This window comes from Dicentrarchus labrax, unplaced genomic scaffold (assembly GCF_905237075.1).
Source record: "Dicentrarchus labrax unplaced genomic scaffold, dlabrax2021, whole genome shotgun sequence".
NCBI classification, from domain to species: Eukaryota; Metazoa; Chordata; class Actinopteri; family Moronidae; genus Dicentrarchus; species Dicentrarchus labrax.
Genome location: NW_026136704.1, coordinates 16,139,582 through 16,211,670, shown reverse-complemented (window position 1 = coordinate 16,211,670; position 72,089 = coordinate 16,139,582). Strand labels below are relative to the sequence as shown.

At 42.1% G+C, this 72,089-nt stretch overlaps 3 protein-coding genes across 3 annotated transcripts; 1 reads left to right on the top strand and 2 right to left on the bottom strand.

The window, feature by feature from the left end:
* The first annotated feature begins 520 nt into the window (after positions 1-520).
* On the top strand, positions 521-25,167 carry inppl1a (inositol polyphosphate phosphatase-like 1a). Its single transcript, XM_051396556.1, has 27 exons — positions 521-1,026; positions 7,442-7,505; positions 8,121-8,268; positions 8,355-8,436; positions 10,070-10,216; positions 10,561-10,651; positions 11,368-11,457; positions 12,420-12,518; positions 14,263-14,413; positions 15,037-15,143; positions 15,912-16,014; positions 16,191-16,387; positions 16,506-16,623; positions 17,034-17,130; positions 17,312-17,450; positions 17,576-17,675; positions 18,633-18,721; positions 18,849-18,930; positions 19,079-19,168; positions 19,642-19,755; positions 20,080-20,256; positions 20,356-20,511; positions 20,737-20,821; positions 20,997-21,083; positions 21,229-21,979; positions 22,299-22,432; positions 22,536-25,167. Exons 1-27 carry the CDS (start codon positions 851-853, stop codon positions 22,642-22,644), a joined length of 3,783 nt encoding a protein of 1,260 aa, XP_051252516.1. The 5' UTR covers positions 521-850; the 3' UTR covers positions 22,645-25,167.
* Positions 25,168-25,437: 270 nt separating this feature from the next.
* Positions 25,438-30,379, bottom strand: phox2a (paired like homeobox 2A). The gene is made up of 3 exons (XM_051396599.1): positions 29,704-30,379; positions 28,015-28,202; positions 25,438-27,854 (listed from the first exon to the last, which is right to left on the bottom strand). Exons 1-3 carry the CDS (start codon positions 29,924-29,926, stop codon positions 27,360-27,362), a joined length of 906 nt encoding a protein of 301 aa, XP_051252559.1. The 5' UTR covers positions 29,927-30,379; the 3' UTR covers positions 25,438-27,359.
* Positions 30,380-40,755: 10,376 nt separating this feature from the next.
* On the bottom strand, positions 40,756-71,748 carry clpb (caseinolytic mitochondrial matrix peptidase chaperone subunit B). Its single transcript, XM_051396939.1, has 16 exons — positions 71,077-71,748; positions 70,898-70,949; positions 66,946-67,032; positions 60,773-60,876; positions 59,055-59,183; positions 54,534-54,631; positions 52,173-52,287; positions 46,651-46,728; positions 44,769-44,824; positions 44,601-44,645; positions 44,030-44,191; positions 43,754-43,910; positions 43,299-43,372; positions 43,020-43,139; positions 41,823-41,927; positions 40,756-41,124 (listed from the first exon to the last, which is right to left on the bottom strand). The coding sequence occupies exons 1-16, from the start codon at positions 71,531-71,533 to the stop codon at positions 40,927-40,929; spliced, it is 2,037 nt and encodes a 678-aa protein (XP_051252899.1). The 5' UTR covers positions 71,534-71,748; the 3' UTR covers positions 40,756-40,926.
* Positions 71,749-72,089: the final 341 nt, after the last annotated feature.

Sequence of the window (72,089 nt, the reverse complement as noted above, 5' to 3'; positions counted from 1 at the left end):
TTCCAACTACTGCCCCTTTACTCTAATAGTGCATTTACTTCTCTTCAGTGTGTTTGTGTGTGTGTGTGTGTGTGTGTGTGTGTGTGTGTGTGTGTGTGTGTGTGTGTGTGTGTGTGAGAGAGAGAGACTAGTTTACTCACTGTCCCCCAGGTTGTGGCATGTTAATAGATAGCAGCAAGATATGCTCTGTCTCCTTCTCCTGGGGATTTGTTTTTATTCTGGTCATTTAGGCCTTTGAAATCTGTGATTACAGAGTTTAATTTGTTAAAATATTTTTATATTATCGAATGAGTTACATTGTAAAACTCTATTTATCCATCCCAGGGTCTCTTTATCCCTCCATCCCTCCTCCCCAGAGCTCTGTCAAGCCAGCTACAGATCGGCATAACGGAACATAAAACTGCGGTTGTCTCTGTCACAGAAATAAAGTGTCTCAATGTAAATCCCTCAAGAAGTCTTTTATTCTGGAAAGCCTAACCGGAAGTACTGTATAATGTCACTATGTCTGGTTTTGACGCGTCCCCGCTGTTGGTCCCCGGTCTCCAGTGTGGATTTACATACCCTGATTTCCGTGGGACTGGGAAGCGAAAGAGGAGGGTAGTGAGCCTTTCAGGAACTGAGGAAACCGCCGCAAGCAGCGTAATTTAACAAATGTACAACTTTTAGCCCCCGTCCTCGGTCCTCGGTCCTCTCGCGCCGCCTAACCTCCGTCGGTACAACCGTTGCCGCTCTCAACGGTCCCTCACCGGATTATTTCTCTCGTCTGGAGGAGGGCTGGCAGCTTTGGTTTTTTTACGGAGAAGTCTGGAAGCAACTTGAGTTGAACCCGGTTTTTTGAAGGGCTGTGGCCATGGCCGGGGGTGTTGGTGGTGGGGTTTCTCCGCTGGGGCCCGCGCCGCCGATGTGGTATCACCGGGACCTGAGTCGAGCGGCGGCCGAGGAGCTACTGGCCCGGGCCGGGAGAGACGGCAGCTTCCTGGTGCGGGACAGCGAGAGTGTCAACGGGGCTTACGCTTTGTGTGTACTGTAAGTAACTTCATCCACAGAAGAAGTTTGTTTGAACTCTTAACGTGTGTGTGTGTGTGAGGCCTGGTTTTTGCTTTGTCTGCCAGGAACATGTATGGTTTGTTTTTTTATTTAAAGGGTATTTAAGTTAACAGCTAGTTAGGACATGCTTTCAGGGAATCGTCGCTGCCTCAGTCTGTACAAGCTTTTCTAACTTACACATTTTCCTGCAGCAGCAAAACAATTATTTGCTGTTGCATGAGATCAAATTGTAATTGAAGCCTGCGTTAGCTAGTGTTAAACAAGGATTACAGCCATACGCATTTGTTTACTTTCTCCTGGAAGTCAGTGAGTGGGAGAGAGAGAGAGACTGTCTGTCTGCCCAGCAGTGAAACTCCAGCATGGCACACAACTTTAGGGCTGTTCCTGTCTGTCTTGTGTCTGATGTGGTCGCCTGCAGCGCCGTTTTTACAGGGTACTGAAACTGAATGGAGGTAAATATAAGCATATATGGGCTGGCCAGGCCTTGCTGATGTTTTAATTTAAGGCTCATATAAGATCTGTGTAGTGGGAAAGAGTTACACATACTATCTACTCCCACTGTATATCATAAAATGGGAATAATCTGTTTGCCAGGGGCAGTATAAACTTTCTTTTCAGAGGGAGTTAGAGGGCCTGGCATCCTCTTGGAAGTCTGTACACCTGACGAGCGGACAATCCAGCTTTCACAGACAGTTTCAAGTCCACAGTGTTGTGTACAGTATTGTGTACACTTGACAGTGACTAAGGCAAATTTAATGAACTGTGGAAAAGGGATGTTAAACTTACAAATGACCAGTGACTCATGCCCCCCCTCCAAACGCCCACACAAAGTTAAACAGATGTAAAGACTACTGATTGTGCAGATGCAGGAAATAAAAGGCCTATGCCATGTGACACATTACTCTGACATTGACTCGACCTACATCCCCTATCTGATAGTTTACCCCATGCTGAGTTCATTGTGTGTATACACTTAGACAGGCCCACTCTCATGTGAACACATTACTCCTCTTGTCATACAACTGCCCAGAAAAATAGGGCTGCAACCTGTTTTGGCTCACGGCCTATACAAGATCAAAAAAGATTAATAAAGACTGACAAATATCCACTTTTCTATCGTTTGCTGGATGCACTAGTAATAGGTCACTCTATGACCAACAACATTCCTCACATCCATGCATCATCCGTTTCCGGATTTATTCCCGCCTCCACCTCTCCCTTCCTCTCCCCTTTCACCTTTCACATCATGGACTTTGTTTCATCTCAGAGAGTTTCCTTCGTGTTGCCTAAAGTGTGTTATGCTCAAGTTTTAGTAAAAATGTGCTTTACAATCAAATTTAATTTAAGTTTTTCGACCACATAAAAAAAAAAGTCACAACATAAACAAACAAAATGACTGCTAGAATATTGTTATTATTGTAAATATTAGCTGGCACTGGATCTTATGCTTATTTTGTAGCAGTCATAGAACAGGCACTAACATGGACTGAAAACTTTAGTCATCCTCCTCATTACACCCATCATTTTCTTCATTCCCTGTTAGTAATTACAGGTGGGAGTAGTTGTGGTTGGAGATTTTTGTTTTTTTATGTTGACATTTAAATGTATGTTCTACCTACCTGTGATACATAGAAAGTAATATATAAAACAACAGAAACGGTTACATAATTTAACCATTTACGGCTTCTAAATAACTCAATTTCAGTGATTTTAGAGATGTATGCAAGGCAGTTGTTTAATATTGTGATTTGCTCTTGACACAGTTATTGTCATTCAATACTCACTCTCAGCAATCCAGGCTAAAGTCAGTGATCATTAGGATACTCATTTTGTATGTTGTTTACCTTAAAAGAAGGAGATAACCAGAGAGCATGTATGTTAAATTATAGGCTTCCTCTCATAAAACCCTATGGACATCCAGTTTTCTCTTTTCAGAGGGTCAATATTTGTAACTTTATGTCCACAGATTTAAAAAAGGACCATAACTATGATCATTTTTAACTTATATACACATACACACCATATATACACTAGTCTAGGGATGGGTGTTGCAGATGAGAAAAAAAAAAATCAGACGTCAAGTTGTCTAGTTGTTACAATACAACACAACAATGTAAGCATTAAATGTCTCATCTTAATACCCAGTCACAGATGTCATGTGGACCAGCGTTGTTAGATCAGTATGACAGAAACAAGCTGTCTGTCTTAATATATAATATCTTTGAAAACAGGATTTTCCAGTATTTCCCAACCCCTGAAGTCGTAGAGGAGATAAAGATAAAGACGATATGGTCAAGCAATCTCATTCTTGTGAACTTGTGCTAATATTACTGTGTAAAAAATGCATTTCCAGGAAGTAACATCTGAATCACCAGAAGCATGAAAAGGTTCCAGACTGCTGAAAGCCACACCGTTTTTAGTCATGGCAGTAGTGTGGTATACTGGAAGCTCAGGACATGTGTCTTTCTCAGGACTTCTTGATGTCGAATAGCATCTCCTTTGTCTCTTGTGCTTTATTATTGTAGAGTCTACTGAAGCAAACAAAGTAAAACTAGCTAGTTAAAAGCGTTGCCTTTAGAAGGGTATAGGGAAATTAATAAGTTGTTTTTGTCTTCTTCAAACTGAAGTAATCATTGTTTTCTAACTTTTTTTAAAACAAATTTCTACAAACCTGTAACACAGTGTTTGTTTTTCTACTAACGGTACTGAACTAATCACTTGGTAAACGCAGCCAGATTGCCTTTGCCCAGAGGACTACAAGATGGCACGTTGGAGGCTGGGCTCACAGTTGCATCAGTGTGGTTCTCTAACATAGAAATGAGCTAATTTTAACTGATTTAACCAGGTGACCTATTTTTGGTCTGTGACCTAAATTACACACATGCTAACTTTTTTACACTACTCACAAAAAGTTAGGGATATTCTGCTTTCGGATGAAATTTCAGAATGTACATAAAATGCACTATGACCTTTCCAGGTGATCTTAATTTGAACTTCTCTACTTAAATGCCCTACTTTCATAATATAATATCACTGTAGCATCAACTTTTTACATTTTCATTAAATTTCACCCGAAAGTGGAATATCCCTAACTTTTGGTGAGTAGTGTAAATGTTTTTTTTTTACCTGAACATGGCTACTAGACATGGCTTTTTGTGGAGTCCTCGTGACTTACGTTCACAGACATGTGTACTTCCTTTTTAAGGGCTTTTGGAGGCACCAGTGTGTTTAGGAAGTGCTTCCACTCTGCTGTTGTCTGAGAATAGACTCGTGGGAAGAGTGTTTGTGTTGGTGACTTTACAGAAGCCAGTCGGGGCCCGACTCCAGGGCCAGATTGTCTCTATGCCTTTGCCTTTCACTTCCTCTTACTGTGCATTTAAGTCCTCGGACTTTTGGTTTTGTGTGTTCTGCTTGCTAGTGTTAAGATAATACTCAGATTTTTGTAGGAAGTGACCAATTCGACCAGAGTAGATAGCAAATAGTTATAGCTGATCAGTTACAGCTGAGTGTTTAATATTTGAGTGCAACAGATAGAGTATGAAATAATATGTGGTATGTTAAAGCTTTGTCATTCACTGCCACAGTGTGATTAAATATTACAATATTTAAAAAACAGTTTGCTAGCACAGGAGATAACAGGAAAATTTAGTCTAATAGTGGTACTTTTTTTTTTACTCCAACCATCGGGTGTGGCTATATATTTGTTAAGCTTAGGTGTATGCAGCAGTGTGACAAGTTCTGAGATTATGAATTGTTTACTATTTCCTGTCAGGAGGTGTTCTTTAGTATCAGTGGAGCGTGTCTAAACATGTCGGGGTGCAGGCATGACCCTCTGTGTTTCCGTGTGTGTTTGAAACCTAGAAATATCTGTGAAAACATTCCTCACCAGGTTTTTGTACCTCTTGAAGAGAGAGTTAAATTGGTTTTTAGTATATAAGATGACTGGCTAGAGCAATGAGTCTCAGGTAACATGTTGAATAATGAGAAGCATAAGAATTATGATGCAAAATGTAGCCAATTTTATTATAGCCAGTTGGTGCAGTGTGTTGATACACATACTGTTTACAGTGCAGTATCAGTGCATTGACTACACTGACCTGCTGCACTCCGAGGCAATGGAGACTGGATGAGACTGAAGAAAGGGAGGTGGTACTCAAAGCCAACAGCACAGAGGGAGTCTGTGGGGCAGGCATTACCCCCGGCACAGACTATTGTTGACAACACACATCACACACACACACACACACACACACACACACACACACACACACACACACACACACACACACACACACTGTATGCTTTGGGCCTATGTCGATCCTATTATAAACTTCTCTCTCCTGCTCCGTCTCCCTCCCCTTGTTATAACTTTGCTGCTGCTGAAACAATAGTATTTATTCCACAGACCCACAGAGAATCTCATCAGCTGCCAACAGGAAGACATACACTACACATACACTACACACAACTGTACACACAACAGTACACACAACTGTACACTGCAGTGACTCTTGTATATGGATTTTCTGCCGCTGGACCTACTACATTATATTGTGTTTATAATGTGACAGAATTTAATGTGTATATGGCTTCAGAGGCCAGGCAGACAAAAGGAAGAGTTCATCTCACTCACTGTGTTTACTGCTGGACTTTGAAAGGCAGGAGCAAATATTTATCAAGTTTATATTGTTAGTGTAACCAACTTCTGGATGATATATGGAACTATTATTGGCAAAAATCTGATAGATGTGCCGTTTATAAATCAAATACAAAATGGGAACTTCTGCTCTCTGTCCTGACACTATGGATACTGTGCGAGGATCTTTGTTGCATGTCTTCCCCTTTCTTCTGTGTGCTGTCAGATAAAGGCAAGAATACCCAAAAATATTTTATGTTTCGCTACCAGAACCACTAAAGCAGGAATTGGTGATAATCAGCCTGTGAACATAGTTGCCTTCAGTAAGGAAATACTCCGAGGTTAAAGCAAATTTAAAACACATCATTATTCATTTCCAGATGCACTGGAAACAGTTGTAAATGTACTTCTTTTGATATTCAGAATTCAGCTAATCGTCTGACAAGTGGCGTCAGACAGACCCTGGTCAGGATCAAGTTCATGAAGCCATGTTTGATGACCTGTGTTGTTGACCCATTCAGACAGACAACAAATGCAGGTTTATTCCATGTGCTGTTCTGAGAGGGGTAATTAGTAACCTCACCCATTTAAAAAGTTAAATTAAATGTGACCCTTTTGCTCAAGCCCTACTGAATTAAGGTGTGTGTGTGTGTGTGTGTGTGTGTGTGTGTGTGTGTGTGTGTGTGTGTGTGTGTGTGTGTGTGTGTGTGTGTGTGTGTGTGTGTGTGTGTGTGTGTGTTATTTGGGACAAAAATAAATAATCTTCTTGCAGTTAGTTATATTTTAATCCAGCTCATGTTTTAGTTGCTGTGGGACACTGACCTGGAAAGGCCGGACAAACAGAGTGGGTATATACCCAACAAGGATGTATCCCTCCCTCAGTTTATACAGTGTATACACACGTATACATATGCACGTACTGTAAATAAGTGCAGTCTAAACAGAAGTAAAAGCATTAATTAAGTGTTTTGCATATGCTGCCAAGCTAACACCCACACGTCTGAGCAGATGCACCACCATCACACACATATACAGTATACACACCAACAGATGTAAACCACAACATTTGCTTGGCAAATTTAACATTTTGTGTCCGGTCCACTGAGCAGACATGAAGTGCAGACATGAAAATCATTCAACTACAGCTTGTGGCTGTAGGCGTGTAGTCACGGCTGTGCAATCACAATGTCACACCATTGATCGATCTACGATTGGTTGAGGAAAAAAAAAAAAAGCTTGTGGTTCGATCAGAAATGCAATTCAGACTATGAAGTTTTAAATACACTGAAGTGAAGAGAGGAAAGGATTAGATCATTTTCTTTTAATCTTTACCTTGTCTCACATATGACGATGTTGTCATTTTGTTTCTTTATTCTATCTCTGTAACTTTACATTGTATAAACACCAGGTTCAACTATGTTCTGCTCCACTGTATCATGCTACTGTAAGGATAAAGCCCGCTCACAACTGTGACAGACAGCAACAGCTTGACGCTCTCTCCAGCGTCTAAAGCCCCTCACTCTCATGCATGCACACACACCCCGTCCACTGGGGTCAAGTACAAGAGTGTATGTGTCAGACATGAAATGTTATTTTTTGTTGAATAAAACAGTAGTTTTAAAAGTTGTCTCTTCTTCTCTCACTTCTCGCTCCCTCTGTTTTTCACTCCATTTACTCTCTTTCTCTTTGGTGTTATTCTTTTTCTCTCCTCTCTCTCTCTTCAAACTTCTCTGTCTTCATTTCTTTCATTCTCTACAGATTTCAGAAGCATGTCCACACCTACAGGATCCTCCCAGATGAAGAAGGTTTTCTGGCTGTACAGGTACTGAGGAGACACAGAGACACACTCACACTCCGCAGAAGTTAAGTGTGTGCATGTGTGCAGCAAAAACTGTATTTGCTTCAGTAGCAGCTGGCAGGCATAGATGCTTTTGTTGGCTCTGAGCTCTCTCTCTCTCACACACACACACACACACGCACACAGCAGCCTCTTTGTGTGTTGTGCCCAACAGCTGTGAAGTCCCCACCACACACACGCTCGTCTCACACACACACGCACGCACATGCACACACATACGACATGGTGCTTCCCGACTATCGTGTGGTCACAGACATCTGTGCCCCTGCTGTATGATTTTTGGGGTCTTAGCTATGAAGTTGAAGAGAGTCTAAAAGTCTATTTTTGCTTGCTGGAACTGAATATGTTTGAAAGCAGTGTTTACCAAAACAGCTCTTCCTGGTTAGATTTATATTTAGACTACGGGGTCATATTTGCTTACACAACATTAAATGTGGAACAATAGGGGCCACCAGAGATTTCTGTAACATGATTGCTTGTAGCCAAGGAATTGTTATGTTCGTACCACATAGAAAAAAACCTTCCTTCTTTTCCTCTGTCTCTTCCCTCCCCAATTGTCCTCCTCCCTCTTTCTCTCAGACATCTCAGGGCGTGCAGCCGAAGCGGTTTAAGACGTTACCAGAGTTGGTGTCATTGTACCTGCAGCCCAGCCAGGGTCTGGTCACCACCTTGCTTTATGCTGTTGACAGAGAGGAAACAGCTGTCAGCGATGACCGGGACTATTCAGGTATCTCTAGAGCCCATATAACCACATTTGCATGCCCAGTGATTGCCTCCTGTCACATGTTAACTCTCCTTTTCGGTGATTGGTAGATGGGGAGGATGAGAAGCCACCCCTCCCCCCTCGCTCTGCCTCCACATCCACTCCCCCTGGACCGGACACACCCACAGACAGGTACAAAGTCTATATGAGGACTCATTTTGATTGTGTCCAGTTCATAATAATAATATGTGAGCACTGAAAATTAAATCACAAACTAACTGTTGAACCTCTTAACCAACAAGTTAACCATGATGATTATGTTGTTATGTATTAACACACACCCGCAACACACACAGGAAGGCTGTTGTTTCACTTTGAATGCAATTATGACACCAGGTTGACTCTGCTCACAAAAATAGTAAGCAGAGGTGGCATTGATTATATGCGCACGCACGCACGCACGCACGCAGGCACGCACGCATACACACAGTCCCTCTCAATGTTTCTGTTCGATGACATGCTCGAACACACACACATTATGCTTTAAACATTGTTAATGATAAAACATACACTCACACTTTCATTATTAGACACAGGCACACATATATTAATATCCTCCACTCTCTCCTTGTGTGCCCCCCTGCTGTGTTCATAATGAAGGAAAGCCACATCCTGTTGAAAACCGGGTTGGTTACAGATGATGCAAAGCTTTGATGAAGACGGGGCTTTAGTTTTAGTGTGCGGTTTATATGAGCAAAGGTCAAAGCCTTTGTGAGTTAGGTGGCTGCATTCATCATTCTCAGGTAAAAGTTACTCATGTTTTGTAAGATGGTAGAATTTCCCCAAAGAAGAAACAAAAATTAAGGTTTTGCAGTAACCTTATCCCTATCCTAGTTTCTCCAGTTGGCATGGAAAGAAGCATAAAATCAGCCATGACACTCGGCATAGGATCCATTAAAGTCAGACCACCAGAATAAATGCAAAATACATTTATAGATCAGAGACAGTAAAGGAACAAGGCATCAACTTGCATTTGCAACACAGAATTGCAAATGCAAAAGTTGACATTTTAGATGCAGCGTTTACACTAAAAGGAGTATTTTGTTTGACCATATTAAAGTGGTGCGTGGGCTGTCAGAAAAAATCTGTCCGCAGTCTTTCTTCTAAGGAAAGAACATCACAGGACTATTTCTGTAAAAGGAAGGAAGCTGCTTTCCTTTCTTGACTAGAACATTTTAATGTTCAGGTCAGAAAGAAATGGTGTCATGTCAAACGACCACAAAGCCTATAATACAAATTCTTTGCAAGTTGGCCAGCGTGTAGGAGGCTCGGGGCATCCTGCTGGCTCACTTGGTTAAGTAAATGTGTTTTTGTGTGTCTGAGTGACTGAATGCAGTAGGGTAGACATAAGTCAGCACTCTTTTTTTTTTTTAGAGGAAGTGTGTGATTCTAAAAAATCCTGATTGCACAGACTTACGTAGCTATGGCCACTATGAGATCTGTAACACGTCTCTGGTACAAGGGGTGTAATTTATCTGCAAATCTCATATCAAAGCGGAAACTTTAAAACCTGCGTGTGACAGAATAGCTAAGAATATAGCACACACTATAACAAACGATGGAAACAACTGAGTGCTAGTTAAGGAATGCAGCATTATAAAAGTGTGAATATGCCTCTGACAGTTCAGGACCTAACATCTAATAACAATAATGCTTTTTTAAATTCATACTTTGCTTGCACTAAAACCTGTATACTTATGTTGTGGACTTATATGCATGTAGATATTAATAAATACTCACTAGATTTTATTTGAATTTATTTTAGTGCTCCAGCAGCTAATGGCCTGAGCACCATCTCCCACGAGTACCTGAAGGGCAGCTATGCTCTGGACCTTGAGGCAGTCAAACAGGGAGCCTGTTCCCTGCCTCACCTCAACAAGACACTTGTGGCCTCCTGCAAACGCCTTAATGGGTAAGAAGGACACAGCAGCTCATCTGTAGACGCCCATGTCCCACAGACACACATACTCTCTTGTCCGTGTATATTTTATACAAAGCTGTTCTTTTATATACAGTGACTTATGTGCTCGTCACTGACAGACTGTGTAAGGATTTACAGCCCACAGCGTGGCCAGCTTCTCGTCAACTCATCTCTTGTTTTGGTCACAATGGCGCATGTTGCACATTAAAACACTGTGGTAAACCACAGAAAATAAACTTAAAAAATGTACCAAATATCTGTTTCCCTATAGATACATTTAATATTTGAGCTTTTAGACTATGAAGTTGTGGATCTCTCTCTGTTTCACCAAACAGGGAGGTGGACAAGGTTCTGTCTGGTTTGGAGATCCTGTCTAAAGTTTTTGATCAGCAGAGTGCTTTCATGGTCTCCAAGATGATCCAACAGGTATGAGTGTGTGTGTGTGTGTGTGTGTGTGTGTGTGTGTGTGTGTGTGTGTGTGTGTGTGTGTGTGTGTGTGTGTGTGTGTGTGTGTGTGTGTGTGTGTGTGTGTGTGTGTGTGTGTGTGTGTGTGTGTGTGTGTGTGTGTGTGTGTGTGTGTGTTTCTCTCCTGGGTTTTCTTGGGACAGCTGAGGTAGACTTAGTCACACTATTAGTCACTTAATGTATGATCAATATATAAATGAAACTGGAATAGGATCATTCAGTAGTCATCACTTAAGAAATGATGGATTAGTCACTGTGAAACTACTGGTTGAGTTACTGCTTCAGTAGCATATTTCTGAGATGACGTTATGGATTTCACAGCCTTCATGATAAGTCATGGTTTTGAAGTTCAGCAGTCACTGTCATTAAACAAACACTAACATGTAGTTTTATGTTTAAATAAAAGCTGATTTATGTAGACATGGGTCCGCTGGTTTTGCAGCCTTAAAAACAATCTGCACTTTTAGTTAATTCAGTTAATTTATCTGATTATAATATTTCTCCCTGAGAGCCACATTGTTGCATCCTTATTCTTTAAAACCTACATTTAGCTTTAACACAGTGGCAGCAAAACATAACAAATCATCCTTTCTGTCTCACTTTCTGTCTCTGTTCTTCTTTCCAAACTTTACAGCCTACACAGGTTCTTATTGTTTTTGTTTCCTTTTCTCCGTCAGTCGGTGAATCAGGGTGGAGACCAGGAGCTGGAGAACCTTGTGACCAAGCTGGCAATTCTAAAAGACCTGCTGTCCTCCATAGAGAAGAAGGTACACACATATATTCATTCAGTAGCGTGTAGGCATGGACCCTCACACATGATCTCTTCAACTCCCTCTTAGTCTCTCTCACACACACACACACACACACACACACACACACACACACACACACAGACAGCTGCTAGTTGGAGGTAGTTAGTTTAGATAACCTTCCCCATATGATGGAAGCCCTGCAGGCTGCATGTGTAGCCCACCATGAAGACTCCAAGCTTGTGTGTGTGTGTGTGTGTGTGTGTGTGTGTGTGTGTGTGTGTGTGTGTGTGTGTGTGTGTGTGTGTGTGTGTGTGTGTGTGTGTGTGTGTGTGTGTGTCAAAGTCCCATCTCTTTTTTGGAGCCTTGACCAACACACAGATGGAGTGTAATGGGGGGATTTTGTGAATTTTTTGTACAGGGCAGCCATTTGTGTTGTTGACAGAACCGGTTAAAATGTATTTGCATAAAGTGTAACACTATAAAAGCCAGATGGAGAGGGTGTGCCATGTAGGTCAGACCAGGAAAGTATTTAGTTAGCTCTTTTTTTTTTGTTTGTTGTTTTCTCTAGCATGTGTAACAGGAATGTTCTATCACAGTAAGCTCACCAATTAGACTTTTTGCTTTTATCCCTAATTTACGAATACAGTTTGACCAGCTCTTAGTAGTTAACAGGGCACATCATTTCTACATGGACTTAAGGAGGGGCTTTAGCTGCCTGGGAAGGAAACGGCCTCAGTGCAATCAAGCTACATGTCTTGACTCATGTGATGGCACTAGCTCCACCTTCTCTGGTCCTGTTGGATCACATCCAGGAAACGGGAAACTGTTTCCTTGTTGACACTGACGTTGAAAACAATAGAGTTTATCTGTTTGTGTGTCTTTTCTTTTGTATGTGTTTATGTCTTCTCATTTATCTTTTTTTCTTGTTTAATTGTTTCTCCCTTTGACCCTCCCCTTCTCTCTCTTTGTCCCCTCAGGCTCTGAAGGCTCTCCAGGACATGAGTTTGTCCTCTCCATGCTCCCCTCCTCCTCTCTCCATGCGTCACAGCAAAGCCATCCCTGTGCAGGCCTTCGAGGTATGCGTGTGCACACACACACACACACACACACACACACACACACACACACACACACACACACACACACACACACACACACACACACACACACATACACACATTTTATTTGTGGTTGTTTCTCTGCAGGGTGATGTGAGGTCAGGTTGTGTAGTGATGTAAAGGTTGTGGCCTTTCCAGGAAGTTAATCAAATTAAAAACATTTTTTTTTACCCTTTTATCTAATCAGTGAATGGTGATGTGAGAAATATCTGTGTTTCAACAGTAATCATATCACTCTTAAGACACTCCATGGTCTCACAGCCCAATTGCACCATTCAAACTTTATTCTGTTATCAATGTTGGGATTCACCTTTCAATCAAAATCTAAAATCTTTCATAGTTCCTGTTTTATGACAGACATAGGAAGTTCTGGTAAGATTATAATTGTATTTATTTCAGTCTGGAGGCAAACCTTATCTTTTGTATAATGTTGAAACATCTCTAGATTTGATTTATGAAGTGCTACTATCAGGGCATGCTGATTTTGTTTCACAAAGGTCAGACTGAACTTGAATGAAGTAAAAACAGTGACTACAGCAATGACTGTGAAGTCATATATTCCTTAACACGCTGTCAGCAGACTTAAGACCAAAGGAATGATTGTAATGTACTTCCTGTTGCATCATCAGTGGCTTTGTCATAGTATATAGTACATACTATATATCACTTATCACTTTGATATCATTTTCTCACATACAGTGAGTATGTAGGTATGTGTGTATTACTGAATACTGGTAGTAAGATTATAGTTGTTTTATTTTGAAAGTGTACCAACAACATAATTTATAGACATTGGAAGGAAACTGTGTTGAAAAGTGGGAGAAGAAAAAGAAAAAAATCAGAATAATGTAACGGTGAGAGATTCAGAATACAAAGGTGACAGGTAAAGAGAAAGATAAGAGGAGAGGGATAATTATCAGTGGGAATGCTTTAGGGAAAGTGAAACAGAGGAGGAAGAAGAGATGAACGATATGAATATTAGCTGCCATGTCTGCATCCTTTGTGGTGACCTCCTTTCAGCAGCTTCCTGTTGCACAGGAACAGAAGTTTGTTCATTGTTATGATGAGGGGATTGGTTTAAGATGTGGCACCTGAGTCGCCCACTGACAAACAAACAGACCCCATTGAGGTTTTACTGTGATATGACTCAAAGTCAGAATACATTTCTGTTTTTTCTGAGAGGAATTATGACTTTTATGTTTCTTAGAGCAAGTCCTATGGATTCAAATACAAAAGATGCACTTTGTTGATGAAATGTCAGAATATGTGTCAACTGCCTTATAAAACTACAGAGCATCAGGTCATTGTGTGCGATCATCAATATTCATGCTTTTTGCTGGTTGACTTTGGTTTGACACTCTGTTAGAAGCAGCAAGCTTGTTTTGTCTGTAATAACAAAAGAGGGAGAAAGTACTCACAAGTCCACTACTTTCACTTTGGAGACCCCTGGTGGTGTGAAGATTTGATATGATTTGGAAGTAGAGCGCTCTGTTGAAACATACAAAGTTTCAGAAATGCACTACAAGCACCTCCAGTTTCTGTGTGTGTGTGTGTGTGTGTGTGTGTGTGTGTGTGTGTGTGTGTGTGTGTGTGTGTGTGTGTGTGTGTGTGTGTCTGTGTCTGTGTCTGTGTCTGTTTTTGTGTCTGTGTGTGTGTGTTTGTGTGTGTGATTGTGTGTGTGTGTGCGCGCGCTTCATTTCAGGTAAAGCTGGATGTTTACCTGGCAGAGCTGACAAAGATAGGGAAGAGTCAGAAGTACACTCTGTCTGTGGACGTGGAGGGAGGACGGCTGGTAGTGATGAAGAAGGTGAAGGACAGCCAAGAGGACTGGACCACCTTCACACATGACAAAAGTAAGAAAACTCTCCAAACACAATAACCCCAGTATTTTCTGAACTGGGAGATGAGTAGTGTTTTCCTCAGGAACTTCTTAAGCAGAAATTTGTTTAGCAGAGCTAGTAAGCCCTCCGACAGTGACGCGTCTCGTCTTGTGATCAATTTATTTTGTAGAAGGCAGCCTAAACAATAGCCGTATTCAAGTAAGTTTCTGTGTTAAATACACGCCTCTACACTTTTACCTAATGGTTACTGTTTTATGTTCCAAAAGTATATAGATTTGTGATGTTATTGGAGGTGCTCTGTATTTTTTAGCAAGGTGATATGCATCGTGTCTGCACTCAGGGGCAAGAGATTAAATGTCTTTATGACTCCAAGCCTATGATAACATATTATTCTTGGTGGTATCTGTTTGAGACACAGTTAAGGTAAAGACATAAAACATTATATGAGGATTTAATGGAAACTTTGACTACTAATAAACTTGTCTACTGTTTCATTTTCACTTTTCATGCCTTTTCATTGTTCTCCTTTAACTTTTCCCTTTCTTAACCTTGCTCTGCCCTGCCTTTCTCTTTCTCTCTCTCTCCCTATCTCTGACCTTCTGTCTCTTGTCTGTCTGCCTATTTGTCTGTCTCAGTCCGTCAGCTGATCAAGTCTCAACGGGTGCAGAATAAACTGGGCATTGTTTTTGAGAAAGAGAAGGACAAGAGCCAGAGGAAAGACTTCATCTTTGCTAGTGCCAAGGTCTACACACACACACACACACACACACACACACACACACACTCACATGCACACTGCCTCAAACATAATTTTGCAGATGTGGGGAAAGCACAATCTATTACAGTTACTGAATCATTCAAGCATACGAAAACCCACCTATGAAGATTACAGTGGTGTACACATTCATATTCAAACTTAAAAGGAAATACTCCCCCATTTTCCTTACTATTTATGTATTCATAATCAGACGAAGAACACTAACACGGCCAAGATTTGTGGCGCACACAGTACACCAATCCCATCTATGAATTCAGTTTCCACTGAGACTCTTCCAGTAATGTGATTCTCAGCTCTGCATTACTATTTATCCTTAGATATTTCTCCTTTAACAACCAAAATGTAATGGAAAATAGTGAGAGTGAGAGCTGTTTAAAAAATATAATTTTTTCCCCGTGTGTACAATGAACAGCACCAATGAGTAGACATACAAGCATTACAGTACACTGAGTATCCTCATATCCTCATCCCTCTGCTCCCATATACCCAAGTAAAGAAAAACAAAACAAACAAAAAATTTATATTTAAGTATATTTTCTGAAATCACAATTTACTTTGGTATCCCTCATATTCTATATTATATATAATTCCTTGATAATTTGTCATCATTGATCACATCTGTAAAGGTTTTCCAAGTAAGAAAATAACGCAAACTAAAGGTCTTGAAGAATATATCCATGGTTATTTTCTTCTAGAGTTAATCTTAAAAGTTGGCGTGTGTTTGTGTTTCAGAAGCGGGAGGCATTTTGCCAGCTGCTGCAGTTGATGAAGAACAAACATTCCAACCAAGACGAGCCAGACATGATCTCCATCTTCATAGGCACCTGGAACATGGGTTAGACACACACAAACGCACACATAAATTATTTTAAGTATTTTTAGTTTTCTTTTCAACATAACTTACATTATTACAATAGCAACAGATTCAGACTTATCATATATTTTCATATGTTACATTGTAACACAAAGGTATGTATATGTAGAGTATGACATTTTGCTCTTTGTTTATAGGCTCAGTACCTTCGCCTAAGTCTGTGGCCTCATGGGTGTTGTGTCGTGGCCTTGGTAAGACTCTGGACGAGATGACGGTCACCATCCCTCATGACCTGTATGTGTTTGGAAGCCAAGAAAACTCTGTGTGTGATCGGGAGTGGGTGGAGTCACTACGTGCCATGTTGAAAGAACAGACGGAGCTGGATTATAAACCGGTGAGTGGAGGTGATATGTTTGAGAGGGAAAAACTGAAGATGATGACAGACGGGGCTAATATTTGTACGGTGTGATATACGTAGGTTTCTTATTGGCTTTTGTTGTTGTTGGTCGTAGATCGCAGCGCAAACTCTGTGGAGCATAAAAATTGCTGTGTTGGTGAAACCTGAACATGAGAACCGCATCAGCCACGTGGGGATGTCCAGTGTGAAGACGGGCATCGCCAACACACTGGGTAACAACAGTACTCCATATTCAGTCTTTACACTTCCTTCACATATTTTATTTCTTTGTCAAAATCGAGAGGAAAATATCAACAATGGAACAGCACAATCAAACGCTGCTTAAACAAAGAGGCAATTAAATGGTTTTGATGATTTTATAACTCTTGTGGTCACACTTTGATGAAAACAATTGACTTGAATTAACAAGAAAACATCTGGTTTCAATAAGATCAAAATGCCATGACTCTAATTTAAGCTCTGTAAACTTTAAAAGTAACCTTTAAAAGTAAACTCGTTTTTTCTTGTTTCCAAACTAAATATTTTCATAGCAGTGTATCTTGACATTGTAGTGATTTTATTAAGACAACAGGATTTCTGTAAAAAACAATTAGTTTGTATGTTTGTTTGGACGGTTTCCTAGGTAACAAAGGAGCTGTGGGTGTATCCTTCATGTTCAATGGGACATCTTTTGGCTTTGTGAATTGTCACTTGACATCAGGGAATGAGAAGATTGCCAGGTACCTGCCACAGTCCCACATACACATTATGTATGGTTATTTTATTTCAGGGTCTTGCATTGTGATTTTACTTTGTGGGGACAGAGTAAAGTTTTTGATGATGTGCTGTTACAGTGCATCACAGACACACACTCATTTACCTCTTATTACCTGTGATACATTTGACCTGTCATGCATACAGGAGGAACCAGAACTACCTAGATATCCTACGCCTGCTGTCATTAGGAGATAAACAGTTGAGCTCCTTCGACATCTCATTGCGCTTCACACACCTCTTCTGGCTGGGAGACCTCAACTACAGGCTGGATATGGACATACAGGTAAAGCAGAACACACACACACACACACACACACACACACACACAGGCAGACATAAATGATTAAACACAGCAGATTTGGATGATGCTCTGTTTTGTGGTCCTGTCTTGTTTGTGTCTCTGTGCAGGAGATTTTAAACTACATTAACAGGAAGGAGTTTGATCCCCTGCTGAAGGTGGACCAGCTCAACCTGGAGAGAGAGAAGAACAAAGTCTTTTTACGCTTCGGTTAGTACGTCTGTGTTTCTACCAGACTTGTGTCTAATTGCTGTTTATCTCTTCTCCCTGTGCACAATGGGAGAGATCTTCCTGAGGTGTTCATTTGTAAGAGCAGGCTTTGTTTTACATTAACATAAGGTTACTTTACTTAAAATGCACGTTTCAATGGCAACACAACAAAAGTAATAGCTGATACTTCCTAGAATTACCACTGCTGTTGAGCTAGCAAGACTGTTGGCTTTCTCAGTTACATCACTACCAAAGTTTCTCCAAGAAATAATAATAATTAAAAAAAAGATTTCTCCAAGAAATTACATCATATGTAAACATGATGACTTTAAGGAGGGGAAGACCATGTGATAAAAAACACAGAAATATTTTTTGAAAGATTGTCAAAATAGCTCTGTATAATCTTTTAGAATATTTTATCTCCTTAGTCTCATATTACCTGTATTGTTTAGGCTAATGTTTCTCAAAAGCAACATTTGTCATTAACACCATTTGCACAGGATGTGGCTACTTACTACTACACTCTTCCTCCCTGTGTGTGGTTTTTTTCTTTTTTTCTTCACTGAAGAAAGATTAATGTTGGAAAAACAAAACCAGCCTTTCAGTCTCTCAACTGTGAGAGTTTTATCTTACCCTCACGTCAGATGAGATTTACTTGAAATACAACCTACTCACTGGGAAAATTGCTCTTTTCAGCCACCGTGTATCACTAATACTGTAAATGTGACAACACAAGCAGCAAATAGCCACCCTGTATTTGTATGTTGTATGTATTTTCATGTTTTATACCTCTGCTTACACAAAGTGTGTTCATTCAATTGATCGAACTCTAATGGGGTGTTGTCTCTAATACATATCTCAATTAGAGTTATTGATATTATAAAATGCTACGCTTTGCGCCTTTACACTTACTTGCCACAAGATCTAACAGGTGAATGTGTGTCTGCTTGCTTGCAGCTGAGGAAGAGATCTCATTCCCACCCACCTACCGGTATGAACGTGGCTCAAGAGACACATATGTCTGGCAGAAGCAGAAGGCCACAGGGGTACGTTTCCTTAACTCAGACAACATCAGGGATAGACTTCCTCCCAGGCATTTCAGACAAATACTTTATTTCCTCTTGTGAGTCGTCATGATAATTCTGCTGTCTTCTGCTTTTCTGTCTGTCCCAGATGAGGACTAATGTTCCGTCCTGGTGTGACAGGATCCTGTGGAAGTCGTACCCAGAAACACACATTGTCTGCAACTCCTATGGTGAGTCCGTCAGCAGAAAATCATTCAACACACATTTGTTTCAATTTGGTTTAACCGAGATCCTACTCCTGTAAATGGCTCTTACAGCAATTAATGTGATTGATCAACAAGGAGACTTACGTGCTTTATATGCTGTTTTGTTTTTCAGGCTGTACAGATGATATAGTGACCAGCGATCATTCCCCTGTGTTTGCTACCTTTGAGGTGGGGGTGACCTCCCAGTTTGTCTCCAAGAAAGGTACAAAACCTTAAAATCACAAGAAAATGACTTTTCTTGGTTCCGTTTAGTTTATTTCCTCTTCCTGTCAATCGTTCTGTCTCCTGGCTTCACTCTGTCTCCTCTTTCTGTTCTTGCTCGTACAAAAGCTGCGTATAGACTAGAAGATTTGGCCATAATGACTGATTTTCAAAATAGGGCGGACTCTGTGCACGTTTTTAGAATTTAATGATGATTTGTTTGTTTTCCAGACAGTTTGTGATATATTCTTGTAGTCTGGTCAATGACTCACAGCTGAACACTGGCGGAAAATACAGCAGCCTGTTACTCATTCTCCATGTTCATTCATCCTTTGCAAAATGTCACATTTATGACTAATTCTGTTTCTGTCCTTCAAATGTGTGCTATTCAGGGCCACCTACTCAGATCATTCTCTCTTTCCACCCTTCACTTCCTCCACCCCCCATCCCTCCCGTCCACCTGTTTCTGTGTAGGTCTGCCAAAGTCTTCCGAGCAGGCCTACATTGAGTTTGAGAGCATTGAGGCCATAGTGAAAACGGCGAGCAGAACCAAGTTCTTCATTGAATTCTACTCCACTTGTCTGGAAGGTGAGCTGAACATCCACCAAAATCCACCAGGAGTTACAGCGCAGACAGGGTGGATGTAATGGATGTAATAAAATTGTATCTGTTTCTTCTTTTTGCATCTTTCTCCCTCCCTCCCTATCTCAGGCAGTCAGTATACCTTTAAGTTAGAATCCATGTTTGACCTGTGCTGCATCCGTACCTCCTGCCCACCATGTTTTTTTGAATGAAATGAAATAGAAACATCTCCCTCCTTTTCTTCCCACCTCTCCTTCCCGCCTTGTTCCCCTTTTGTCCTCTCTTCCATGCACTTTGCCCCGCATTTCTCTCTCTGTCTCTCATCTGTAGAGTTTAAGAAGAGTTATGAGAACGACAGTCAGAGCAGCGACAACATCAACTTCCTGCGTGTGGGCTGGTCCAACAAGCAGCTAACGACGCTCAAACCTCTTCTCTCGGAGATCGAGTACCTGCAGGACCAACATCTGCTGCTAACAGTGAAGTCACTGGATGGATACGAGTCCTACGGTATAAAGAGGAGGGTTGATGTTTGGCTTTGCATTCCTTTCAAGTTGTTTCTTTTAGTCTGACAAACAACCACGTGTGTCGTTTTTTTTCCCGTGCTAGGAGAGTGTGTTTTGGCTCTGAAGTCTATGATTGGCAGCACAGCACAGCAGTTCCACACCTACCTGTCCCACCGCGGCGAGGAAACAGGAAATATCAGGGGGTCCATGAGGGTCAGAGTCCCGTCTGAAAGGATGGGAACCAGGGAGAGACTCTATGGTAACGCACTGTATATGCAACTGTGTGGTGATAGTCTTCTTTTTAAAGTGAGAGTATATCTGACCAGTAAAGAGGGAAGATGTAAATCGAGTAGTGAGGACAAATGAAAGGACTTTTAAGCTTTAGGAATGTGCACATGTAAATTGTTCAACGGATGTGGTTTGATATAGGACATATTGTAACTGTCTCATGTTTAATTTTACTATGTTTATTGTTGTATTTCAGAGTGGATCAGTGTGGACAAGGATGAGACAGGCGGACCTAAAGGGAAATCCACTTTGGTATCCAGAGTGGGACATGAATACGTCAAGTCAGTACATTCTACTCTAAATCCTACATACTGGTCCTTTAAGTTTTGGGAGTTTTAATCTAGTGTGCAGATGCATCTTTACTTTTATTAAATCTGATATCCTGCACAAAGTACCAAGGATGTGCACACAGACACCTTTTTGAATTATCTGTTTTGTTCTGTGTTCTCGATGCAGGCCATCTGTGGTTCGTAAACAGCTTGGAGAGCTGGGAAAGGTCAGCGAGGAGGGAGAAAGGAGCAGCAAGGAGGAAACGGCTGCAAGGTACAAATACACACAGTGACCAGTAAATAATCTTTAAACAACCACACAAAAATCACGCCCCCTTAGACATTTTCACGTAAACCATGAATCATAAAAAGGTAATCAACCATCAACCACCTGTTCTCTTTTTGTGTGTATTGTGAAGGCCAAAACAGGACGCACCAGACGGTGATCCATCCATCAGCAAGAACAGCTACAATAATCCTGCCTACTACATCCTGGAGGGCGTTCCCAACCAGTCAGCAGCTGCACTCTCACCTGAGCTTCTCCCATCTCCTACTTCTACAAACCCCCAGGTAGCTAAAGCCCCTGCCCCCTCAGCCGGAGCTCGAACCAAACCCTCTTATGTGGGCTCAGGGCACTCTCACTCACGCAGGCCTATGACAGGGCACCCTGTTCGAGCTATTAGTGAGGAGGGCTCCTCCGAGGACGATGGAGGCACCTGTGCAGCAGGAGCGCAGGGGGGTGCTGCCGGAACAACAGTTGGAAGCACGCTGAACCGACCCCCTCCTGACTTCCCCCCTCCTCCTCTCCCTAAGGGAGCCCTGGAGATGGTTGCAGAGACCCCCTTCCCCAAATCTCGCCCTCTTTACCCAGACCTAGCTGAGGTCAGGATCCCAGCAGCCAGTCCCGCCCCCCCGCTGGCCCTCGGAGAAGGTTTTAGAAGAGGAGGAGGAGGAGGAGGAGTTGGACCAGGGGCTTTGGACGATCAGTCGTGTTCTGTGCTTCAGATGGCAAAGACACTGAGTGAGAGTGAGTTTCCTGGGCAGCCTCCACGCGCTCCATCTGCGCCGCCTCTTAGGGGGCAGCCAATGGGGATAGGTCTAGAGGCCTCCCGCACCTTCCCACCCAGAAATCCCATCCCAGAGAGTATTGCAGAAGACATGCCTGAGGAGGTGAGCAGATCAGTTCAATTCAGTTCAGTGGCTACAATCATTAATGCTTTGGTAGCTGTTTTGGAGATTTACATGGTTAGTTTCTTTTAGGCCCAAATTTTTGTGATACGTTTTTAACACAGAAGCTGTCTTCAACTTGCATGTGACTAAGCTACTTTTTACGTAAAGCTTCTACAGTTCATACAGCCATTTTTTTTTTTTGCTTCCTTTTTTGGGGTGAAAAAAGATAACCCAACATTTTTGGCATGGCAGCTGTGATGAGCTGAGATTTTCCTACAGCTGTTTTTATTTGATCCTGTGTTTTCCTTCGCCTGTGCAGGCACTGTGGGGCAGCAGCAGCTCGTCTCTGTCTGTTGGGGAGTCTTCAGTGGGGGAGTGGCTACAGAGACTGGGACTGGAGAGGTATGAGCAGGGCCTTCTACACAACGGCTGGGACGACCTGGAGTTCCTCAGGTGCACGCACTCACACACTCAGACACGTTGACGTTCATGATCTTGTGCATGCATAAGTTGAGGTTTGAAAGACGTTTCTTACATCTTGTATTGTTTTTTCCAGCGACATCACCGAGGAGGACCTCGAGGAGGCGGGAGTGCTCGACCCCGCCCACAAGCGAATCCTGCTGGAAAGCCTCAGGCAGCAGCAACCGCAGCAGCAACAGAAATAAACTGTACCGAACTGGTCTATGACTGGTCCAAACTGGCCTGGTGCCTCACCAGGTCCCAAGAGGCCAAAACTCAGCTGAACTGAACTGAACTGAGCTGGAACATGCTAACTGATGCCAGACTGTGCCTTCTGAGAGAAATTGCACTCCATTTGTACGTTTCAAAAAACAAAAGAAAAACACTTGTTGAACCACCATCCTTTCTTTTTTTTTTTTTTTTTTTTTTTTTTTTTTACACGTACTGTATGTTTGTTGTCGTTGTCGTAGAGGTGGCCTTATTTAATGAGAATCATTTCAGTCCTTCAAGCATCACTACATGACCGTCGGCTTTAAACCTAGAGAGAAGATGCAGGATGAGATAATGTTGTTTTTCTGGCCAGACGGAATTAGAGATCCGAATCACGTGTGGAGCAGCTGATGCCTTGATGTCGTGTCGTGTGCTTCGTGCCATCAGTAATGACCTACTGCTTCAAGCTAGCGTTAAAGCCTGTTTTCCTTTCTTTGTCCTGAGAAACCTTAACAAAGGAGCGACAGAGTTTAAGACTTCTCTGAAATGGGAAACTGCAAAATTTCAAGTTTAAAGCAAAATGAGAAGAGGGCTTTTTGTGGGTAACCAGAGCCATGAAAACACACTCTTTTAACAACAGCGTGTTTTTTCTCTGAGTCTCCCACTAATGGTCACATTTCGGAAACTATGTGGGAACTGTTAAAGCACACTCAAGAGTACCACACAGCTCGGGCAGTGTAACCCAAACGCTTCTGTGATGGAGGCGGACAGGAGGTGGTGACCGTAGAGAAGCTAACTCTGAAGTGAGCTCAACTCGCATTTCTCAAATTTTATACTTTCGTGATGACGTTTGAGCCACTGGTAGCATTTATTGTCTCAGTGTCTCTGCATGTATTTATGGTTTTATGTTGTTTTATGATAAAGGGAATATGGAGCAAACCAACCAAACCAGTCCTGCTAGAGCTAAAAGTGCATATTTCACATTGGTACAACATTTAACTGACAGTGTTGGACATCACCTGCCCTCGGTGTGTGATTTATACAAACATTGTGACACGTGTAGCGTACTGACTCCGGGCAGGGAATCCTTTTTGGTAGAAAATGAAATCACAAGTATACGTGAGGCAATAAATGCTGCAACTGAAGTGAAGTATCACTTTAAACATTCAAGGCAGACGATTGGTCGTTGTCACACTTTTATTGTCTGTCAGGACATTTCAATCTCAATTTGCCGAAGAAGACAAATCTAATTTTAGCGTCACATGACCCAGGTTTGTTGGGTCACATCTTTTCCTCATTTCATTTTGAATTGTGTAAATGCAGCTGCGTTCATGGAATTGGTTAACATAGTTAAAAACGATGAACTAATGGTTATTCTACTGAAGATTTACCATGCCATCATACTGTCAATGTCTTGGAGAAACCATTTATCACCAAAACATTTTTTTTCCTGTAATATAGTCGAGAGATTCGTCTCATATTGCTGATTTTATTTGGTTCTTTTTGTTACATTACTCGAGACATGGCCTTGTGGGGAAGATGTCATGATGCATTAAAAACAGAAAAGTCAGGTCTCTGCAGGACACAGGATAGTTTGAGGGCCGTTGTTCCTTCATTTAACCAGCAGGTGGTGCTGCTACTCCATAAACCTCCCCAGTCGATGCTGTCTGTGGAAACTTTGGGGATAATAAGACACAGCTAAGTCCTGTTTAGTGAAAGGAGTTATACTTTATAGTTATACTCAATGGTTTGTTTATATGTTGTTCTTAAAAATCTGAGAGTTAACTTACCTGTTAGTGTTCAGTCCGCCTTTATTTGTTCTTAATTTAAATCCTGCCTATGAGACTAGAAGCCAAACTAATTTAAGAGACGCTGACACCTTTTACTCTACCCAGGTGGATCACACCAAACTATCTCTCCAGTTAGGCGCACAGCTTGCTTTTGCTACAAAAATATGATGTGAAACATATTTTTGTGATGTCTGCTTATTACGGGAAGGCCTCGAAAGTAGAACTCTTAACTTCTAAATGAATGTGCTGTTGCATAATTGGGACTAAATATGATGAAACCTAAGGATGTGATCGTAGCAGTTTCATTTTATTTGTCATGTCTGAAAAGGATTCCCCCTTTTTCTTCTTCTGGTTTTCTTTGTGACCCATTATGTTGCTCCTGTACAACCTTAGACTCAGCTACTCGCCTGCGTTACGTGCTGTACTATGTGTCTAACCTTTTAACAACCATAAGGCAGAGAATATTGCCGTTCAGACAACACGTTCAATCTGATGTCTTTTTGGCCTTCCAGTGTTCTCGTTATGTGAGTGTGTGTTTGTATTGGTGTGTGTGTGTGCGTGCGTGTGCGAGTGCATGAGTGAATAAGAGACTGCCATCGTTGTTTTCTCTGACACACTCCATGTTATCTTGTTCCTTTCATGTAGTCTCCTTTTTTTTGGCTATGTTAAGTTAATGTAAGTTGTTCACTCATGTCATTTTTTTCAATTAAAATCTAATATCTTTCCTTATTTTATAGATTCACTCATTTCCTTATTTTTTTTTTGTCATCTGCAGGGAAAGGATGAAAGAGTTACAGTCCGTGAGCTGTAGATGTGCCTCGTTTAGAGAAAAGGGAAAAGCCGTACGGTAAAACTAAAATAAGGGACACTCATTTAGGTTTTTATTTTACCATAATTTTAAGGAGCTTTTACCTCAAAGTCCTTGAAAACAACTTTCTGAGGACATAACACACAACACTCTCATCACGCACAAGAAACCAGATCATTGAACTCGTCACATAGTGCTTCCATAATGTAGATTTATTAGAATATTCAGAGTAGTGCTATAACTTCTCATTCACTAGAGCTTCTGTCGATTCATAGTTTTCGTGGACGTGTTGGTCTGTGAGACAGATGCTCTGCAATGAAATAAATCTGTAAAGCAACATGAGAGGAATAAACAAAAGGCTACCTAATATTTATATTACTAATTACGGAATTTACAGTCACAAAATTTCATGGAGCAGTTCAAAGAAATTTGTGGGGTTTTTCCTCACTGACATAATAAAGAATATTAATAAATACATGGTTTTTTTTACCTTTTTGAGTAGATTTCTGGATTAACCCCCCCAAAAAAAATATAATAAATCAGCTCTGAAATCAATCTTGTTTCAGCTCTGAAATCAATCTTGTTTCAGTGATTTGCAACAAAATAAAATGGGGATGATACACAAGCAACTTGGCATGGTGGAAGAACATACAGACGTCTGCTTTTTAGCAAAAAAACAACAACAAAAGGGCAAAATCAGGGTATTAATGGACATACAGTAGAAAACTCTAGCAACTGTCTGCATGTCTCTCTATATTGCCAACATTTTGACCAGTTTGTGTTGCATTTCTGAGAGAGATCGTCCCATATTTGTCGGCTGCGGCAGAGTTAATGAAACTTAAAAGAGTCAGAGCGGGCGATGAGTTATAAGTCCGCTAGAGTTCAAACCACAGACTGAAGCACTGCTGAACAAACTCATTCCTTCCCATTAATCCAGCAGGAGAAATCATCAAAAAACAACTTCAGTCTGTGACCAAAGAGAGAAACCGGTCGTAGTACCATGATACCAACAGCAGAAGTCAGTTATAATTAGATTGACAGATTTGTAGGTTACACTCTGCTGCTCTGTGTATAACTCTTCACCTCTCCACCCAAAGAACAGGGCAGGAAACTGCAGATCTCCGTCTCTTTCCCTTGCTGAACTTTAACAAAGTGCCCACTGTTTGATGGAGAAAGGCATGATGGGACAGAGAGAGTGAAGGGATGGGACCATAAAGCCTGGAGGGGTTGAGGGTGGGGGTTGGGGGTCACATTGAGGATGAGAGTGGGGGAGTCAGGACTTGATACAGTAAAGAAGGAGGAGGGGATGAACTGGTGTCTGGTCTGGACCCGGCTGCTCTAATTGGATTTTGGGGTGCTCTGCTCTGCTCGGCAAAGAGATTTAAGGGGACCCGGTTCCCTTCTGGTGGGAGTCTGTGTGTGCGTGTGTGTGTGTGTGTGTGTGTGTGTGTGTGTGTGTGTGTGTGTGTGTGTGTGTGTGTCAGGGGGCTTAGAGGAAGTTGTGCTTGAGGGTAAAAGTTTGTTCTGTTTTGTTTCCCCAGCAGAGACCGGAGCGTGATGTTTAGATTTCTGCTTTAAACTCGTACCTGACCACCATGCTCATCAGACCCACTGCGGGGGTTTCTTGGAATGGCAGTGAGTGTGGGAATGTGAGTCTACGTGTGCAAGAAAACACGGACAACAGAGGGTGTGTATGAATGTGTGTATGCATATCTGATGTGTTTATCAGTTAATGCTGCACACAAACATCCCTTTGACGATGTGGAGTGTGAGGGCCTGTACATGAAGACTACACTGCGTCTGCTTTATCTGCGGAAGAGGGGATTTCTTGTCAAACTGTATGAAGGGCTCTGATCTGAGGGTGAACGTGAAGAGTTTGCAGTTGCATAATATTTTGGGGTGAGAGATGGTGACCGGCTTATTCTTATCTGAGCTTTGAGTTTTGATCGTCTTTTAGAGGGGAACCGAGGGCCTCGCTGAACCACAGCAGACTACACCAGTGAGTTCAGCGGTATAACGGGCAAGTCCTGACTCTCTCAACAAAAGCTGGAAACTCCTCGCTGTTCCAGGACACCACACAATGTCTGTCTGTCATTCTCTCTTCCTCTGTGCTTCAGAACAGGTTTGTCTTGATGCCGGGGTTGGGTTTTCTGTGGAAGGAGGACAGGACTCCGGCAAAGGGCCCGGTCATACTGTCCGCCGGCTGCCAGGCCTTCAGAATCTCCTGAGTCTGGACGGCAGGCTGGGCCACGGCCGGGTTGGACGGCCCCAGGCTGGACCAGCTGGGTGGCTTCAGCCCCTGGAGAACCGGAGAGTTGGAGGCGTTGGCGTAGCCGCTGTTGGCAGGAGCCGGGCTGGGGCTCAGACTGGCGGGGCTGCCCAAGTTTCCGTTGGCCGAGCCGGGCAGGGAGGCCGTGCTGTCAGGTGTGGGGCTACAGGTGGATTCTTTGGACTCATCATCATCTGATGAAGATCTCGGCTCTCCGCCCTTCTTCCCTCCAGAGCTGCTGCTGCTGGTGCTGCCCGAGGTGCCACCAGAGCTGTTGGCTTTGGCATTGGCTGCACGCTCCTGCTTACGAAACTTGGCACGCCTGTTCTGAAACCACACCTGTTAAACACAGACAGAGGTCAGATTAAGATAGATAGATAGATAGATAGATAGATAGATAGATAGATAGATAGATAGATAGATAGATAGATAGATAGATAGATAGATAGATAGGTGAGGTCAGACAATGTAATAGCAGAAGAAAGCCTGTTCCTCTCACCTGTACTCGGGCCTCAGTAAGGTCTATCTTCAGTGCCAGCTCCTCCCGGGTGTAGATGTCCGGATAGTGAGTCTCGGCAAAGACCCGCTCCAGCTCCTTCAGCTGGGAGCTGGTGAAGGTGGTCCTGATGCGCCGCTGCTTCCTCTTCTCGTTCAGGCCGGAGGGGTCCGAGAAGAACTTGTAAGGGACTGAGGGGGGAGAGATTATATCCGTTTAGTGGTCGAAAAGCAATATTTAATTTATTATGGACTTGGCTTTAAAACCGAAAAGGCCACGTAAACAACGTAACATGTTTTGAAATAAACGACGTTATCGGGAAATCTTCGATAAACGATAATCAACTGTTTTTCGTCGAGCAACAAGAGACCCTTTGTCCCCCGACGGTTAGTGGACAGCGGATTAATTGGCTGATAAATTGATTGCGTTGAGCTCAGAGCCAATCAAAACTGACCATGGAGTTTACAAACCAAAGCTGAACATTGTGAGATTGTACAGAAGGCTGAAGGCTGAAAGGCCACATTTATAACAAAGTGTTTAAAAGAAACAGTGTAGTGCATTCACAGAGCTAGTTCATTTATACTTTTTCTATTTTGTTTTATTTTGCCTGAGAATCGTTTGTGTTTTATAACGTTGACAGATGTATATATATTTATATATTTATTTGTGTGTGTTGTGTTACAGTGAAGAAAAACTATTTAGTCCAATTACACACATTAATTACAGGCTTAATTGGGCTGTTTTATTTAGTACATTTATAAAATGTTTAACAATAAGGGCTAAGCCTACATTTTTCATCAAACAGAATCGTGTTTGCAAATAAATAAATAATTATTTTGATTATTTTGGTAGTTAGGTCGCGGCTTTTGTCGCTATACATGAAGCAAGCGTTTAAATAAATGTGAGTCAAAATCCGCAGAAAGTCAAATAAATTCGCTGCTTTAAGAAAATAAAAAGAATAGAATTGATACTGTATTTAAATTTTACCTTAGGATATATATATATGACAATAAAAATGATTGCAGGCAAATAAGGAATAATTACACACCGAAGTCAGGTCTGTGTGTGTGTGTAATTCATCAAGGTTGATTTCGATTTCAAGCTGTCAAACTTTGATTTTGTGAGACTATTTATCATCATCATCATTATTATTATTATTATTATTATTATTATTATTATTATTATTATGATAAGCTTGTATAACAGTCCTCTTATTCATTAGATTGACGCGTGCATCTATAGGCTGTTGTCTAAATTAGTATAGAAATTCAATGTTTTACCTCTAAAATTCTCTTAACTTCATCATCAAAACATTTAATGATATTAAAATGTAAATTATTTCACTGATTTAGCAAATGTCTTTCTCCATGAATTAATTTATAATTTAATGTTATTCTAAATCAGGAATTAAGATACAAATGTCAAATAATTTAGGCCTTAAACTGTAAATGGTTAAACTATTTATAACATAAAATGCAGCTGAAAATTAGCCTAATTAAATTATTTTCCCCATGTTTTTATTTATATAAGTTATCGATAGAAGCTGCGCAGCTCACGCAGAAGGACATGCTGGAGACGAATACAATTATTATTATTATTATTATTATTATTATTATTATTATTATTATTATAATTATTCCCTCATTCTACGACCTTTCTACCTTCAGAGGAATACAACGGAGGCTCCTGTACCTGAGGAGTACGGTGTGGGCTGGTGCTCTCGCAGGGCTCCCAGGGTGCAGCTGGCCGTGCTGAGCGGGGTGCAGCCCGGGTTGGAGAAGGGTCCGCTCCGGATCGGGTTGTACTGGAAGGAGCTGGCCTGGCTGCATGAGCTGAAGTCCGCGTAGGCCGACGCTTCCATGGCCGCCATGCAGGAGTCATAGGAGTTCAGGTAGGAGTAATCCATCTTATACATGGAGATCAGCCGGTGCAAACACCGGTCTGCAGAGGAAACGACGAGGGGTTGACTCTGAGCGGAGAGGTTTCGGGTCCGTCTTCAGCCGCCTTTTATTTTAGGAGATAGAGTGAGTATTGTTCAGGGCAGTCAGAGTCGGTCTGTCTGTCTCTCCAGTATCTCCAAGGACAACTCCTGTCAGCTCTGTGCGGTATATATCTCACTGCCACGCGGACGTTTGTTTGTTTGTTTCTTGGTAAATAATCCAGATGTTTTCGCTTTTTCTCTCTACAGCTTCACTCTCCTTCTTCACTGTCTCCTCTCTCCTCTCTCTCTCTCTCTCTCTCTCTCCTCTCTCTCTCTGTCCGTCTCTTCAGTCTTCCTCCCGGGACTGCAGTTCGCTCTGCTCTCGCGCTCCGTTTGACAGCGCGCTGCGGCTCGCGCGGTGTTTATAATAAACTTGGCAGAGCGCGAGACAATGGCGAGGCGGTGGTCTAGTTTCCATGACAATGCCACCAGTGAGTGAGCGTGGACACGGACGGCCCCCTCCCACCGCTCGCTGCACCGCCCACGCGCTCCAGAGCATCGCGAGCTCGCAGGTGTCAGCAGAGTCTTAAAAACCTGCTCATTTAAAACGGTTCTTATGTCTTCTGCGATGCTTCCTTTATCGGACATTCTGTCACAGTCACCAGTTACTTTACATATCGCGATAAACTGCGTTTATTGTGAGTTTAATCGACGTATAAGATATAAGGACCGACACAGGTCGGTCCAGAACTCCCCATGAAACTAAGATAGGCTACGTTATCCTATTCCCTCTCTTATTGCAGAGGTTTGTTATGATTCAAGCCTAAAAGCCAAGAAAGTGCTCTTAAGTCCGGTTGGTAAAGTTTGTTGTGTTTTATTCCCTTTAAAGAGACTAATTACTTTAATAATCTCCACACTGACACATAAAGACTGGGACTGACTGGGACGTTTTGGGTTTGAAGTCCAGATTATGAATGTAGCGTTAGGTAAAATGTCACAAGACAGGCCCGAGCCTGGACAGATTTTATAAAGAGATGAGGAAAAAGAGATATTGATTATAGGGAATCGATCGGTTTGAAATGTGACCGGACGAATCTAGGCCTACAAAAACACACACAGGTTTGGACATCTCTCCGCTCGTCTGTGATGATAAAGTCGGATTATTTTTGCGCAATTATACCTCTAATTAGTTTAAGTCGAAGCATTAAAATGAATCTATTACCGTGTGACTACAGTGCAGCTCACGAGCCGCTCCAATAATACCCCACAGCGGGTCAATACCGTTGGACTGCCCCTCAAACGGCTCGTGGAAACAACTGCAGCTCAGCCACAGAAGTCTTTATGTGGGGGGAAACGTCCAGATGTGACGGTGATTGCTGAGATTAAAAGCTTTGATTTGATTCCGATCACTTTTACGGAGATGTCACCGGAGTGAGCGTCAGTTTGATGTATAGGACGAGAGAGGGAATTGGCTGCGGAGACAACCGAGCAACCACGACAGGCTAACCATAAACGCATTGACGCTCCATAAATTGGTTTAAGTTTATTGTTCGGTGTCATACAATGTGATAAGTCATATCCCACACGGCCCCAATCACACACACACACACACACACACACACACACACACACACACACACACACACACACAGAGGGATTGAAACCGGCAGGCAGGCGCGCGCGCTCCGTTTTCCAAATCTGTTGTTATTTAAAAAACGTGACGGCTGCATTTCAGATCTCTGTTCATCAAATTAACAGGCTTTTTATTACCGGATGAATTTCACCAAATAATACAACCCACAAACCAAAAATTACGCGCATGCCAGAAATTAATTAAGTTTGGCTCTTGTGCACGCGCGCGGCAACTAGGGCTGACAGCGCGCGCTCTTATCTCTGCTTGACCAGAGGCTGCGTGGTGATGCTCCTTAATGTCATTAACCCGACACACACACACACACACACACACACACACACACACACACACACACACGCACACACGCACACACACACACGCACACACACACACACACACACACACACGTGCATTTTCCTGCGCTGTTCTCACTTAAACAACAAATAAACATTATTAATAAGATTTGTTTAAAGCGTTTATTGTGCGTGCGGCTGGTGAGAGCTCGCGGACGCTGCGGGGCGGAGCGGCGCGCGGGGCTCCTGTTCATACAGTTGTTCATCTCGTGGTGATGTCGGATGTTCTGGCCCGACATCACTCACGTCTGTGGGTCAAAAGCTCTGAGTTTAAATATATATTTATTTATATATAAAATGCGTGTGTTATGCCACGTGTCCGTTTGGGGCCACTGTAGCCGTATGATCGAGTTTTAGTTGTGATGTTGAAGACTTTATGTTATATTTTAAATGTGTGTTGTAGTTATAAGCTTCTAATTATAATTCCACTGTTGTTCTAATGACAACTTATTTTACTTTTATTTATACAAAATATTCACCAGAACATCAAATTAGAAATCAGAAAATGATTTGTTGATTTTTTTGTGCACCTGCCTCTCCTGAGCTCTTTTACTGTAACGTTATTATGGAGCTATAATAATAGTTGTGATATCAAAGGCCCAGAAACAGGCTGCTTCCTGACATAAAATACTGTAACAATCATTATTTATTGTGGCATGTACGTAAAGTGCCCACATGGACTCTATCTGGTACAACATTTCTAACATTAGATTACAAACCAATATTACAAACATTGTCTGTCTCAAGCGCTTCAAATAAAGTCACCAGCTCCTTTAAGAACACAGTCCACTGCAGCTACCACTGAGGTTTCTGTGATCCTATAAACGAACTATATTCTTTCAACCACTTAGAATAAATATACATTTTATAAACCTTGTGATTGGTTTTTTTGGGGCCTGCACATTAACCATTGAGCTCCCAGGCCCACACCGTCTGTTGTGTGTTCTCACCCCGTCTGGTGGGTTCAGAGGTGAGTTTACCGAGAAACTTAAACTGTTTCAAAGTTAAACTCTCCGGGCCCTTTTTTATTTATTTTTTTGCCTCCCCTCCCCATAAAAAAGAGCAGCCAGGAGCGACCCTAGCTCTCCCGCTTTAAAGCATTTAAACTTTAATCCCTTCAAAGAGGGGAGCGGTCTCTTCCAGGCCACTAATCCGCCCTATAGTGCCGCGGCGCAGGGGGAGACCTCTCCTCTGCGGAGGCTTTAACTTTGGACTTTTACATTCATGGGGCGATTTAACGGAAACAGTAACGGGGATCTTTGGCATTCATGACGTCTGAGTCAACAGAGGGGGACACAATGGTCCCCTAGAGGCTCCTGAGGGCCCCTGAGAGAGGAGCCCCGACTATAGGGATTATAGGCCCATGGAGGACTGGGTTATAGGGGAAGTCTTATGGACGCACTTAACATGTGCTGTCCGTTTCCAATCGGAGTTATGATTGAGATGCTATTAAAAGATCAATTCAGCTTTTCACTGTTTAAATTAAAAGCTTTTATTCTATTAAAACATTAGGTTATAATAAATAAAATGTAAATGTATTTAATTGAGCCATTAAGACCATTAACCACACTTTGTTATGGGAATAATGCACGAACACACACACATTGTGTTATTATAATAAAACTCCATATAATCGCGTTTGAAACATTTGTCCTCATGTTTTACTTGATTAATGAATTTAGGCCTCATGTCCAAACGTCAGTCCGCCATGTTTAATGACCCTGGTGTATAATAAATAACTATAACTATTGCCAGGGTGTAAAGCTCAACATAAACATTTATGTAAATACTCTTCCAAGGGAAAAGTGCACTGCATGGGCCTTCTCTCCAGACCCCATTAATTGTCATGTCTGCACCAGATTATTTCAAACACGAAAGGGGCACGATCTGTACAGAAATCCTAATTAAATTCCCAACATTTGCCCCCCTCTGCTCCCGTCTTGCTGTAATTGTTTGTGAAGACGCCGACTGGAGGTCTGCGGAGCTGCATGCAGATCGGAACATACAGCAGCAGTAGGGTAACCTATGTGTGTGAGGCTGGTGGTGGCTATAAACACTGGCCTCCATGATGGATGGCTGGACGGTCTTGATGGAGAGATGGAGAGGTGTATGGACTGAGACAGGGGATAAGGGATGAGTGAAGGATGGGACACGGCTTAAAGAAAAGCCACGCGGGAGGCCCCCAGTCCGGTATCTGTCCTGAGACACGCGGTGGTGGTCTGAAAACCAAGTGAAGCTGTCAGTCAGAGGGAGAGCCTGCCAGGTCCATCCATCATGGAAGCTCAAAGAAGAACACGTCCCGTGTGCCGAAAGCCGTTTTTCCTGCTTCAGATTGAGGCAGCTATTGATCCTCAGCTCTGGATAGTGTCCTCCTCTGTGTCCTCCTCTGTGTCCAACTGTGTAAAAAAAAAACTCCTACTTGCCGATAATAAGATTAAACAATTATTGTTTTTGTTTTAAATAAATTTTTTATTGCGAGTTCATTAAAGTCAGTATCACTGATCCGAAGTCAGACTGATTTCACAAAAACAGGCCTAATGCTGTGACCTTTATAACGAATTAAATCACATTAATGCTTTATAAACACCCACATCTCTGCCTTTTAAAATGCTCATTATATTATATCGTTAATTATACTATGGCCTTCGTATCTTAATGATCAGCAGCAGTCTATAAATGTACAGGTACAGTTGATTGATTGTTAACATTATTTGTCTTTATACGCGCCTGTGAGTATTTTCTCATTGTTGAATTTGATTGGATATTTTATTGTGAATTATTAGATATTTATCCAATCAAAATTCAATCAGACAAATTAAAACATATGTATATATTCCTCTGTCTGTCTCCGCGCACACTCAGCAGGTCGTTATAACAGTTCCGGTTTTGGTTTTTAGATGTAATTTATAATCAGCCCCTAATTTTGATATTTGTATTTCCTATTAAAGTATCCATATAATTTAATAGGATTATTATAGCCCGTATTTCTCCCTCTTTAACTCTCTCCTCAGCTCTGCCAGCTGCAGCCACAGTGTGATCCACACAGCCCAGCAGCTGGCTCAATACCTGCAGTGTCACTAAAATGTGTCGTGTCATCGCCCCTCTTAAGAGCCTCTTCTCTGGGAGGCGGATTTGATTGCGCATAAAATAAAATAAAAAATCACAGATGCTGCCGTTAACATCGGCCTGCGTCTTTACACAGCAGCAGAGGCTGGCGGTGCATTTGATTTGCCCGGTGATGGATGAGAGACGGTGCCGGAGGAGGGAGGAGGGGGGTGGCGGGCCCGAGGCCTGGGTCGGAGGGTGGGGTGGGGGGGGTCCCGTCGGTGAGCCTGTCCCTGCATTTCAATCCCCAATTACCGGAATGTACCGTGACGCTCCGGCTCGAGAAGACGGCGCGTTTCTAACCGGGTTAGAGACAGGAGCAACAGCACGCAGCGAGTTGTAGGAGTTACATTCAACTCCTCACTCAGGTAGTGTTGATACACATGATCAAAAAATCAGCTTGACCACTGATTACAATAAAGGCCTGTATGTGTATTTTAAATACCTTAATCAATGTCTGAGGCCATTTTGTGCCGTTTATATGGGAAAAGTGCATCAGACAGAGAAGTTGTGACAGCCTGGTGAAATAACACAGAAACAAACATCCCCCCAAAACCATCAAAACATTGAGGAGGAAGAACGAAATGTCTCTTTTGTGCTTCATAAGGAATGTAAAATCTCATCATATTGCACCAATTCTTCAGTGTAATTACAAAATGTGCGCACAAGTTCAAAATATCATCGCTGGGACCAATAAAAGCGCCTGTAAAGAAACCGCTGTGCTCATTTCAGAGCATCATATCTGCTCCAATACTCTAATGAGTTTGGTTCAGCATAAATTTGGTTAAAAATCTACAAATTATAAATCAGACGGGATCAAAAATGTGACAACCCCCAACCCCACCGCGCTACACAGTTTAATCGTCCAGCACAAAAAGAGGTTTTGTCAAGATCGCCTCAAAAATGTGGCCATTAATTTCAACCCATCAGATTACACTCATCCTAATTGAAGTCCGCTCCAACATCAATTCAACATGCGTTCACCTGCCAGAATATGACGCAGAGCAGCTGCGGTTATTCACATGCTGCGTACATCTCTCCACTGCGGCACCAGACCTGTATTATCCTAATGGATAGCGGCATGTTACTTAAAAAAGAAGCTTTTTAGGATAAAAACCAGGTCCCAGGAGACCACAGTACACACACACACACACACACACACACACACACACACACACCACAGCTGGAGCGGCGAGGGATGGCCGCGCGCAGGAGAGCTTCTCCAAACACGCTAATTAGATCTCGAGCTCTGGCCCCGCGCTCTGAAAGCAGCCCAGCGGCGGGGCGCGCGGAGCTGTGGAAAGTTAATTGAATTAAATTCCCTCTAAACTAATTAGGCTGCAATCTGCCACGCGAGCTGTCCCTGAGCAAGGTTCGAATTAGGCGGAATGGATTTGTTCCTTTTCTTTAAAAGAAAGGAGGACAGACTGGTGTGTTTTTGGTGGGGTCCTTTATTTGTCTTTTATGCTAATTTTCCCGGGGGGGGAGACGTGATGTCACGTGATTGCTTTGCGGTAACCGGACGGCATCCGGTGTGTGCCCCCTCCGTCCGTCCGCCGGTCCATCCCCGAGACCACAACAAAGCCTTCCATATGTTAACACGAGGACCAGGGGTCTGATTTGAGCGAACATGTAAAAGCCAAATAAAAAGCCGGTTGCAGGCTGCGGTAACTGTGCGCCGCCTCACTGCTGCATACATGAGGAGCATCTTTAAAACCGAGAGCAGAGAGGTAATGGAGGTGAAATCGATCGCTTTCCTGGGGGAGCGCAATGAGGAAGAGAGGGAGGGAGGGAGGGAGGGATGAGAGGAGTGCAGAGGGACACGGATGAAAATCCCCCGTTAAGAGCAGGGACAGATATGATAATGGGAGAGCCTCTAGTAGTCGTTCATCATTCACCACCTCACCTGGCTGCTGCTGCACCTCTCTGAGCTGCTGCTGCTGCTGGGCTGCCCAACACTGCACAGCAACTGCACTCAAATCAAACCAACTTCTTTATCCATCTTATTTACAGAACAGAGGTTAGTATGCGTGGCCAGGAGAGCACATGAGCCAGATCTCAGACCTACTATAACTCAGCATTGTCTATTTTTGTATGGAAAGGGCCATTTTCTAATAAAAGAAACAGGTTTAATGTCTTCTCTGGATAAACAAAGTACCATCTCATGTCTGAACTGATGTAAAAAGAGCTGCTTTACTCTGCAGAGTTATCCAGATTACTCAATAAACTGTGTACTGGTGAGTCTGGGTGACCACCAACTGTTCTGGGGCTGCAGACCCCAGTGGGTGCTGCATGTGAAAGGCTGTTTTTTTTCTTTGTTTGTTTGTTTGTTTGTTTTTTGTGTGGCCATTTTCTGGATTTGTTAGATAGCTGATGGTATAGAGATGAGAGGAAATGAGGGAAATGACATCCAGAGGTTCCAGTCCAGATAAGACCGGTTCTTATCTGGATGTTGCAGTTCATGGTCAGCGCTCCCCAATTTGGTTTTGTGGTTAATTACAGTTTGTTTAGATAATTTGCACCACTTCAGTATGATGCCAACTAACTAACTATCAAAGTATTACTTAATATTGTGGCTCTGCGTTGCTGAGGCATAAAAAAAGTGATTTAATCAAATGAACTCAAGCTAACTGACATAGAAAATGTCCATATAGTTTGTGTCCGGGGTGTATACAGTATAATGCAGCTGCTGTGTTCAGTCCGCTGTATTTACTGAACTGGACAGGTTGGAACAGGCCTCTGCATGGACACCTGTTCTGACTGTCTCCTCTGGCCTTCAAGGGAAGGATTCCATAGTGCTGTAGTCTTTACTTTAATACGGATGTTTTTGTACTAATGAAATGTAATTTCTCCCATCCTCCTGGTCCTCCATTCCCCTCCTCCCCCCATGTTTGACCCTCACTTCTCTCCTGAACCTTGAACTCGCCTCCGTTTGTATCAGCAGCAGAAGGTGGAGGAGACGCACCAGGACAGAGACAGACAGATGGACAGCAGAGGAAGAGGTATAGACTGAGAGAAAGAGGTGGAGGAAAGAGAGCATCAGGCGGAGGGAGGTTGCGAGGGGGGGGGGGTGAGTGAGCAAAATGTAGCGAGATAGAGTGAGAGGGAGGTTAGGACGATGGAGGGCCAGGTTTCTGTTTCTCCATAATCTAATCAGAGAAATGGCAGCAGTCAGAAATAGCCTGACGGACAGACTAAGAGCCTCTTCCCTTTCTCCTCCTCCTCTTATTCTTGTCTTCCTCCTCGGGGAGGGTAAATGGATACACACATGTGCACACACACACACACACACACACACACACACACACACACACACACACACACACACACACACACACACACACACACACACACACAGGCCAGCTTGACTTCCTAAAACCATAACGTGTAGATGTGTTTGAGGCTTATAAGAGATGGGAAAAGCCTTGAGGTATCATAGCAAAAACTTGATCTGCTGTCCAGATGCAGCCGCTTCAGGAGTCCCACTTGCTGCTCCTTTCTCTGTGGGCGTCAAGTTTACAACATGCAGATGACATTTCAAATATTCAAACTACAATTAATACAACTGCAGAGTAAGCTTAGGTTCACGAGTAATTGGCAGACACACATTTCCCCTCTAGACTGGTGGATAACAAGGAAGTGGATGGTAAAAAAGAAAAGCTGATCTTTCCCTGCTTTTAGTTCCCAGGAAGCAAAACTAATGTTCAAATAACCTTCTGAGGATGTACTGAATATAAAACAAACCAGACATATAATGTTTGGTCCTTTATCGGTTACCATTATTAAAACTATATTAATTATAAAAGAGGATTCATTAAACATGATTTCATGTTTCCCAAAGGGAAAATGAGCTGTGACAGTTCAGATGTGACTGTAAAGTGTAATTGGGGGCTGAAATTACCGACCATTTGATCATTTGATCATTTGATGTGAGAAGATATTGCATAGTGCACATGGCACGTTGCCAGCGGCCTTAAATACATCTTCAAATTGCATTTTTCTGTCAACAGTTAAAAACACAGATATTTAATTTACAGTCGTATAGAACAGAGTAAATCCTCACACTTAAAGCAGCTGGAACCAGCATGTTTGGCATTTCTGCTTGAAAATCCATGATTAATCCATTGTTCTGTTAACTAATCCTCTGACTAATTATTTCATCCCTGCAGTGTTAGAAATCTGCTGCAGCAGGGAATGACTTAAAAACAATGCAGTGGTCTTCCTTCACAAGACAGCTGTGACTCTGTAGATGTGACTGTGTGTGTGTGTGTGTGTGTGTGTGTGTGTGTGTGTGTGTGTGTGTGTGTGTGTGTGTGTGTGTGTGTGTGTGTGTGTGTGTGTGTGTGTGTGTGTGTGTGTGTGATGTTGGGGGGGTCCAGGAGTAGCACAGTAAGAGTGAATGTGTCTTTTTCCTGCATGCTAATTCGTCCCTACAGGGAAGACATTCCCTCCCAGTGTCCGACACAGACCCCCACACTGAGCAGAATTCCAAGGAAATTCCTCTGTCATGTTGTTTCACAAGGTGGACAAGCGTTATTGTTGCAGAATTCCCACCCAGGCACTGGTCTCTCTCTCTCTCTCTCTCTCTCTCTCTCTCACACACACACACACACATCCATCAATCAGTGAGTGTCAGTGCAACACAAACAGAACAAAAAACAGAGGAATTCCCCTTTTTTGTTGTGATGACTTTATTTACACGGCAGAGGTTGGGATACAAGAATGAAAAATGTCGCTGGATTACATTTGGAGCCTTGTCAACATGCTGTTCAAACATTTATGAAACAACACTGTGAATATTATTTCTTTATGACTCTCTCTTAATGTGAGACACACACACACTGTACCAGCAGAGCACTCGTGGTGACGGACGAGACGTCTTTACATTAACATGCATCAACAGAAACAATTCACAAAGGCAGTTATATTACCCATCATTCAAATGGACTGCTGTACATTTCTGCTTGGTGTTTTCTCCACTAACACATTCTTTACTAAAATGAAATGAATAAGCAGAATGTGTTTACAAACATTTATCAGTGAAGCTCTGCTGGTGAGGATTTCTCCAGAATGTGCGTTAAAGTGAACAAACACAACGATCTGAGGCAAACTGTCTTTGGTCATTAAACCTTCCTCTTCCCTGTTAGCGGCTCTTATTTATCCAACTTTGGCAAAACATGTCATTTTTAAGTCAAACTACCTGTAGTTTTGCTGCAAGTTAACGTCCTCCGATCAATATCCATTTGTTTCCCCCCAAACTGCCGTTCATCCTTTCAACATATCACTATTAATCGGCATGAACTTAACTTACATATATCTTAATAAACAATAAATATTAAATATTTTGGCTGTTTTCAGTGTTCTATACAATACATTGTTCTATACAGACATTAATTTATCACTAAGTCACAGCTAAGTTGCTGCTACCACAAACATAATGCAACTAAGCTTCCTATCAGCTAACACAATGGCTTCAATTGACTGAAGATGAGATGGTTGATGATGATGAAGCTGCACAGGTACACTGAAGCCTCTGTGCTACTTTTACAACCACATATGCATCACATTTACTCCCAAACCTCTTGATATCAGTCCTAACTATGAAAGTTTGTTGTAACAAAGGTTTTTATTTCCAGTTTAGGGCACAAACATTGGCAGATACTGTACTGCATATTGTGGGAAAGTTGGCATGTAAATTACTGCATGTGTGAAGGGAAACAGAGAGGCAGTGATGATGTTTATCAGAGGTACTTTTATTGGTAACATCCATCAAGAACCATCCATCCTCCTGACACTGTCTGATGATGATGATGATGATGATGGTGATAGTGATGTGTGTGTGTGTAAAGTGTACATGTGTGCATACATATCTGGATATATCCAGTTTGTGTTTGTGTTGTTTGTTAGTGTTCAGGGCTGAGCGGTGGACGGATATCCAGCGTTCTCGATGAGCTGTCCTCTCCGACCACCTCAAGGCGCAGACTGGGCGTGCTCCGCTCGTCCTGGTCCTCTGATTGGACAGACAGACGCAGGATGCAGCCTTTGGGCAGCAGCTCCTGCTCGTACGCGGCGGCTAACTGGTTGACGACCCGTCGTTCAACCTGAGGGATCAGTGACGAGATTAGTGGTAAGAGTTTAGAAAATGTTTTTTAAATCAGAATACTGGTTTGTCTGCTGTGATGTGGAAGTGGTTGTGTCCATTATCTCAGATTATTTCCTATTTTGCATTTTGAATATGTTTGTTACTTATGTTTATTCGTGTTTCAGTTGTAAATGATTTGAATATTATTGCTTTCTACATCTGCTGCCGTCCCTAAAACAACATGTGGGCTGATAAAGGAAATTTTTTTGGCATTGTTTTCTGCCAACTTTGACTAATTAATCTGTAATCTTTCTTAAAGCCAAAGCTGAGGACAGTAAGTTCTGGCCAATACTCTTATTAGTTTTAACATTTTACTCACCAGCCTCATTACAGATGTGGTGAATCTGTTAGCCGCAGCTTTATAAACATTAAATGAATTGCCCAAACTGTGTCTATAAATGTCAATATGAGAACATTTAGAAGTACTTCCTGCTTGCTCTACTGGTCTGCTAAAAAAAGCTCATGTAGCAGACTTGCTGTGTCCCCCAGATCTCAGTAAAGAAACTGGTGATTAAAATGTTGTAACAACTGATAAAAATTATGTCTGACTCAACAAAAACAAGACCCAAATTTTAAAAAGACCTTTTTAGGCCTTTCGAATAGTTAATATGTTTTCAAGTCTTTTAAGACAACCCTGTGTGGCGGTCTGGGTGTTACCTCATGTTTGATAGAGCGTGCTCCGTAATGCATGTTGTACCCGCCCGCCAACAGGTCCAGAACCGGGCTATCCCACTGAAGAGTGATGTCATGGCGCTGCTTAGCCTAATGACAGGGCGGGAAAACAAAAGGTTGTGCCGGTGACAAGAGCGTTATAAACTGTCAAATCAGAAAGGAAAGGAAAGGAAAGGATGGTGGTGGAGACCGACGGAGAGATTGTGAGAAAGAGACAAACACTGAGGCAGAGAGGAGATACTGTCAAGCAGCATGTCTGCCAGTGCTAATCAACAGGCCCTTAATGCGTTTTAATCAAACAGCAGTCAATAGTAGAGCTGCTCATTTAGATACTGATGTTAATGCTCCATTCAATAAATACAATGCCATGTTTTACTCCAGAGATATAAAGACTAATAATGCAACATTACAAATACATTATTATGGCAACAATAATAGCACTAAAGATGTAATTTATTTAATATAAGTGAGTGACAAACAAATGGCTCGTGAGGTTTCTGTAATAATGAGATTTCTGCTGTAAGCACACATACAGAGGCAAGTTATTACAAGACATTAAAACATTAAGGACAACAGAAACACTAACAAAGACACAACAACACACACACATACACATACACACACACATACACACAGCAACATTCAAAAGACAAAAGACAAATGCACAGAGTGAGAGTCATGAGTCAGGTCCCTATCAGTTGCCTGCAGGGCCCATGTTAGCTGTCAGGACGCCAGCTGTAATATTAATAATTAAATATTGATGAAGGCTCCACATGTTAAACACTGTAATCACATTATAGTGAGTAGTAGTGGCACATAATATTGATCTGCGTGTGTTCCTGCACAGCTCAGTGACTGCAGTGCTGTGTCTCAGAGAGGCTTTGTTGAGCCTGCTCTTGTGTTAGTCTCTTATCTTCAACAGTATAAAACAAACTGTCAAGACATGTTGACTCAAATGATACATATTAGAAAGGTCGGGGGTTTGTTTCATTAACAAAATAATACAGTGCACAGATTGGTGGTTTGACAAGTACAATTAACAAACTGCAGTCAGCAGAAATTATGTTATTATCAGCAATACTCAAAGATTTTGGCACTTAACAGGTTTTTAAATGAAAATGGACTGAATATATTTATATTTATAATGTGTCCATTGTAATGCAATTTGCTTTTGTTACGTACCTTCTTGGCCCAGAAGCTGAGCTCCTTGCTGACCAGCTGTAGCAGCTCTGAGTGACAGAATGGCAGGAAGTATACAATTTCATTGATCCGACCAAGAAACTCGTCCCTCCGGAAATGAGCCTGGGGAGGAACCAAAGAATTAACAACGGCAACCGAAGCCTCTCAGGCCAATTAGAGTTTACTGCTGGAGAAAAGTAAACCGTTAAACTGCAGGATTCGTCTGTAATGACACCAAAACAAAGTGGGTTGTTTGTTTGTGTTTGTTTGTGTTGGTGTTACCTTCAGGATCGGTCGAATCACAGATTCTTTAAACTGTCGGGAGATTGTGACGTCACCACTTTTCTGTACGTCCTCTGGGGAAAAAAACAACGTCAACATTAAATTAACTTTTGATTCACCTGACCTTTGCTTACTCTATACGTCTTTACGTTGTACGACCAAATCACCAGATTTCTTTGTGATCATTTTGTGTTTGCAATGGCTAATGTTAGCAAGATACTGTCTATAAATTTAGACAATCTGACAAAACTATTTGGCCATACTCCACATCATATCATCATGCCCATTTTAAACAAAGTAACTGAAAATACAAAGTAATGTGTCAGAATGGGTTTCCAGTGTCTAATACAATCAATTCATTTTGCAGCTGTAGTGTATGATGTACATAAATGTCTGAGAGGCTTTTTAGACATTATAAGTACATGTAGTATATGTTGGTGCTTTTTTTCTCTCACCAAGGTTATCGGCCAGCTTCCTGCGGCTGACCTGCTCCGCTTCCTGTCGAAGCTGCAGAGCATGCTGGGCGATGTCATCACTTGCAACGTTAGACGTCATGATGAACATGGCATCTTTACATTCGATGGTCTTCCCCTTACCGTCTGTGAGGCGACCCTGAGAGAGAGAGAGATCCATTTACTGAAGTTACAGATGTTTGCAGATGTTTTATCAACAGAAACAGGATGAATGTAACCTCACAAAGGTTTGATATGTTTGTGTTTTGGTTTACACACCTCATCAAAGAGCTGCAGCATGATGGTGAGAACATCAGGGTGGGCTTTGTCTACTTCATCAAACAGGACAACGGCGTTGGGACACGCCTTCAACAGCTTGGTCAGCTGACCTCCTTCCTCATGTCCCACGTATCCCGGCGGGGAGCCAATGAACTTCGCCACCTGAGAGAGGGTACACAATGGGTTAAAATATTATAAAGTATTTTGCCAGGATCACACTTATAATTATTATCATTATTATAACCTATAATTCATTATGTTGCTGCAAACTGTGCACAATGTCGTAAAATAACGCAACTCTGATTCACTGATTAAAAGTATTCATCACTAAAGCTTCACAAAGGAGAACAGAACAGGGCAAAAAAACAACATTAATTTTGGTTTATGCATCCATTATGAGTACATAAACAGAATTAATCCAATGCGTCATTGCAGCAGAGTGATGCAACTGTAACAGATACTCTGTACCTCCATCTGAGCACCAAACATTTAACACAGTTTGTTGGATTCAGGCATCAGAAACAACCTGGATTCACACCGACGTATCTGGTACGTATAAAAAGTGTCTTACCTCGTGTTTTTCCTGGAACTCGGACATGTCCATACGGATGAAACCCTGCAATCACACGACGGATTTACCTCCATTGCTACTGTATCGCTGTGCTACTAATGGTTACCATGGAAACCGACACAAATTGAATTCTCTGTCACTTCCTCAAATGTGTTTTACATTACATACCTTTTTGATGTCCTTGTGCATGTAACGAGCCACCTGTTTGGCCAACTCTGTCTTCCCTGTGACAACCAGTCAGAGTAAACAGAGACATCATTTAATTACTTGGGTTTTAATATAACAAAAAAAACAACCCCTGCTCATTTCTTTTTTGTAATACATAAGTATGCAGAGATTTCAGGAAGTAAAGAAAACAAACACTCATTTCAGACAGAAAGACAATCTCTCTCCTTCTCTAAGTGCTGGTCTGAATCTCAGTGCCTCCCCCTCTGCAAAGCTTTCAATCATCTCCTGCTCTCCAGAAGCACACATTATGTTTGTCGGTAAAATATTCTGCATATAAATGCTCATATATGATATTGATGTCTTGTGTTTGGTATGCATATGGGTATGGTGTGTGTGTGTGTGTGTGAGTGAGTGAGAGAGAGGCTGTGTCTTGTTGCTGTGTTTAATATTGATGTCTCGTGGCCACTGTTTGTCGCTGAAGGCAACAGAGAATATGAACACCGTCTCTCCTTCATCTATCTCTCTGGCCTGTCATTTCACCATCTCCCTCTTTTTTAGCCATCTATCTGGCCCTTAATATCCCTCCATCTCCCTTTTTCTCTCTCACACACACACTCTTCTTCATCATCATGCTGCTGTTTGAGAACATTTGAGCTTTTCTCTAAACTAGAAATGTCCTTTAATATTGAAAATCTGCTGATACAGAGTTTATCTAAAACTCCACAGTACACACTTAGCCGAAAGAAGGCCAGTGGTTGTTTTTTTAAAGGTTATTTTTCTCCGGCATGTTGTTGTCCTACGGTGGACGATATGCATGGATAGAGGAGTGTCAGTGTGGATCTGTTGTAGCACAAATTTCCAGGCAGAATTTAGACAATCTCAATTCATCCCCAGTGGATTTCATTTTGTTGTTTTGTTAGTGTTGCTCTGAGATTTGTTCCCTTTCAATGCTGTGTGTCAGAAAGACAGTGTTACAGTGTTATAAAGTGCCATCAGCTGTTTCTTCCAGATCATACACAAACCCCAATTCTAAACCAGTATCCAGAAGGATCTGCTTTTATAAGCGCGTTTGTGCTTTTTTTTTTGACTGTCTGTAAACATCTTTATATATTTTGTGTAGTACTGTGTAATAATATAAACTTTAGTACCAATTCTGCTGAGTAAACACTAACACTAGCTCCTTTCCAGACCTAAAATGTTATCAGTGATTCAAAATTGTCTGCTGTTTGTGAGTCAATCAGGGTCTTTATGGGCGGGACTAAATGTGGTGTCACTGCTGTTAATAACTGCATGTAACCACAGAATAAATTCACCACACTAATGATCTCCTCCTTTTCTAAACACTCTGCCCCTGTCCCAACCCAACTATTTTTACTCACATAAAATGGCTGTTCGCTGTAATAACACTAGAAACTCTGGTTGGGAACACGACTAACATTAGCTAATAGTCTGCCAACCTGTTACTGTGTTGGCTGTAGGAATAGTACACTAGCTAGGTCGAACAGGCACTTCATCATCAAATACAGCCCCTCTTTTTATCTCTGAATTACATTTAATCAATTCAATAAGCAGATGTGAGAAAGTCATAAAATGCTGCTTTAAATTATTCTTTTAAATTGTGTTCTAGTAAATTATGACACCTCAGAGACGAACTCATTCACTGAATACTTTGGAGTTTCTCCAATTTGTGTTTTACAGTCTTTTGTAGTCTTTTGTAGTCTTGTGTATTCTGCGTCTTTTGAAATCAATAGACTGGCAGGAGGAAAATACACAAACTTCAGGAACTGAACTTACTCAAGTGCTCTGTTTGTTTTGGCAGCTACTTTTAGGAAACCGAAGAGGAGTTTTTTTTTGTGTGTTGGGTGTGAAAGGTGACATTTACCGATTCCTGATGAGCCGAGGAAGAGGAATACGAGGGGATGCTCTTCATCGTACCAACCATTCTCCTTCCTTCTGATGGCTACAGGGTGCAGAGAGAGGGAGAAAGAAAGGGAGGACTATTATTCCACTCATTTACATTTGTTGACTTTGCTTTTTGCATTAAGTATTTTAAGTTTCACCCAACTGAACCCGGTTGACCTGAGGGCAGCGGGTATCCCAGAAACTATGATAAAAGAGTGAGGGAGCAGGGATGAGAAAAGGGTCAGACACATTTGGTGGAGAGAAAAAAAGAAAAAGAAGAGAGAAAACAGAGCAAGAGAGCAAGATGAGAGACCTCCAGAAAGCTACCCACGATGCCTCTCTTCCCCCCTCAGTCAGTGGGGCCATTAGCCAGCAGTAATTGTGTTAGCCTCCCTGGCGCGGCCATGGCGAAATCAGTTTAGCATGGATCGCAGCCTCACACACACACACACACACACACACACACACACACACACACACACACACACACACACACACACACACACACACACACACACACACACACACACACACACACACACACACACACTTGCTTAAAGAGGAGTGCCTACCCAACCCTGCCATCACCCCAGCAACCACACTCACACACATACACAAAGACAAGATGATGAGGTGGGTCGGAGTGGAGTAAAGGGTGTATTTGGCCGTGGTTTGGCCACTCAACGAAGGAGCAGACACTAGCACAAACTCATCCAAATCGGAAGCTGTTGAGAGGCCGGGGCCAAAACCAGAGCCATGTATGAGCAGGGTTTTAGCCAGCAGGATCAAAACAACTCGGTGGTGTAGTGGTTTATTGGTTAGCACTGCTGCCTCGAGCACAAAGACCCTGGGTTCGAATCCACTGGCAGCTCGGGTCCTCTCTGTGTTATCTGGCTGTGGACTGTGCCAGCTGTTTTCTGTTTTACTCTAAAAGACATACATTTTAGATTAATTGGAATCTCTAAATTGCTCATAGGTATGGATGTGATTGTGTCAGTGTTCGCCTTGAGATAGACTGGCAACACAGTGTACCCCACCATTAAGGGGATGGGAGGCTCCAAAATAATAAACAGGTACAGAAAATCTTGATAAAGAGGACACAAACATAACCACAGCTCCTGTTACAAGCTGTGCAAGACCTCCCAGTACAACAGACATGCTGCTGCAGAGCTGGTATACCAGTGATCGTAACATTTCTATACAACTTATCCCGTATCTCATGAAATAACAACTTCTAGGTAATAAATGACTTACCCTGTTCCTTTTTGTCCACTCTGCACCAGAGTCATAATCTTAATGTCTTTACACAGAAACCTGTATCAGCTCCACTGTGAACTTTTGCTTTTTAGAGATTTTAAATATTTGAAACAAACTATTCAACAGAATTATTCTGTTTGTACAGAAACCGTCCCATCCATCAAATGTTCATTGTCATGAAAAAGAAATACTAGGAGCTAATACAAGTACAACCAAGTGATTAGTAAAAGAATGAATTTAGTATGGTTATTTTATTAATATAAGTGTAAAATGTTTAATTAGAATTTTTAGGGTTGGCATGTAAATACTGCCACCTCAAGGCGACTTTTCTTAGCCTGAGACACGCAATCTGCCCTCTCACACACTAGGCCTTTCTTTGGCTTCTTTACCTCTGGATCGTATATTTAACCAGATAAAACACAGTACATGTCTGTCCATTTGAATCTGACAAGTGAGAAGACGACCCAAAAACACTGGTGAAGGTTTAGCCGTCTGGTGCCTTTATGCCACATTTGTCCTTCACTTTCTGACCAGTTCTCATACGCCTGCCATGTATTTGCCTTTCTCAGGCGTTCTCAGCATATGTCTTATAGGTAGCAAAACAGCTTAAACAATGCGTTTCATAAGTGTACATTTCCTGACAAGTTAACACGTTCAACCAGAACGAGATAAGTCACAGGAGAAATCCGAGGAACCAAAATTTAAATTCAAGTCCAACAACATCTACAATCAAAGCATCTTTTACCAAAACAACGAGCCCTTTCCTGCTCACTCATTTTAATCCGCAGTGGCTAAGAGGCTCTGTGTGTGATGCAGCGAAGCTAAAATACTTCACGACAGACATGAGATCTGAGTGCTAAACTAGCTACTAATAGCTGATAATCATAAAGAACAGATGCTTGGCAGGAGAGGAGAAGGAGAGGGAGAATGAGGGAGGCAGAGAGTCGGCGAGATGACATGGTACAGTAGAGAGGAAAGCGGCAGGAGGAGCAAAGATAAGCAGAGGAAAGAGGAGTAAGGATGTGAAGGGAGATAAAGAGGGGAAAGAGAGAGGAGTGATGGAGATAAGGAGACAGAGAATGAGGTAGAGAAACAAACGAGTGTGTCAGAGATGGACACGGAGATGAATAGTGACAAGAGGGGCTCCAAAGCTCCGTCTGCTTTATCAACGGCTGTGTGAATGACAGCGTAACCTTCTGTGTGTTTGTGTGTGTTTTAGCTGATTGAGACCGACTTTGACAGAAGGGCACATTGACATTTCTCAGAGGAGCCCGACAACAACAAGGAAAAGAAGGAGGCACAAAACAAATGAAAGCTGGCTCTCTCTCTCTCTCTCTCTCTCTCTCTTTCACGCACACATGCATACACTCACACACTCTCTCTCACACACACACACACACACACACACACACACTCAGAGCAGTGTGTATTGGGCAGGTCTGGTTGGCTCTAACATGATTACAGAGGGATGATTCTCTTCAATAACTCTTAGCCCTGAGAGCTAAACCTGGATCAATCTAACCTCCTTCCTGTGTGTGTGTGTGTGTGTGTGTGTGTGTGTGTGTGTGTGTGTGTGTGTGTGTGTGTGTGTGTGTGTGTGTGTATAGTTGTATATCTCGCTGCAGGCCAGCTGTTCGTCATGACGAGTTCAGGTGGAAACAGGCGTTTTGGAGACATGGCAACACACCAAATGCAAAACATGAAAAAAATAAAATGAATCACAAAACTTATTAAACTAATTCCTTATCTGAACTTCTGGTGTGATACATTTCTACATACACATAGACGACTATTGTTGAAGCAATTATTTGATTAATCAATGGCGGAGAGATATAAAATTTATCTTAAACAACTGAGATAAAGTTTAAGTAACTTATCAAGAACAAATTCCAAATAATTTTCCATTTCCTGCTTTCAAATGGCTTTTTTTCTCTGATTTATATCACTATAAACTGAATATCTTTGGGTTTGGGGCCGTCTGTCACAGGAAACGAGCAATTTCAAGACGTTACCTTGGGCTCTGGGAAATGTTTTACTTTTTTTTTTTGACAGTATTACAGTGCAGAGAGGAATCATAGGGAAGGAGAAGTGGTGATGACATGTGACAACCACCAGGATGGCCCCTGTCATGGACAATTTTCACTTTACAGACTAAATTAATAATAGAAATAATCAACAAATGAAAAGATAATCAAGAGTTGCAGATTTCTGTCCATCATTGTAAGAACTCATAATATATAGTGTAGTAAAATATGTTGTTGTATGTGTTGCCTCTGCGGTGACATAATCCGGTCATGTGCAGCTCCCTGTTCTCTTATTATCTCTACATCCCTTTCTCATTTGTTTGTCTCCTTATCTTCAGTGTATCCCTTCCTCTCTTTCCTAGTGTATCTCCTCATCTGTAATCTCTACTTCTCCTCTCTGACTCTTTGGCCGATTCCTGCTCGACTCACCTAAAAACTGCCAGCATTGCACAACAATATAAGTATACATGTGGAGCAGATAACATGTTTTTGTAAATATCTTTGCAGATGGATCCTCTGTCTGCCTCTTTTAGGCGTGTTCTCTAGCTCACTTTAAGTGTGTGTGTGTGTGTGTGTGTGTTATATATTCACTGTAATACTTCTCAGAGATCAATAAGCTGTTCCTTTATCACTGTGGTGATGTCTTCTATAGCTTTCAGGACAATTTGCCATGATAACAACAATCATTCATCACCTTGCCAAAGACTACATGTCCCACGATTCTCTCTTCCTTCCTCGACTCCCAGCAAAACCTTCACTGACACTTGTAACTGCTGCTCAAACAGCAATTATATTTGAGTTTTTAAACATTTATAGTTTGTATTTATAGATATATGGTGTTTTTTTTTTTAATGAGGTCTGGAGGCAAAAATCCAAGTTGTTCTCCTGTTGGTTATAAACTCTGCTGTATTTGCTCTCACAAAAAAACATCGAAGATTATAATATCCGCTTCTAGCTTTGGGAGTGAGTTGATTATTTTCACAAATCTGTCCAAGATCATAAAAATAACACATAGCCTCTTTCTTCGCTACAGAACCCTTTCTGACACACACACACACACACACACACACACACACACACACACACACACACACACACACTCACTCATCTGCGGATCAATACATGGCCTCCATGGATGCCTGGTGTAATATCAGCTCTTTACTGTCTGCTGTGTTATTGTGCTCTAACTCATCCTCCCGGCTCTTCTCCATGCATTACACTCGCTCTCTTTGTCTTTCTGTCGATGCTCCGAGCTTTCTGGTTCTCAGCTACTTCTCTGCTATCTTCTCCCATCAGCGTTCCTGTCTCTTTTTTGTCTCCCATTGCCTCCATTTGTTTTACCCCCGTCTCATCAGTTTTTTTCCCTTCCTGTCTCCATCACTTTAGCTTTTTTGCCTGCCCATCCCCGACTCCCTCCCTGCGTTACAAAGAGGAGAGATGGACGGCACAGCACGGAGGAACGATGATGGAAAGATGCAGAAGGTGGAGGCCACAAAGTGAAAGTAAGAAAGGACAGAAGGGTGAAGGAGAAAGAGTGGGCGTGATGAAGATTGAGGGGGTAAAGAGAGAGAGAGAGAGAGAGAGAGAGAGAGAGAGAGAGAGAGAGAGAGAGAGAGAGAGAGAGAAACTGAGGAGAGGAAAGAGAGGATAGACAGAGGGGGAAATCAGAAAGAGGGAGAGTAAAAAGAAGAAGGAGGGGTGAAGGAGGGGGGGTCTGTAGTATGTCTCCTCTCTCTGTAATCGTGTTAACTGGCGGCTCCAAGCCTGGCCTCTTCAGCTGTCACACACAAACACACACACACACACACACACATGCACACAGCACCTGTGTATGCCTGACAGACAGCTCATTCATCACAATTAACCAATTACAGCCTCCGCCGGTCTGTCTGAACCCGCCTACTGCGGGAGGGAAGGGAGGAGAGCAAGAGAGAGGAAAAGGAGGAGAGCACAAAACAGAAACAAACTGGGGAAAAAAAAGAAAATAAAGAAAACAGAAAAGAAAAAAGCAGCATGGAAACAAAGAGGAGGAGGAAGAGGCTGTGGATTAAAAGCATGTATTTATGTCCACTTGTTATTTGTGGTGTATGGATCCATTGAACTGCATATATATATATATATATATATAATATATATATATATATATATATATATATATATAAAAATAGTGTGTGTGTGTGTGTGTGTGTGTGTGTGTGTGTGTGTGTGTGTGTGTGTTTACCTGAGGCCACAGTATTAATGGCCCCCTCCTGTCCAATGATATGCTCCTTCAGCCTCCTCTCCAGGGGGAACCTCCTCCTCTCCTCTGCCTCCCGCCGAGCCTGCGCCTCCTGGAACTAGATGGGAGTAAAAAAAAGATGAACATACAGAAAAAAGATGAAAGAAAGAGAAAGGAGACATTAGAGGGGAAAAAAAGTGGCAAAGTAGGAAATTAACTCTCAAGGAAAAGTCTTATTAGTATCATTACATTTTGTTCTTTACCACCTTTACCAACCTCACCCCCACTACAAAGACATAAAACAAGTACAGAGTGAGCAGCATAAACTCATCCATAGACTGTAAGGCTGTTTAACTCAGAATCCCTACAATAAAGCAATAAAGCTGTTCCTCCATATTTCCCCTTAACCAAATCATTTTATAAGGACAGAGAGTGTCGCGGGTTGTACAGATTGATATTTGTGATTTGTGGCTATATAAATAAAATTGACCTGACTGGACTCTCAAGTTAAAGCCAGCTGTCTTCCAAAATGCTTGGAAACCATTAATCTCAATCTCATGATGACGTACAAGAAATGTGATCTTTGCACGCCGATATTCAGACAGGTGCCTAGTACAATAAGTTAGGAGTCAAAGTAACAATAATGAGCTCCAGCACACTGTCAAAACTTATAAAGTAACTGCTGAGCTACATTTCAGTTAGGCGACTTTCGTCAGGCATTTTCTTCAGCCATCCTGTAAGTGCCCTTTGTTGTTATTTCATCAATAAATGTACAGTGTGCAGGAGCTGATTTTTGTTACTTGCATAAGAAAATAAATTAATGGATGTACAGTATTTTGTAAACAAAGCTACGTAAAGAATACAATATTTACACCATCATTTCGTCAATGTGTTAGATATCACAGAAACTGTGGACTGAAACTTTTAAAATGCATCTCCTTCTTTCTCTCAGTCTCTCTAGTTCCTCCCTTCACTCCCTACCACCAACTTCATCGAGTCATTTCCCAGCAGCTATCTGCTTTCTCCCTTCCTCCTCTTTAACTCACTCTACCTCTATCAGCCTTAGCCTCCATTTCTCTGACACACTTCCTCTTTGCTGCTGATTTGATCTCTTTCCACCTCTCCTTCTCTGCCCAGATCTTTTCTTTCCCCTTATTTTCATGTCTCATTTTCACACTTACACCCCCCGCCCAGTTTCTCTCCCTCTTTCTTCCTCGCAGCCGCCCATGACTCATTCATCCTCTCCTCTTTGTCTCCTCAGACTCCACGTTTTTGCCCTGCAGTGGAGGCAGGCTGTTTATTCTCTCTCTCCATCTTGCTTAGCGCTGGCCTGCTGTCAAGCTGGTAGATAACTACGGATAACTCAAGTTTTATTTAAGAACAGCAGACCCCGCTTCTACTACTATACCACTGTGAAATACCAAGAGCTGAGCAGTGAGGAGTTCCTTTCACTCAGCTGATTGTATAGTGTTGTACACTTCAAACCTGCCTCAAGATCAGCCTCAGTCAGACTTCCATCCAAGAAAATATTAGACAAAGGAGAACTGATTCTTTTACAGTGTATTTATAACGTGCTTAGTGTATCTTTAAAGTGTTTGTGATTATGTTAATGCTTACAAGAGCAGAAAGTGCTGAATCAAATCTCCATGCTGCCTCATCTGACCAAACTGACATGAATTTTTAAGTGATGGCAATCGTAAATACATTATTCTATCAATATATTTTAGACCACATATCTTGATATCAATAACATGACAATATTTTGGAGACGACTGATTTCAGAAGATATTTTTATGCAAGAAATTTTAAAGAAACAAAGTGCTTGAAAAAATCTGGGTATTAAGATTTCTGAGGTGGTTGTTTGTGAAGATTCATTGCCTGGCTATGTGCCGTGGTTTGATGCAGAGTGCAGTGATTTATTTTCATTTTAATGCAAGATGATGACCATCGAGAGCCTTTAAGATCAAGGTAAAACACTACATGTAAGCGAAATCACAATTCAGATTATCTAGTCCCATTTAACAATATGTCTATAAGGTGACATATAATCCAACTTCACTCTTAGGAACATGTTTTTAACCCCAGTTAACCTCCACCAGCTTTCACAACTCTAATACTCAATAGCACCTGTCACTCAGTCACCAGGATGACACAGACCTCCTGAGGAGTGTGTGTCTGCGTGCATGAAGGCAAGTAAATGACACAGATGTCTGCTGAGTGAATTGTGCTGAATCATTCAGACCAGGCCACAGGAAACAACTACAGTATCAAAAGCATTAGAGCACATTGGAAACTAATGTTGTTTTAATTGTTCAAACATTCTGTGCAACAACGTGTTTGTGTGTCTGTATGAGTGCGTCATACCTTGCCCTCCCACTGCTGCAGTATTGTGCTCACGTCTCCCTCCTTAGCGTAGGCCTGTGCTGTGTGTCCCAAACCATTGGTCTGCAGGGGGTTGGCACCTGTATGCAAACATGTAACACACACACACAAATCGTTCATACATTAGGAAAAAAAAATCCAATAACTTCTAGACACTCATAAAGTGGTTGAAATCAACAACAGAACATTTCTTTTTATAAAAATGTATCTATCTTTTATATTCTAAGTACAAGAATATGCACACAACACCTCAGCAGGAGGGTCGACACGTCGATCGAGAGAGTGAGGTTAGGGGTGAGAGGTCACGTGGGTTCAGGGGTCACGGACACTGCAGTGAAGAAGGAGGGCCACGCAATGACCCTGTAGGGGGTTTCATATCTGCAACGCGTGCCAATAACACACACTTTGACCCTTACACCCGCACACCAACACCCTGGATTATTATACAATCTATACACAATGCAGGGTGATGCAGGTTGGGGGCCATCGCACTTCCACACAGCAGGAGGGGTCAAAAGAGGAAAACTGTTGTTAAACAGCAGATCTAAGCATAAATGAGGAAGAAACATATCACAGCATGTGTGAAGTGTGCCAGGACTGGACAGCAGCAGGCTTGTCAGTGAGGGTGGTTAGCAGTGCCTTCTGCCCTGACCTGTGCCACCGCTCTCAACCCAGAGTCACCAACACACACGTGCCTACACATGAACAAGTGTAGGTTTCCATCACATCGTCTACAACGGAGACAAAATGCAATAAATAATGGAAAGGAATAGTTTTCTGTTTTTTCAGAAGATCAACTACACATATGAAAAGCATCCTTTTGTAAACAATCAAAGTAACAGCCATTACATAAAAATGTGTAGCTCAGGTCTACACATGCCCACCGCCAGGCGAGGGCTCAGTATCAAACCTCAATACTTTTCTGGTGTGTCCATAGCACCAAGCATCAAAAAAAGTGCATTAATCTGTTTTATAAACAAAAGGTTTTTCAAAAAAGGCCTCATTCAACGAACAAAGGTGCTCTCTGGAGAATAGTGTCGTAAACAAGGTACTTCAAGGATAATAAAAAGTCTTTAATATTTCATTGATGACACCAATGTATTTTAACCTAAAGCCTTTGTACTGAAAGCTTTGCTCAGATTTGTACTCTTCATTACTTATTATTCAGGCAAAGTCAGACAACATTTAACATTTGAGATTTTGCAGAAACATGTTATAATCCTCAAACTATGGTATGGAGAAAAACATGTCAAAACTCACATACTGTGTCAGCACTAGTATCAAAAATGTCAAACAATACCTAACCCTATTCCTGCATTTACCAATACAGGCAACAAACAGCAGGTTCAGGGCTTCATTCTAGAGATGAACACAATGCAGCACTCCTGTTACGCATGGATTTCTCTGGACAAACCTCACTGGTGACATGAAAGGATGAGATGACTAAGTGATAAAACTCATTGTAGACATATTCAAGAGTATATTAAGGTCTCTACTGTAACCCTTCAGCTGACGAGGGCAGAGATTTGTACTGAATCTAAAAATGATGCACAGAAACTACATTAACGACCACTATACTGTGTGTACAAGATGTTGAATGGTGCATTAAGAACCAGATGACCCATCTGAAGTTTTTCTGACTGAGCTACACTCACGAAAACTGTAACAGTGTATGTAATCAATACAAGTGCTGGTTGTTCCTATTGCTCTGAGCACTGACCGCAGAGACTAATAATCACTGTGATGATTATCGATAAACCCCTAAATTTTGTGACCTGCTCATGAAGCTATCGATCCCGACAACAATACACCACTAACCCCCCCCCCACCCACCCACCAACCAAAAACATGAGGGAGGAAAGCAATAAAGTACCTACACTCTCACTCTCTCACACACACACACACACACACACACACACACACACACACACACACACACACACACACACACACACACACTGGACATAATAAATAGCATCATTTAGGGCTTTAATATCAGGCCAACCCTCTGGGCCATAGCACTTTATAACAGGATCAACACTAACGACACACACCCCAGCTGAACATTCACGCACACACACACACACACACACACACACACACACACACACACACACACACACACACACACACACACAAACACACACACACAGACACACACACACACACACACACACACACACTCGCATACACAGGATCCCTTCATTAGGAGTGCTTTAGTTATGCCTATTAGGAATCCCCTCCTCTTTCCTATTTCCTCCTCCCTCTCTTTCACTGCAGCTGGTGGGAGAGAGCCCCTGCTGGTCTTTGTGCGTGTGTGAGTGTGTCCTTATATCTGTATTGTGTGCGTCTGTGAGCATGTGTGTCTCTTCTGGCCTCCTACCACCTACGGAGCCGTCCATTACCGAGTGTGCCCCTGGCCACGGGCCTGATGTGGAGCCTGGGGAGGAGCTACAGAGCCTCTGCAGGTAGCATGAGGGACTGAGGGCCGAGGAGAGGCCCGGGGGCGGACCTGAAGACTGTGATGGATGGAGGTGTGAGTCGAGGGCCGGCTAAGGCCAAAAGAGCAAACCCACGGCTAGTAGAGTAACATGGACGCACACAAACACAGGGGAAATAAGGTATAAGATACACATGCAATGTGCACATACATGAAGGGAAGATGACACATACACACCCAAATCCACATAGATGTCCCGAAGCTGTGGGAGTTTATAAGATTTTTCTAGTGATGGTAAGAAAAAAAGATGGATAGGAGGCCACGAAGGGGAAATGGATTAAAGAAAAAGACAAATGACACAAACTTTGTCAAGAATAATCAAACACTCATTAAAAACTTGTATAAAAGTTTTAATTAAGCGTCCATTCACACAGGATCACACATGCACATGGACAGTAATGTGTTTGTGATTGTAAGTCTGCGATGTCATGATTGTTATTGGCTGTGATGTCGGCGCCAACCCCGGCAACGGCCCAGTCGGGCGAGGAACAACCCACCCTGTCTTTAATGTGATTATCTTAAAACAAATGTCTCTGCTTTGTGAAATTTCTTACCTTTTTAATTCAAAAATGCGACTGCAGAACATTTTATCGAGTTAGACGAAGTGATTTGTTTAAGCGTACAGAGTGCTTACAGACGCAGGGGTGAGACGGGTGAGACAGGCAGACAGCTTTGAATGCACCATCCATCATAAACATAAACAAGACATTAATACTAGCTTGTGTGTGTATAGTGATGGTGGTTGGTGTTTGATCCAAAAAAATGTTGTCTTTTTCAGATTTAAAAGGCCTAAAAAGCAACAACTACAAATGATTCAAAAAGGCGTGTACAAACTTAAACATATAAAAAGGATGAAAGCATACATGAATATATGAATATTTTAATTAATGAAATGGAGGCTTGAGTGCACAAACACACACACATACACACTCACAAAGACATACACATCCTGTGATTGTGGAGTTACCCCAAGGGCATGTTCTGAGCGGAGGTCACAGTTCAACTAGGCCGAGCTTGTTTAAGAGCTGCTCGCCTGGAAACTGAGGGGGATATTCTGCCCCCAGGGTCTACGAGAGTGTGTGTGTGTGTGTGTGTGTGTGTGTGTGTGTGTGTGTGTGTGTGTGTGTGTGTGTGTGTGTGTGTGTGTGTGTGTCAGTGGAGCTGAGTCAACGACAGGTGCGAGTGTAATGGGGGTGAATGGAGAGGGGGTATGAACAAGTGATCAATTTCAAATGAGCTTTGTAATACTGTTTATATTACTCGGGGGTGGAAGCGTTAAGATGATGATACATGGAAAGCTTTTTAAAGCTGATAGAGATGATACTGCCTCCAGCTCCGAGGGCAGAATGAGTACCATTTTGTTTGGATTGCAGAGATCAAGGTACGGAGCTTGGCATGTGCCGTGATAAAACTGCTATCCTTGAATATGTCATTTGTTTCCTCAAATTAATAAATTGCTCAATATAATTAATAATCTGTGCACATGAATCAACAATATACAAACAATCTTATCCCAAAAAAGCACAGTGACAAACAAAACACAAACCTGTGTATATCCATGAATCTATGCATGCAAAACAAAAGTGTTTTGACAGAAATTCAAATTCATTTATCTATTTATTTATTTGTTTTTTCAGTTTTCCCTCATGATGGGATGGACTTTGTTCTTCTAAGCAAGGGGCAAAAATCCTCCAACCTCTTTCTCTTTCTCTCTCTCTCTCTCTCTCTGTTTTATAGGTGGTCAGGATGGAGCACATCAATAGAATAACATTACCCTCGATAAAATCAAGGCACTTATTAGCCAAGAAACTGATCCTAAGATTTTCACTATTTTTTAGGGGCATGTTAGAGAATCAACTCATACCACCACGATGTAAAACTGCAGAGTTGTTATGCAAACTGTAGGAGCAACTAATAGAGTAGATATCTAGACCCTCAGAGGTCCCTGTTAGTCTCTAAAGTGGGAATAGGGATGAGGTTGGGGAGGGTAAGGGGGGACGTACCAGCCTCCAGCAGCATGCTGACGGCGCTTGGGTCATCAGCCAGCGTGGCGTAGTGAAGCGCCGTGCAGCCACGAAAGCCGGCCCTGCTGCTGAGCCGGCTGCTGAATTCATCCTCTCTGGACACGAGAACTGCAGGGAGGGACGGAGAGCAGAGAGGAAAGATCAGAACAAAAGATGGCATTTTTCTATTACAGAACATGCACTGGTTGACAGGGAGAGATGACACATAAAAAGCCTGCTGCTTTACAAAATTTCTTGAGATGATTTCTAACACGAAGAATTAAAAAAATAGTGTTCTTTAAATTAGTTTAGACTCAAAATGGATGTGACAAAATACAACTCCAATCTGAGATGTAACCAGAATACTTTGTGGAGCTGAGCAGATGAGTATAATGAATTAACAAACAACTCTATCTAAAAATGATTGAGCCTCTAAACCTGGAAGAACAGTCAACGCTAAGACTGGAGAAAGTGTGTCAATGATAACGCTGCAGACTACAAGATTGTCTTTCCTGTTTCCAGCTTCAGAAGAGTTGTTCATTTTCACAAATTTAAGCTCAACTGTCCAACACGATAGGAATAATACAAGTTGTGTTTTAGGGTCTCCTTTGCTGTGCTCCTTACTAATAATAGAGATAGTCTATCATTCTCTCCTTACTTCTCTTTTTCATAAGAGCACTCATCTCGTGCCACTCCTCCATCATCCATTTTTATTTTTCCGCCTCCTTCCTCTCCTCCTCAGTATCCATCAATTCCTTTCATCACTCGCACCCTCTTCCTCCATCCCTCCCTTCCTCCCTCCCCGCTCCCTCTATCCCAATAACTTTGTCTCATCCATTTCCTGACTTCCTCTCCCTCCCTCATCATCCCACCCATTTCCTTCAATCTCTCCCTCCCTCTATCACCCCTCCAAACATCCACATCTTCTTCCTTCTCCTCCATCTTTAACCTCCCCCACACTCCATCCATCCCTGCTCTCTACCTTCTTCCCTTCCGCTCGCTTTCTTTCACTGCCTTCCTCTTTTCATCCTTCCTTCATCAGTCTTTCCCTTCCTCCATCCATCCCACTCTTTTTCTCTCTCTCTCTCTCTCTCTCTCTCTCTGGCAGTCTCTCTCTGCAGTGTCTGTGTGTGTGTGTGTGTGTGTGTGTGTGTGTGTGTGTGTGTGTGTGTGTGTGTGTGTGTGTGTGTGTGTGTGTGAGAGAGAGAGAGACAGGGCGGGATAATCATAGCTAACCCAATAAAGCGTCGCACAGGCCCCCTTAGCCCATCCATCAGCGTGCGTCTGGGAAACGCTTCCCCACGCTACGCCGGCCCCACGTGGACCCAAACCTGACAGCCATATAAATGTCTGCAATATACATATCCCATATAAATATGTCTGCAGAAACCCAACACAGACAAGGAGGGGGTAAGGATGTGTGTGTGTGTGTGTGTGTGTGTGTGTGTGTGTGTGCGCGCGCGCCTGTCTGCGGGTTTGTGTGCGAGCGCAGAAGAAAAACAAATAAAACACACACAACTTGTCACAGAACATATAAAATAAATACTACGGACGAAATGAAGCGTGTACATATATGCAAATCTTTATGCAAATCATAATGTCTCATAATATCTGGTTGAACACTTAGGATTCATATGTGTAATATAGCAACCACACACACACACAAACATGCGTATGATGAATGCACACACAGTCTCAAAGTGGTTTTTTTTTTTCACCTTCCAGTGAGTGGATGCCTTTCTCCCGCGAGGTGTCGTAAACGTTGTTGAAGTGATCTCCAGCGTTTGGGTCGGCACCAGCTTCGAGCAGAACTTTCACCACGCTGGAAAACAACAAAGGACACAGACACACATTTAAATACATGTAATAATGTATGTGCAGATTTTCCCACTGTTATAATTCAGTATTTACAGCCTGGTCCAGATATTAAAGATATAATCCAGTCTGTGGGTTGGTGATATGGATAAAGTCTTCGATCACAAAATGTGTACATTTTATATTGTTATATCAACATATATGGCGATATTAGTACATCCAACTGGTTATAGAGTACGTATCTGGGGGTCCTCATTTTTGATGAATCCTGTGAAAATTCACATCACATGACATCACGTCATCAAACATAGCTTTGACCCTTAAAGTTCCCTCAAAGTTTCTCCCATCCTAAAAAGAAACGTGCTGTACACAGATGCAAATATCTAATTCCTCAACTGACAATGACTCTTTCACCTGATTTGCTGCTTCCTAACATGTACACATGTGCACGATGAAGGGGCAAGGGTCGGGCATGTTTCCGGCGCTGTCTTGTGTGTGGGTGTTTGTGTGTAGCCCTTCATTGGAGCGTACCGCCTTATAGAACAAACACGAGTACCTCGGCAACACCACTAACTGTGACCCAGCGGACATTCCAGGTACCGTCTCTCCGTCTACAGAACACACTCACACTTTACCACCATGAACGTGAGCAATGGCTTTGACATTGAGACACAAACACATGAACCCACACAAAAACTAGCCAGCTAGTCTGTGCCGAATGAGAGAGAGAACGGGGGCGATGGCCGAAACATGAACCCTGCCAGTACGCTGCTGGCTGTCATTAAACCTGTGAGTATGTAATGCAGCCCGAGAGGGAGTGATGGATCATTTTCAGCTAAATGGTTTTGGCATGGCGGCTGAAAGGGCTTAAATGGAGCAAAATGATTATTCATAAGAGGATGGGGTGGACTCCATTTTTAGAGCAACTACACTTGACCATGTAACAGACTACAGCTTCCCTGTGTTCTTAAAAACGAGTATTGGCAGGAGGTTTGACGTCAAGAATGATAGAGCAACTGCGCAAGTCAATTCTGATGTTACATTTGAGTCAATTTACAGGTGAGGAGTCAAATTATACATCCTGTTCACTTGATACAGCAACAGAAAAAGTCTGGGTTAAAAAGAAAGTCAGAAGATATTTCAACAGGACAAAAATGTGTTAAAAATATAAAACATTGTGTATTTGACAACAGACTGTAAGATATTTGAAGCATGTGTGATTAAATGCAAACAGGGATGCAACCATCATTTTGTTAATTAATTAATCAAAAATTAACCTGCACATTTTTTTTGACTTATTCCTCTATAAAACGTTTATCAGAATATAATGAATAATGCCCACAGTAGAGTATATCATCCAAGCAAATGACTCTATCAATAAAATATATCAGCTGAACTAAAGAAAACCCAGAATAAGAACGAGACAAATTTTGCCTTAACCATTAACATAATTACAATCTGACTTTGGGAGTTTGTGTCGTCACTACAGTCCATGTGTGTTCCTGTGGGAGAGCGAGGCTGAGAACAGCCTAGCCAGGTCTTTGTGTCTGACCTTGCTGAGAGGGTATAAAGGACTATAGGGGGGTCCCCTTTTGTTACTGTATCACTGTGGCTGGGGGCGGCAGGGGGGCCGTGACCCACGGAGGGCTCTCCTCTCACCCTTGCAAGCACTTCTACAAACACATCGATGCATCCTCCGAGACACATACAGGCGCACACAAACTCCAACTATGGCCGGTCACACGAGGCTGGGCAGGACTGTGTGAAGAAATTAGATGGTCTGAAAAGGGTTAATGGCATCAGAAAGGTAAACACGAAGGGATAAAGAGAGGAAAACTGCAGAGAGGAGGAGGAGAAGGAGGAGGAGTGGATGAAAGGAGGGAAGTGCAGCTACAAAGATGAAAGAGAGGGAGATTTAATTACATAGGATAGTGCTAAAACTAATGAGCTTTTGAAAACAGTTTATAGTTTTACTAATCAACTGATGATCAAGTGGCTAACTTTATTTGGGACATTTAGGAGGAGAGTTGCAGCACTAATTTGAGGCCAAACTGAAGGCATGCAGAGGTTAATTAGGTTAAACTCTCATTTTAAAGGACTGGGCCAAAAGTTGAAATTACAGACTTCCTACGGACTTCCTAATATTACAGACTTCCTAATACGAGATTATTTTACTTTCACGGCTAAACTAAGACAAAATGTGTGCTGGATGAGGAGGGAGTTAACTTGCTGCTGACTTAACATCCTCATATATAACATAGTCTTTAACTTTTTTTGTCAGCCTTGTGCCAATTGTGTTGACCCTCAATGACTCTATATATATGTAAATGTAAATATATAGTCAGCATTTTGTTGAAATGGAACATCCTCATTTTTTTCCTGTAGTCCAGAGATTAAACCATTATTCAAACAGCTACAGTCGGTATTAAAATGACATTAATGTAATCTGTTTCTCTCCCAGAGCTGAGACGGAGTTTCTCTTCTACAGAACAGATGTTTGAAATATGGACAATCTAGTTAAAGGATGTTCTTCCTGCTGTACCACCATCGAGCTCTTTTACTGAAAGCTTTAAATAATGACCACTGTTCACTTAACCAGCCGGTGCTGAGGCTGCTAGATTTAACCTTGCAGCTCGTGCCGAGGTTTGCCAGCAGGTGACTGGTGTTACTGCTGAGGGCTGGTGTTAGTTTCCCATCCTGGCCCTGGAGGGAAGACAGGAAACAGACACTTCCGTCTCTCCTGGGCTATAATAGACACCTGAGCCGAACTGACCATCCATGTCTCTGACCACCTGGTCCAGACGCTGGACCTCACTTGACCTCATCTCACCTGGTGAACACCTGGGGTCAGATAGATGCCAGGAAGAGAGGTTCACTGCACAAAGCGACTTTCTTTTTTTATTGTAGCTAACACTAACAGACATTTTGAGTGGTGGTCAAAATGTAGTTTTAATTAACTGCAGTATATAGTCCAAAATGAGATGGAATCACCACCAGCTTATATACAAAATCTACACTGCAATGTTTTACTTTTTAAACACAGAACTCGTAAGTAGAGCCCGACCAAAATATCGGTTGGCCGATATTTGCCTGTTGCTGACATATCGGTATTGTATTGTATCTGCTCAAATGTCATCGGATATGCGCCGATATTATCATAAAAATGCTCGTAGCATTTATAGTACTGATGTTTACCTTTTTATTCTCTTTTTATTTCTTCTTTATTTTCTCAGTGTTCATTTCTAGAATGGTTGACAATGTAGTATATGTGTATAAGTTAAATTATTATATTATTGTTAATTATTACATGTTTGTAATGTATTTAGTGACTTGCTTAAGAAAGCAGCCTTCTGAGTACTCTAAAATCGGTATCAGTATCGATCGCAAAAAAACCCCGAAATCGGTTGGGTTCGACTTGTAAGTAACCACGTACGTAAAAAAAAAAATGAAAGAAAATAGAAAAAAAAACGTTTTGTTTAATACTGTAATGAGGTAGCCTTGGAACTGATGACCCCAAAAAAAGATTAGGTTCATCGTGTAACAAAACCGCAACAAACTTGACTTGTCACACAGGCTACTACTATTTAATAAAAAAAAAATTGTCAGAAGATCAGTTTTAAAATATTCCAGGGAGAAGTGGCAGAAACAGACACAGTGGGCTGGTGAGATGAAGAGCTGCAAGGAAAGGGCTCTTCAGGAGGAAGCTTTAGCAGAACACATGTTGGTTGAAAATCATTACATGAACCCATTAATGTGGCACAGGGTAGAATAGCCTTGAAGTTGTTGTTCATTATATTATCAGTGAGGGAATATTTTCTTATTGTGCATGTAGAACAACGATATCCCATATATGGTAACTGACTCTGTCTCTAAATCAGACTGCTTACCGTCACAATCGTGTTCCATCGTGACCAAATGATAATATTTCACTCTGGTGATTTCCACCATTATTCAGCTAATCCCGATCCCAAACCCATAATCCCACTCCACGCCACTCTCTCTCCACATCTAAACTATTCTCTCCTCTCTTTCCCAACGACCTCATCCACTCGTACCACCATCCCTCTGCTTTTCCCCTCGTTTTGTCCTCCTCCCTCCCATCGAGTCACTCGGCCGACAGGTCGGAACGGTCAACAGGCGTTACACTCGGCTGAGCGCTCATTGTGCACGTGAATGCGGCGAGGAAGGGATGGAGGGAGAGAAAGAGAGATGGAGATGGGTATTGTGTGTTAAAGAGTGCAAATAGTGGGCCAGGCCCTGCACCTCCCTGATTTAGCCCCACATCAAAGCTAAGCAAACACACGCCCCCCTGAAGTCTCACCCTTAATTCTTCCACACACCCCTCTACTCCACCCCTGATTCTCTCACACAGCCGCACCCCGACCCCTGAACATGAGTGAGACTGCCTGGTGGACGTAGTCAGTGTGGTGAAATCCTCTGCCTCTTGAAACATAGTTATCACTTTTGGTCCGGGAAAATATAAATACAGCGTGAGGGAGGGGTGAAGTAATTCAACAATAAGATCCACACTGACATTCTAGCTACGGGCGAAACCTTGTTCATGAGTAATGTTCCCTGTGTTTTCACTTAACGGCCGCAAATAAAGTTGTGTGCGACTGAGTAATAGGCAGTTGGCCTGTAAGATATTTGGTATAAACTCCCCTTGTTTGTGAGTTTGTGCGCACATTCACACGTGCATCTTCACTTGTGTGTGTGGATAGAAGTGCGTGTGTGTGTGTGTGGGTGTGAGAGAGACGTGTGTGACAGATGTGTGTGAACCGATGTTCTGTCTTCCCTGCAGCAGTGACGGCTCACTGGGGGGTTGGAAGACGGGATTAAACACAGAGGAGTGTCACTGCCTCGCTGAGTTATAGCACTCATAACACACACACACACACACAAAACAGTGCAGTGACACACACACACACACACACACACACACACACACACACAGACAGTGTGTATAAAGACAAATACACGTACAACCAAATTTGTATCCAAAAACACATGACATACATCAATGTTACACACAGACAATCACTCAACACACGTCATGGAAATATAAAGAAATACTGGAGCTCAAACATCACCAGAGCGTGAAATAATCAAAACGTGATTGTAGAGCGAGTAGAAGAGAGTGCAACTAACAAGTATTTTCATTCACTTCTTATCATTTTTACAACTGATTGATTATCGTTTATAAACTTGTGAACAATGCAGGGTTGTTTACAAATCACTTGTTTTGTCCAAAATCCAAAGATATCCAGTTAATAGTCACATTTAAGGAGCTGGAATCAGCAAATGTTTGGCATATTTTCTTGAACTATTAACAGTTTACATTCTGTCAATCTACTAATCAATCAATCAATCAATCTCAACACTTCGATGTATTATAACACATTAATATAAAAATCATAATCCAAACTTTTAAATTAGCACAAATTAAAGGCTGAAACCTGAAACACAGAAACATTACGTATAGTAAAAAAAAATGTTCTGACAAACTTTGTCTCACATTTCTTTTCTTTCTGCCACAAACTCTCAAATCACACACACAAGACGTTTCCATTTTAGCAGCATTTATTCAAACTATCTCACGAACTTGAGGAAAGAGCCACTGTAACCCTGTAAGATTTATGGTAAGCTCACTTTAAGCTATTTTGATATTCAAATTTCACATTACGATTCTCACAGGCACATGAGGCCCTTGAACAAAAAAAAAAAAAAGTGACCAAACGATCCTGATGGAGGGAAGAAAGAAGAAAAAGAAGCCCTGTAAATTGGATTTGGCCCGGCCCTAACCTCGGCCCCTCTCTGTGTTGTCGTGTGTGTTCTGGGGGCCAGGAGGCTAATTTAATTTGTTGGACAGAGAGATGGGGGGAACGGGTAAAGACCGTCTGTCAGTCTGAAAGTCGCACTTTGCACTTCTGAAGACCTACTGTAACAACCAGACCCTAGGACATGGATGACATATGCTCACACGCTAACTCATGCAGACAGCTGCTTGATACCTAAACACTACATTACTGTTACATATGCTCAGTGAGGTTTAGTTGGTTGAAAACACTGCACTAACCTGTGCTGTCGGTTCATGGCAGCCACCATGAGAGCAGTCCAACCTAAGCGGTGGCGGTGATTTGGGTCAACCCCCTCTTTCAACAGCCTGATGGAAAAAAGAAGCAAAAAGTGGTTATAACTTCACATCAGCATCAATATCAATATAGTATAAGGCGTCTGAAACAAGTGTCCATATCTTAGTGCTGTCAGCATAGTAGTAGTTGTGTATTGTTAGTGTCTTACTGGCATATAATGATGTACGAATAACAACGTGTGCATACTTAAATGGGAAAAATTTCAGCCGTCCAGCTGCTTGTGTGACTGTATCAAAGACCTGCCTTGTTAGACACACCAGCATGAAACCAGCTCATGATGTCTTTGTCTTTATCTGAAGCCACTTGCTCCTTGACCAGTTAATGTGTCTCTGTGTGCGAGCCAGGTGTGTGTTGAGTTTTCTGCCTGAGGGTATGACATCAGGTACGAGAGTGCCACAGTCTTTAAAAGTGTGTGTGTGTGTGTGTGTGTGTGTGTGTGTGTGCGTGTGCGTGTGTGTAAGTGATCTGTCTGTCGTCTCTTGTGCTGAGCAGGCAGACAGTGTGTGTGTTTACAGTCAACACGGTGGCCTCTGTCTAGGTCTGCACTCAGCTCTGATTCTCTCTGGCTTTGTTTTCACTGCCTGGTTTGCATGCAAGGATCGAGGTTTGGGCAGAGAAAATGGCTCACCACAACAGCTACGTCTAAGCTTTTCAGTACCTGTTTCGGTTGATTCAAAACCCGAGAAGCTCTTAATACTTTAATTTTAATAGAGGGGACATTGTAGGAAGGCAGAGCTTTTGCATTTCACAGAAAAATACAAGGCAGAATTGGATGGAAGAGCACTGTAGATGAGCTGTGGTCCATGAGGAGGAAGAGGGCTTAAGTCAATTAAGTCAGACTACATGAGGAGGATCGCAGATTTCGTCATCTCTACAATCAGAGGTGACAATATGCTTGACGTTTCAGCCATTTTTGGTTCCATTTTCTGTATTTGTGAAGTGTCAAGAACATCTGCAATTAAACCAGACCTTAAGAAAAAAAAAGATCTTTAATGCAGGTTTTACTATGAGCTGTTAGAGCACAGAGACACAATTCTATTTCACAAGCTAAGGCTGCAATAAAACTGGAGGGAGAATATTAGCTATTTCAACCAATAACATTTCCAGATCCAAAAATATTGGATATAAGCACAAAATATGAGCCAAAAGCAGCTTCCAACCCTAAAAATGTCAGCATCGTTATCAGCCTCCACAAACCCTTATCAGTGGAATACGCTTCTTAATGGTACAGGCTGGGTCTCGTGACAGCACATCAACTTCATAAACGATGTTAGAATGCTGTCACAGGATTATAAATGGTTTCGCCACAATTGTAGTACAACTGCTTTTATAAAGCCTGTGTGAAAACAAGACCTCCATCCTCTTCACTGCCTCTCAGCAGACACACCCTGACACTCTACCACGACTATAAACTAAACCCAAGCACTTAACACATCTGTGATCTGCTGAATGGCTGTCTAGCTGACTGTCTCACTGCACTCTCACCTTCACCATCTGCCACATGGGCACAGGTAACCCAACCCAGCAAATGGAGACACACGTGGATAAACACATGTACGATGTGCTCATATACACTGGTACGAAGACCTAACGACACACTGGATACGTACAAGCACAGATTTAACACACATTAACATTATTATTGCCAAAAGGTGAATAGCATGACGGATGAAATCCAGCCATCCAACACTATGTATTACTAATATATTACTGGGAAAATTGTACATTAATATTTTGGTGTGGCAGCGAACACCTCCGTCTGTTTGAAATTTATATTTATCAGCAGAATAGATGGGACCAAGAAGTACTAAAAGTACACACACTACTGACACATTCCTTTTTGGGTGGCTCTGGTTCTCTGTCTCTGAGTGTGCAGGCAAATTATATGTATAGGCATATTTTTGAGTTTAAGATCAGTGTCAGAGAAAAGGCACATTTTAATTTATGATAATAAATAAATAAAAAATAAAACTCAAGGCACACAGATGAAATGGAGCTCTGAGTGTTCAAATGTCCTACAAAGAAACAAACACCTCCTCAGACGCACACATTTACACACACAGATGGTTCTCTCCTTCCACCTGGTGGTTATTGGCGGGACTACAAATACAGGTAATGTAACTGGTTACTTTCAGAACTGCAGATGATCCTGGCTGGTTTATCGACTGCCCTCAGCAGATGATCTGTGACTTGAACAAGATTATAAGATCTGAACAACACTAAGTAGCAGAAGATGATGGTTAATTCAAAGAGCTGTGTGACCAAAAACGCTGAAAGAGCTCACAAGAAAACAGTAAAATCTGTCAGAGTCCCATTACAGGCTGACAGTTACATTATTATGGATTTAGTTTAGGATGGAGCCACGTATGATTGCTTTACTCAGGTTAATGGAGTTAACTTAGCATCCAGAAACCCTGATCATCAGCAAATACATTATAATTATATACACAGGATATATTTAACTCCTAGGAAGCTTCATTTGATGAAGGTTATTAATGATCCTACGTGTACTTTCTGTTCTTCCAAAGTGATTGGCAGTTATTTTCACATGTTTTGGGAGTGTACCCCAGTGGCCGAATTACGGAAGGTGGTTGCCTTTAACCTCTCTAAGTTGTTTAAGATTGCTCTGTTCGCCTGCTACACTCATTTTGAACGATTTGTCAAGGCTGGGTTTGACACTGGACAAGAGAAGAGCGTTGTTGGCCGGACTTACGGCTGCAAAAAAAAACTAGTTGCCACACGTTGGAAAGCTCCACATTCCCTCTCTTTTCGAGCATTGGTTTTAACATATTTGGATATTGTTTATTTGGAGTTGTCGACAGCTAGAGTCCACAGAGCAAAAGAGTCAGCAATAGAGGCTTGTCATTCACTCTTAACTATCTTCCGTGGGTATCAGGTGTAATATGTGAGTGAGATATAGAGTTCTGGATCCAGGGGGTGGGTGGGTTATATTTGGGGTTTTCTTTCTTTATTTTTATTTTTATTATTTTATTTTAGTTGTTAATCATATGTATCTGTATATATGCATATGTATAGGTATGTATGTGAATATATATTTTATGCTTTATTTTTGTAACTTGCATATACTCATCTGTATTTTTCCTTAAAATAAAATAAAAAGTTGATCACAAAAAAGGTTAATGGAGTCAAATATAGTCCAGGTTAAATCGACAAAATAAAAGTATCACACTATTTCTGCCACAATATCTTGATGTATATACAATATTGAGTGGCAGGTGATATAATCTTTGACACAAAAACATTAGTTATGTAGATATTATGGTCAAAAAGTGAACTGTATAATTTAAAAATGATTACAATTACCAAAATCCTAAACAACAACTATGTTATATGAATGTGTTATCAATATCACACACTGGTTCTCTACTGATTTTAACTTAAAAAAATAGCGATAAGAGAAATTATATATCTTTATAAATTTTAGCTGACAAAAAATAATCCACCCAGGTAGTTCTTCCTTTCCTCTTAAGCAGGAACTGCATTAGTACTATTCAGCCATCAACTTAAATCCATCAACCAGTATCATCATCAGGACTAATGCAGGTGTCCAATGGTGCAGTTTTATCCAATACATCCTAAACTGCAGGTTCCACTGTCATCATGACAAATAAAGATAATATTTGCCATTATCTGGTGTAATAACTCTATTATTAAACGTTTACATGCAACTGTGCTTTTAGGATGTGCATGTGCAAGGTGTTATATATAGGTATATACAGGCCTGTGGAAGACTATATACTACTATAAGAATACATATTTAGTATAAAAGGGGACAAACATTACATACTGCGGACACAAAAATAAATATAATATAATATAGTAATATAATAAAGACTGATTGTGTGTGTGTGGTACCTGGCCACATCTTGGGAGTTGTTGGTCCTTGCTGCCTCCAGAAGAGCATCACCTTATTATTGCAGAAACAGATACAGAAAACTTTAAAAATCCTGTTGTTTTTAAAGCTTAACTCAATTGACTACTGTGATCTTGAATGTATTTTGTGCCTCAGACGAGAGCTGACTGAGTTTACCTACCTTTGTTATCAGTATCTTTCTTCAGGCAGAAAGCCACGGCTGCAGCAGACAGCACACCGGCAGAGGCCACTCCTGCCCGGCTGGCTCCTCCACCTGTCCCCCGGCCCTCTCCTCCTCCGCCCGGCCCACTCTCCTCCCAGTACTGGTTATTGTTGCGCCCTCTGCTGGCCAGAGCTGCCCATGAGCTGCGGCGGTTCTCCAGGTTGGACAGCCACCTAGGGGCGAGGTGGTGGTACTGCACCGACGGGTTCACACTGGTACCACTGGTGTCCTCAGCTAAAATACCCCTTCTGGAGACCCGCGAGCTGGACACGATGGGGTTGCGGTTGGTCTCCGCCGGTGTCTCGCGGATGCCCTGGCAGGCGGCACCGGTTGCGCTGGTCTGGAGAACGCGTCGGCATGGTGACAGGCTGCGCGACCTTCGGGCAATTAGCCTGGTGGGAACGGATGATAACATGGCGATAAACTCACCGAAAACGAAGCGGGGGGTGAAGCCGTCAGTCTGGCAGTAATTCCAGAGGGAAGGGGGTACCCTACAGGCCAGGGACACTGCGGTATTCCCGATCTAAAAGCCGCTATACCTTAATTTACAGGCAGCTAATAACAGCAAGACGAAAACAACCGTTTCACCTCATCCTAGCGTGGATGTCACCAGAACGTGCGGTGCATCTCGGGAAATGTTGTTTTGCTAGAAACGTCTGTGTCAGGTTGCTATGGCGAGATGAGAGGGCTGTTTCGTACGTACTTCCGTGTTCGCTTGAATCGAGTTAACTGCGGTGGGGTACTCTGTAGTGAGGGGGTTTCATATTTATGTTCCCTGTCGAGGGTAAGAGGCAGGGTAAGAGGCAGGGTAAGAGACAGGGTAAGAGACAGGGTAAGAGGCAGGGTAAGAGGCTCGAGACAGAAAAACAGTTCATTTAACGGTTGACCCTTGTGCGCATGCGTATTGTTGCCAAGCGCTAACGGTTACCTTTGCCGTTTCTTGCCTAAAACAACCGCTTTAACACACGATG

What these genes read in the sequence shown, in the direction of transcription:
- inppl1a (XM_051396556.1), top strand. Translation starts at nt 851, where the DNA reads ATGGCCGGGGGTGTTGGTGGTGGGGTTTCTCCGCTGGGGCCCGCGCCG. An exon ending in CGGAGCTGGATTATAAACCG is followed by an intron (nt 16,388 to 16,505) that starts GTGAGTGGAGGT and finishes TGTTGGTCGTAG; the next exon opens with ATCGCAGCGCAAACTCTGTG. An exon ending in GGATGGATACGAGTCCTACG is followed by an intron (nt 20,257 to 20,355) that starts GTATAAAGAGGA and finishes TTCCCGTGCTAG; the next exon opens with GAGAGTGTGTTTTGGCTCTG.
- phox2a (XM_051396599.1), bottom strand. Translation starts at nt 29,926, where the DNA reads ATGTATAAGATGGATTACTCCTACCTGAACTCCTATGACTCCTGCATG. An exon ending in GCCCACACCGTACTCCTCAG is followed by an intron (nt 28,203 to 29,703) that starts GTACAGGAGCCT and finishes CTCCCCCCTCAG; the next exon opens with TCCCTTACAAGTTCTTCTCG. An exon ending in TTACTGAGGCCCGAGTACAG is followed by an intron (nt 27,855 to 28,014) that starts GTGAGAGGAACA and finishes TGTGTTTAACAG; the next exon opens with GTGTGGTTTCAGAACAGGCG.
- clpb (XM_051396939.1), bottom strand. Translation starts at nt 71,533, where the DNA reads ATGTTATCATCCGTTCCCACCAGGCTAATTGCCCGAAGGTCGCGCAGC. An exon ending in GAAAGATACTGATAACAAAG is followed by an intron (nt 70,950 to 71,076) that starts GTAGGTAAACTC and finishes TGCAATAATAAG; the next exon opens with GTGATGCTCTTCTGGAGGCA. An exon ending in TGATTCGACCGATCCTGAAG is followed by an intron (nt 43,140 to 43,298) that starts GTAACACCAACA and finishes GTTCCTCCCCAG; the next exon opens with GCTCATTTCCGGAGGGACGA.